At 38.3% G+C, this 72,089-nt stretch overlaps 1 protein-coding gene across 1 annotated transcript; it reads right to left on the bottom strand.

Annotated features, from left to right (window-relative positions):
- Nucleotides 1-20,032: 20,032 nt before the first annotated feature.
- LOC311286223 (protocadherin beta-8-like) lies at nt 20,033-26,317 on the bottom strand. The gene is made up of 3 exons (XM_084402336.1): nt 26,155-26,317; nt 20,947-21,057; nt 20,033-20,342 (listed from the first exon to the last, which is right to left on the bottom strand). The coding sequence occupies exons 1-3, from the start codon at nt 26,299-26,301 to the stop codon at nt 20,109-20,111; spliced, it is 492 nt and encodes a 163-aa protein (XP_084258462.1). The 5' UTR covers nt 26,302-26,317; the 3' UTR covers nt 20,033-20,108.
- Nucleotides 26,318-72,089: the final 45,772 nt, after the last annotated feature.

Genomic DNA, 72,089 nt, shown 5'->3' with positions numbered 1-72,089 from the left:
GGTGAAGAAGGTGGTGAATGTGACATTACTCCCCCCTCCCGCTAGGCGCGAACCGCGCCGTAGAAGGCAGAACACGGGAGGGGGGGTGGGCATCCTGGAGTCTGTGACCGGAGGGTGGACAGGGAGACGACAGACAGGAGACTCCAGGATGGTATCGCCGACCACGGCGGATCAGGACAAGGAGGAGACCATGGCGGTGCAGGCTGAGGAGGTGGCCATGGCGAAGCAGGCTGGTCAGGGGGCCATGGCGGAGCAGGAGACCATCCCTCGGGCGGTCCAGGCGGAGCAGGAGACCATCCCTCGGGTGGTCCAGGCGGAGAAGGCTGGTCAGGGGGCCATGGCGGAGAAGACCCTTCTGGTGGCCATGGCAGAGACGACCCTTCGGGTGGCCATGGCAGAGATAACCTTTCAGGTGGCCATGGCGGAGACGACCCTTCGGGTGGCCATGGCGGAGATAACCCTTCAGGTGGCCATGGCGGAGATGACCCTTCGGGTGGCCATGGCGGAGATAACCCTTCAGGCGGCCATGGCGGAGACGGCTGTTCAGACGTCCCAGATGGACCAGGTGGTACAGGGGACCCTGTCGGCATGACCTCCATGGTCCCCTTAGAGGACGTACTGCCCCCCCCCCCCAAATTTTCTTGGGATAGTTAAGGGGTTTTGGCTCGGGGTTGGAGGAGGTCAGCGGCAAAGGCGATTCAGGGCTGAATGAAACCAGCGGCGAAGGTAATCAAATCAAATCAAAGTTTATTTATAAAGCACAGTAAAAACAACAATAGTTGACCACTGTGCTGTACAATGTCATACTAAAAAAAGGTATAAAATAAGTGATATACACATATGCATATACACATACACATGTACACATGCACAAATATACATACATGCGCATATACACACAGTACACACCTATACACAAAAACATGCGTAACACATACATACATACATACATACACACATACTGTAAATATAATAAAGACCGCAATGCAAAAAAGAGAAGAAAAGAGAGAATGAGTAAATCAGAACACTGATAAATGGTCTAAAAAGTCTAGGAACAGTTATATGCCTGAGAAAAAAGGTATGTTTTTAGCTTAGATTTAAATTCAGCTTCTGATGAAACTGATCTAAGAGAGACCGGGAGACTGTTCCACAACTTTGGCCCAACAACAGAAAAAGCCTGGTCACCTCGCAGCTTTAATCTAGATCTAGGGACCATCAGTAATTTTTGTTCAGAGGATCTCAGAGATCTAACAGAGGTTTTTGGGTTCACAAGGTCGCAAAGATAAGTAGGGGCTGAACCATTCAAAGCTTTAAAAACAAAAAGTAAAATTTTAAAATCAATTCTGTAGTGGACCGGCAACCAGTGCAAGGAGCGCAGTACAGGGGTAATATGTTCGAACTTGCGAGTACCAGTCAAAAGTCTGGCAGCTGCGTTCTGAACCATCTGAAGTCGATTTATATTAGATTGACTAATTCCAACATAGAGAGAATTACAATAATCCAGCCGAGATGACACAAATGCATGGATCACTCTCTCAAACTCAGAAAAGGTTAAAAAACTCTTGGTTTTAGATAACAATCGTAGTTGGAAAAAACAAGATCTAACTACAGAGTTTATCTGTTTGTCAAATTTGAGTGAAGATTCAAAAATGACACCCACATTTTTTGTAGAGGGTCTTTCATAGCAAACTAAGTCTCCCAAATCATTTTAAAAGTGCAGACTCCGTACTATGATGCTTCCTGAAACCAGATTGAAATTTTTCAAATATATTGTTTGATTCTAAGAAGCTCTGTAATTGTACTAAAACAACCTTTTCTAAGGCTTTAGAAATGAAAGCCAAATTTGAGATCGGTCTATAACTTGATAAGACGGCCGGGTCGAGATTAGGTTTTTTTTAAGCAGTGGTTTAACAATTGCATGTTTAAAATATTTTGGAACGGTTGCTGTAAGAAGTGACTTATTTATTATAGCTAAAATACTTGGTCCGACAACATCAAAGACCTCAAGAAAAAACCGAGTGGGAACAATATCAAGTGGGCATGTAGTGGGTTTCAAATGCTTAATTATGTCTTGAAAGGAGCTTAAAGAGATTGTCTGGAATTCATTGCAAATTGGAGTGCAGAAATGTGGGACAGATAGGTCATAATTTGAAGATACTATACGCTGTCTTATGTCAACTATTTTATCTCTGAAAAACCTGAGAAAATCTTCACATACTGCAGCTGAGGCATTCAAAGAAACAGCACTATTTGGATTTAAAACAGAGTTTAAAATGGTAAAGAGAGTTTTAGGTTTATGACAATTTTTTGCAATGATATCTGAAAAATACTGAGATTTTGCCAGTTTAACTGATTTTTGATACCCAATTAATGATTCACGTAGAATTTCAAAAGATACTTGTAGTTTATCTTTTTTCCACTTCCGTTCGGCTCTACTCAGGTAATTCAGGACTGGACGAGACCAGCGGCGAAGGAAGCTCTGAGCTGGACGGAACCAGCGGCGAAGGAATCTCTGGGCTGGACGGGACCAGCGGCGAAGGAAGCTCTGGGCTGGATGGGACTTGAAAATTACATGGCAATGAAATGATATCACATATTTTGGCATTAAAAATTTAGGCAGGTTTTTCTTGAAGTGGGCGGGTTTTGGTGAGATTTTGGGCTGGAAATCACAGTCCCAATCTGGCAATACTGCATACTCCACATGTTGTTGTTACTATCACGTGACCTACCAGCGTCAGTTGCTCACTTCACTGCCATTCACAAATCCTCTCCCGTGTCCTCATGGGATAGAAAAGTGTCCATAAAGTCCCTTTCAAGTCCCCTGCCATATTTGCAACGCCTCTGGGCAGCTATTTCGGGCATCCAAAGTCCTATCTGTTTGAATGTGGAAATCCTGATATCTGCTTGCCGAATTCACAATTAAATAATATATTTCAAATCAGCAAGAAAATCTGACATTAACTGTCCCATAAATGTTATTTCGTATGCGGAAATAACATTGAAAAGGCTTATTTTTCAGGCTAGACCAGTCAATGTCAGGTTTCTATGGGAACCGGAGTTTTAAACGGCAGCTGCAGTGATGCAATGACTTTACCAATCAGCGATTGGCTCTTTTACTTAGTAGGCGGGACGTATTCCGCGCCAGTTTAGCAACAGTTTCTCCCATCAGTGTTGCCAGATTGGGCGGTTTTGAATTTGATTGTGCGGGAAAAAAGGGTTTGGGTGGGTGGAAAAAATTTGGGCTGGTTTGGGGTCAGTTTGGCGGTTTTCAAACATCTACATTTTAAAGTCTAATTGGTTAAAAAACTAAACTAAAGTGTGCATGTAGTCCATAAAATCAGTCATCATGACATTACTGTACACACACGCCCATGCAGAGTCAGCTGGCGTTGGTGTTGACATCACCGACGAGCACGCACTTTTAGCCAATCAGCAATCCACAGATAGATGCGATTGAGCGTGATAAGTTGCTGTATATTCAAAGTGATCGCTATTGCCAAAGTGATATAACCTATACATACAGTAAGTTGTATCTACAGTAAAGAGTGAGATAGTGAGCAACTCTAAAAACATACACGTGGTGGGAGATATCGATGGTGACTATAACTCTGAGAGTAGAGCACAGTTGAATGACTTGAATTGAAATCAAATATGGGACGACTCCTGTCCATGGTCATGTGCACACTAGCCTAACCAGACATCTGCAACTTTTACACCATCCAGCACTTGTCACGATACCACACACGGGAAACAGGGAGATCCAATAGCAGTAAGTATTTATTAAAGGGAAATCCAAAATCAGTAGTCAAATCCAGGCATGGGTCAAATTCCAATATAGCAATCCAAAAACAAAAGACAAGAGCAGACTAGAAACAGACACTGAAGTGGCGTGATAAATACAAGGACTCCGTGACACATACTAAAACAGACAGGGTTATATACACAGGGAAATGACAATGCTAATGGGGAACAGGCTGAGTGCAATGATTAGTGACAAGGGACAGCTGAGTGCAATGAAGAAACAAGGATCGTGGGGAATGTAGTTCAGAATGTGACAGACACCGTGGGGAAGGAGGACATCTAGTGGTGACCCAGGGAACACAATCCAGACACTGTGACAGCACCAACAAAGGTTTGAATCAACGTTGAATCCGTTTTGACTGCTAAATTCTGCGTTATGTTCTGCAATGTGTACTTCCGAGGGTTAAAGTCATCGGTTCATTTCTTGATTGCCGTTTTGACAGTGTCCACCTGGACATTTTAGTCATATTGGCTAATTCTCCTTAATTATTGCCGTCGTTTTCCTGGAATTTTTTTTTTTTTAATCTTGTTTTAAGGAGATACAAATTGTGCTTATCAACCTTGAATGACATGGTAATGAAATTATATCACTTTATTTTGGCAGTAAAATTTTGGGCTTTTTTTTCTTGTAGTGGGCGGGTTTTGGTGAGCTTTTGGGCTGGAAATCACCGTCCCAATCTGGCAACAGTGTCTCCCAGTGTGTGAGTACCGTGCGTCCCAATTCGCATATTGTCCGTCCATTTCGCTACATTTCTCCCCGAAACGGTAGGAAATTAAATGAAATGGAATGCCGAGCATTTTAACTATGACAATAGCCGCTTTCCGACCAAGTAGTTACAGGAACTTAGTTCTAGGAACTGTCCACTTCTAAACAGTTCTAAGAACTACTCTCCCCCAAACTCAGTTTTGCTGTTTGCGTTCGCACTGGCCAAGCGGCCATAGGAACTGGTAGGAGGGGTAAGGGAGTGACGCAAGCACGGTGACTTTTATTTTGACGGCACGACGGACCTTTATTTTGGCGGCGCTGAGAACGCCAGAGCAAACAATGCTCGCATTCTCTGTGTTTATTAGTTAGCGATCTGTCTAACAGTACTGTTTAATATGTTATTAGATAGAACTGTAATAGAAAGTAGACAGTATATTAAAAAAAGGTTATTAGCCTATGCCGTGTGGTTGATGTCCAGTGTTGCTAGCTGGGCAGATAAACATAATCATGTTTGGCTTGGTCCCCGCAAAGTTGCGTTGGATTTTCTCTTTAGCATAAAGGTTTAGAGGCCCATCTATCACTGTTTCCCATGTTTGTATAGTTAGTTTCTGGAGTAAATATATAGGCTATAATCTGTGTGTTTACATTCGAGCTGTTTTAAAAATGGCGGGTGCTGGTGCTCCGCGTGCGTTCGGTCAATCAGCGTACACTAACGTCATGGGTAGTTCCTATAGTGCTGGTTTAGACCCTACTCTGAAGTAGGACCTAAATTAGTTCCTCCAAATGGAGTTCCTAGAACTAAAATCGTTCCTAGTTCCTGCGGTGCGAACACGCCGACATCCGGGTACTTTAGCCAATAGTTCTAGGAACTGTGAAAAGGTTCCTCCGGTCGGAAAGCGGCTAATGATTGACAGGGCAGTTTAAACTGTGACAGGATGCACGTATAAGGTGTTACCTTTACAGCTTCCACGCTCCGAACCGTAGTTGGGAGCGAGCTGGTCTCAACATAATAACTTGGCTCGTGGCAGGTAACTTGCGTATAGTGGTCCGGGCTAACAGAGCCGAAGCACAAAACAGTGAAGCGTCGGTTGGTTGCAGCAATGAACTCGGGCTTTTATTGCTCACAGTGTTACACATTGACGGGCATAAAAGGCACTTTGCTTGCTAGCATTCAACTGAAAAATAAACTGCGTCACTACTACATTCGCACTGAAAACTCAGACTGATTCACCCGCTATGCTTTTGTTTACACTACGGAAACCCACATGGCCCACTACGGCACACATTCGCGTTTTCTTTCAACAAGACGCCAGAGAGAGAGGCAGAGATTGCAACACTACCCCCACTCTGGAGGATGATTAAACCTTTAACATATCTCCAGCATCATTACAATGTACACAGGGGAATATTAATTAGACAGCCATTATACAAACATCCCCAACCATAACCCGTGTTTCCCACAGTCCTTGAAGGAGCCTCCTCCAGTGGAAAGTTAAGGTGAAAGGGCAATGTCCATAAAACGTCAATTAAAGCATTGAGCAGTGGCTGACAATCTCCTGCTCCCATAGGCGAGTACTCTCTCCTCACCTTCTTGCACTTGGGAGAGGACTGCTCCAATTCCCCAGTCACTGGCGTCCGTGTCGAGGAGCAACTGGCCACTGTCAAGGGGATAGCCCAGCACGGGTGCTGACATCAGCCGGCTTTTCAGCTGTTCAAACGCCTCCTGGCATTCGTCCGTCCAGTTAAAGTGTGCATACTTTTTGGTGAGTTCGTGGAGCGGCTTGGCAACGGAGACGAAATCTTTGATGAAGCGTCGGTAATACAAAGCCAGGCTGACAAACTGACGCACTTCAGATATGTTTTGGGGTGCGGGCCACTCAGCCACCTTTTGGATCTTTTGGGGGTCGGTGGCGACACCTTTGGCGGAGACGATGTGCCCCAAGTAAGCCACTTGCTCTCGGAACAGGACACACTTTGAAGGTTTAAGTTTCAGGTTGGCTGCGCGTAGTCTGTCGAACACTTGACTGAGCCGCTCCAACATTTCATTGCCGTCCCGCCCCAGGACAATGATGTCATCGAGGTAGACCAAACAGGTCTCCCACTGCAGCCCGGCCAGGACACAGTCCATGAGCCTCTGGAATGTGGCCGGTGCATTGCACAGTCCGAAAGGCATCACGTTCCATTCGAACAGGCCCTTACGGGTGCAGAAAGCAGCGGCTTTTCGGGCTCTCTGCGTCATATCCACCTGCCAGTACCCTGATGTTAAATCCAGCGTGCTGAAGTACCTGGCAGTGGACAGTGTGTCTAAGGTGTCCTGGATACGGGGCAGTGGATAAGCATCCTTTATGGTTCTCTCATTTAGGGGCCTGTAGTCGACACATAACCACAACGTCTGGTCCTTCTTTCTCACCATAATGATTGGTGCAGCCCAGCTGCTGTTGCTGGGTTGGGCCACACCAGTGTGCAGGCTCTGCTGCACCTGCTGGTCTGCTGCAGTTTGTTTGTCTCTAGCCATCCTGCGCGGTTGCTGTTTCACAGGTGGACCAAGAGTGATGAGGATATCATGCTGCACGAGGCCAGTACGGCCAAGGTCAGTGGGCCCTGTGGAGAAGACGTCACTGTAAGACCGTAGCAGGTGTGCCAACCTCTCCTGGTCACCCTTGGGCAGACTAGCACAGCTCTCGGTATACAGGACCTGCAGGTGGCTGGGTAAAGAAGCACAGACAGAGTTAATAGGTTCAGGGGCCCGTGGGGCCAGGGGTGGCTGGGGCTCCACCTTCCCCAACACCGTGGCTGGCTGCAGAATCCCTGCCATGGCGCCTCTCTTCAAAGTGACAGATCAGGCACCAGGGTTGAAGACTCTGATGGGAACGTTGGTGGACCGCTGCGCCTGTACGATGATGTGAGCCACTAGAACGTGGTGCTTTTCTATGAAACCCTTGGTTGGGCTCAGCATCAGGTCTCCCTCAGTAGCATGGCGCAGGTGGGCAGTTCCAGGCACAACATACTCGCACCTCGACTCCAACACTGTTGTGCGGGCCACTCTGACAATGTGCACCCGGGGCTGATGGCTTGGGTTAAAATGAGGTACCTTTTCTCTGAAGAGGGTTATCTCACGGCGACCATAGTCCAGCTGAGCACTTGTCTGATGTAGGAAGGGGTGCCCCAGGATAACCTCTGTGTTCTCTGCTACGTCGGCCATTATAAAGTTCACACTGGTAGCTCTGCTCCCAACTTGTACTGGTAGGTTGACCTCCCCCAGCACTGCCAAACCACTGGGACCAATGCCCTGCAGGACCTGTGCGACCGATGGCTCTATTGGGGTTCAGGACTCTGCGGGAATGGAGTTAAAGAGATGGAGGGGTAACACATTCCTCCGAGCACCAGAGTCAAGTCAATTTCCAGTCCATATATCAATATTTTAATACACATGTCGTCTTCCTGACTCGCAGTACAGGTGACCACTATACCTGTGTCGGGTGCTGTGTTCTTATTGACTGTCCGGCCTTGCTGTCTGGGTCGACGGGGGGAAGGGCAGTTTCTCTGGATATACCCTAGACCAGAGCAGTTGGGGCATTGAACATCCCCCATAGGCATTTTGACATTGGTGTCTCTCTTCTGGCGCCACTGCTAATTAAATCTTGGAGCCCTCTCTGGCGAGTCGATGGACCAAACAGCTACCCCCACTGGCTCCACACAAGCTGGCCTGCTGTTATTTTCACGTACTGTGGCGGCCCTGGCTCTCTGATTTACAAGCCCACGTTGGCCAGGCTGCATGAACTGTGTGACTGTTCTGGCGGCCCTCTTGGTGGTTTCGTAGCAGTGTGCGATGTCATATGCTCTGGATAGGGTGCGCGTCTGCTTCTCCAGTAGTTTTTGCACCACCTCGGCGTCGGCCAGGGCGTTGGTGAAGACCTCCACACTAATGGCGTCCTGCTCCAGCTCTGTACGGTCAGCATACACAATGGATATTTTCTCGTAGATGTCATCCCTTAATAGGTGCAGGGCTTCGTTCTGCCCCCTAACCCTCTGTCTCAGTTCAATGCCGATGGCTGCCGCATGGTCGGAGCGCGGCCCGTAGGCGGTCTCTATTTCAGCCACAATCCGCCGGTAGCTCCAGCTGTCAGATCTGGGTTTTTTATGGACGATAGCTCCAGCCGCACCAGTCAGGCTGAATCTCAGTTGAACTGCCATTGTCATTTCTGACCAATGGTTTGCCCTTGCACAGCTTTCAAACCGGTGAATAAAGTCTTTCCAGGAGCCCGTTCCATCGAAATGGCCTGGCTTTAATATTGGAATTCTCTCTTTATGTCCATAATGTTCGTCATCACTGACATCCATTATTTCAACATCTGGCGCTGTGTGTGATAACCGTGGGGCTGACTTGGCCCTTTCCACAGCTGACTGACCGTTCTGGTATCGATCACGGTGTGGGGCATAGTCATCATCATAGCTTGTTACTCCACAACGTTCCACTGGCCGGGGCATGCAGGGTGGAAAAGGTGTCGAAGTGAACTGGGAGAGCAATGCGTGGGCCGGGGAAAAAGGGTTTTGTGCCGTACAGTTCACAGAAGTGAACGGGTTAGCTAGCTGGTTAGCGGCACGTCGGGCAAACGTTTGAGCGGGGCTATTTTCTAAACCGTAAGGTAAAACTGCAACTGGGCTGGCTGCCATATGTTTTGAACAGTCACAAGTTTGCTGATAAAAGTATGTGGACTCACCGTCTGCTTTGTTCTGTGGTTCCACGGGCATTAGGAACGGGTTAGTCAACCGTGATGACGGTGGTGTGGGGGGTAAAGCTAGGTTGAACGACGGCAACCGGCCGTGAACAGTCGCTCCGTCCGCGGCAAACGTTCGCTCCATGCCAGCCGCGAAGGGGTTAGTGCTGTCGGCGTATCGGCCGTCCCCATGGTTAACTGGGTTCATATTAGTGTCTCTTATATCCATTAAAAATGGGTTGGTGCTTACGTTTGGGGTTTCCATCTCGACATGTCTTTTCGTCCAAGCGCTAGCATTAGCTCTTGCTCCGAGCGCCGTCATTCCGTGTCCGACGAAACTTTTTTTTTCTTGCTTGTTAGATCCCGGACGAGCCCCCAGTGTTACCTTTACAGCTTCCACGCTCCGAACCGTAGTTGGGAGCGAGCTGGTCTCAACATAATAACTTGGCTCGTGGCAGGTAACTTGCGTATAGCGATCCGGGCTAACAGAGCCGAAGCACAAAACAGTGAAACGTCGGTTGGTTGCAGCAATGAACTCTGGCTTTATTGCTCACAGTGTTACACATTGACGGGCATAAAAGGCACTTTGCTTGCTAGCATTTAACTGGAAAATACGCGCTCAGAAAAAGTGCATCATGTCAGAACAGAACGCCAATGAAATGTTTACCCGGCAATTCTTTAAAGCACGAATAAATAATGAACTTTTGTGATTGCGAATAAGTGCAGTGTCCTGTGAGTGTAACTCTACCGCTGCATTAACATGTGATGTGTATGTACGTCGAGTTTTATAGTATTGGGACTGAGGCGCCAGAACTGCAGCTGATAGAATGTGCGCTGTAGTACGATACTACCATATTTTAGTTTCCATTCTTATTGTTTCCACAACAGTGTTAGTGAGTAAATCTACTTAAATTGCCAGCATAACAGTGGAGTGTGATGTGTAAGATGTAGGGCTACCACATCTTTAAATTACTATTAGTATTATTTGAAGTTAAAATAATAAAATACGTAGACCTACACCAAAAAACTAGTTGAGGATAAATTCTTTAAAATTGGGCAATTGCAGCGTTATGGACGTGACATTTGCAGTCAAAACTTGAAATATAAATTCTCAGAAAATGCATTTAATACCAATATATTGAAAAGTCTGTTTATATATCCATACTAGCTTAATAAAGGAGTCCAAACATTAAAAAAATATCAGTCTACACATGCGTTTTATATTTAAAATGAGGGAAATACACGCGACGTGACACAAAAAATCTTTAACTTTTAGGTGGCAAAATATTTTTTAGTAATTCTATGTTTTACACTGCGCAAAACAAAAGTAGGCTAATACCCACCGGATGAAGAAGGGTCGGCCTCCACAGAACATAAAATATTATTTTAATTTTATTTTTTGTGTTCGCATTTATGAGGAAAAAAACAATGTTACGGACGTGACAGCTCTCCGTTACGGACATGACCGCTCTAAAAGCGACTTTAAAACTTTCACAGAGACTTCAAACAGAAAGCAAAAAGCCTTTCACTAAGGTGAATTTAGTTTTTTATTAATTGTATCTTAATTTTAGGGATGTCCCGATCCGATCACGTGATCGGAAATCGGGCCCGATCACGTGGTTTCAGACTCGATCGGAATCGGACGTTACCTCCCGATCAGGACTCGGATATATATGTATATATATTCTCATTATTTTTTAACACATCTATAGTTATGCGTTGGGACAGAGTAACGCCGGTTTCACACTGCACGCGTTAGCAGAGCGTAAGCAGCGCAGGAGCAGTGTGTATGGTGAGCAGGAGCAGGACACGCGCGTTTTGCTTTCACACTAGCAGCGTTTGTCACGCGCGGCTGAACCGCGGGTTGTGTACAGACAGAGTACTCTATAATGGATAAGTTGGCATTGCTTTATTTCGTTTTCAAATACATTTAAGAGAAAAGACTTGTCAATAAGCTTATTTTATTAATAATTTAATTTATATAACTTTTGGTTCATCTTTGTTTTTATTGTTCTGGCAACAAGTTTGTTTTTGGACAGTTGTTTTCTTTTTAAATTGCTGTTGGTCATTTGATCGACTGTTTAAAACACAATAGATATCATCAATGCACTTTTTGGATAAAACTGCGGTGTATTTTGGCCATGATCAATGCATTGTCACTTTAATTCAGCGTAATTCGGCGCAGCAAAAATAGACTCTGCGCCGATCGCGGCACTGCTGCTTCTGCTCTGCTCCTGCTACGCGCTGCCGCGCCGCCTCTGCGTGCGGTGTGAATGCTCTAATCTGTTAACATGGGCGCCGAAAAAAATACGCACTGCACGCTCTGCTAACGCGTGCAGTGTGAAACCGGCGAGTGCAGTTCCTAAAAGCACATTACTGGCTTTGCAAACACTGTGGCACTTTTATTTTTTTATTTGTTTACATGCCTGCTGTGCTGGGTAGTTGAGGTGCTATTTGTTTATATATTCGACTTTTGTTATATTTACTGTTGCACTAAGTCCAAAAGTGAAGAATTTATGTTATTTATTACTTGATTGTTCAAGCTACCTCACAGAAGTGCTCTGTTTGTTAACAGAGTTGTTGAATGTTAAAATAAGGTGAATTAAATAAAAAATAAGGAACATCCTGGATCTGTTTTTCGCTCTTCTTTATTCTTTTTTTTATGTATTATAGAAGTATCGGATCGGGACTCGGTATCGGTAGATACTCAAAATCAAATGACTCGGACTCGGACTCGAGGGCAAAAAAACCTGATCGGGACATCCCTACTTAATTTTAATCAATGTTTCATCTACCAATTGCCTGGATTTAATAAATAAGAAGTAAATATAGTAGAAAATATAAAATCATGACACGGAGGCGCCGGCGTGTGAACTGGACTCTCGTCTCATAAATGAACCGAAACTCAGCATATAAGGTACTTGCCTCACAGACCTGAGAAATATATAGAAAGCTTGAAATGTCTACTTTTAAACAGAACAATTCAAAACTAAATAAAACAGACTGCTCTGCTCTCTGCTTATGTAATCCATATGAAATGTGCATTTATTTTTTGTGTTCGCATTTATGAGGAAAAAAACAATGTTACGGACGTGACAGCTCTCCGTTACGGACATGACCGCTCTAAAAGCGACTTTAAAACTTTCACAGAGACTTCAAACAGAAAGCAAAAAGCCTTTCACTAAAGTGAATTTCGTTTTTTATTAATTGTATCTTAATTTTAATCAATGTTTCATCTACCACTTGCCTGTATTTAATAAATAAGAAGTAAATATAGTAGAAAATATAAAATCATGACACGGAGGCGCCGGCGTGTGAACTGGACTCTCGTCTCATAAATGAACCGAAACTCAGCATATAAGGTACTTGCCTCACAGACCTGAGAAATATATAGAAAGCTTGAAATGTCTACTTTTAAACAGAACAATTCAAAACTAAAGAAAACAGACTGCTCTGCTCTCTGCTTATGTAATCCATATGAAATGTGCATTTATTTTTTGTGTTCGCATTTATGAGGAAAAAAACAATGTTACGGACGTGACAGCTCTCCGTTACGGACATGACCGCTCTAAAAGCGACTTTAAAACTTTCACAGAGACTTCAAACAGAAAGCAAAAAGCCTTTCACTAAAGTGAATTTCGTTTTTTATTAATTGTATCTTAATTGTAATCAATGTTTCATCTACCAATTGCCTGTATTTAATAAATAAGAAGTAAATATAGTAGAAAATATAAAATCATGACACGGAGGCGCCGGTGTGTGAACTGGACTCTCGTCTCATAAATGAACCGAAACTCAGCATATAAGGTACTTGCCTCACAGACCTGAGAAATATATAGAAAGCTTGAAATGTCTACTTTTAAACAGAACAATTCAAAACTAAAGAAAACAGACTCTTCTGCTCTCTGCTTATGTAATCCGTATGAAATGTGCATTTCTCTCTGGCGCGTTCACTACTGTGAAGATCGCGAGTCAGCATCGTCAACTTCATCTTTGCAGCCGACACTGACACAGAAAACACTTGTTTATTAATAAACAATTAAAATGTCTTCTTGCTATATTTGACATATTCATAATCATTACTTTTGTCGGTTCTTTGTGGCAGCTTTTTATGGGGCGCCATTTGTTAAGCGGCTCACGCTGAAAATAACAGCAACATTTTGTCACATTTAGCTTCAAACAATGTTTAAAAAACTGGTATGAATTTTTGACAGTCACTTTTTAGCACATTTACAACAATATTTGTCAACTTAGAGATATTTTAAATAATCAAATCTAAATATTAAATGTTTCACCTAAATGTTAAATGTTAAATCTAAATGCTAAACCTAAATCTAAATGTTAAATCTAAATCTAAATGTTAAATCTAAATATTAAATCTAAATATTAAATCTAAATCTAAATGTTAAATCTAAATCTAAATGTTAAATCTAAATATTAAATCTAAATATTAAATCTAAATCTAAATCTAAATGTTAAATCTAAATGTTAAATCTAAATCTAAATGTTAAATCTAAATGTTGAATCTAAATATTAAATCTAAATCTAAATCTAAATCTAAATGTTGAATCTAAATGAGGAGGCCAGTGTGTGTTTATAGCATGGTTTATAGTGTCAAATAACGAATAAAAACCATCTCATCCGAGGAAATGGACTCTTGGACATGGATTATTGTTTTGTTTTTTATATAGGCCTATATATATATATATATATATATATATATATATATATATATATATATATGATATATTTAAAAACACACATACACACACACATATATTTATTTAATACTTAAAGTCTGTATTTTCATAGTGATCTTGTATAATGAATGAACGTCTCGTTTAAAAATCTTCCTGGTCTACTGACATTTGTTAAGACATCTGCTTTAAACATTACTATCCTCATGATAACTTTCGTTAACTTTACCTTAAGTTAATCCACTTCAAAAGCTAATTACTCCTGGACAGCAATGCCATAGAAATATACAGAGCGACCGCAAAAACAGAAGTTAAAAGACAATATTCTAAAGATGGCTGTGCCCTTTTTTTCTCTGGCGCATAAGGTCTGTAGGGAACTGCCTTCTTAGGGCCGGTTTACACTAATCATTTTTTGCATTTTCTTGCATTGCTTTTTATTTGTCTTTCTATGTACAGATGCTCTAGTCAAGATAAATGTCTTTGAATTTTGACGCACACTGCTCCGCCTGACCTGCAGATGTTCCTATTGCATGTGCTGTTTCCCTCCAGACTTATGCTCTGTAAAAATTTCTTAGTTTGTACTATGTAACCGACTTAAAAAACCAACAACCTTTAGTTAGACAATTTGTTGAATATATGTTATGTGACGTAAAATGACAAACCAAATGTGGGTCATTCCAAACCAGAGTAAGTGATTGGTCCTTCATTAAGGGCATTTTTATGAGACCGTTATTGAAAGGTAAATGTGATGGTCACTTCAAGGAAGTCATTTTAGAATTTATTTGATAAGTTACCTAAAAATTTTACTAATTTAAATATCCCTAACATAATAATGTTTGTTAGCTTTTACCAAATGTAAAATGTGAATTAAAGACACAGAGGCTATATTTAAAAATCTACATTTATTTACATTTACACATTTGGCAATTCTTGTATTCCTTGGGAATCAATCGAAGTGACTGTGGCGTATCCAGCACCACCTCTCCTGTTTTCTCTACAGGACCGCTACATCTGTCTTAACAGCTGTATTTTTCAGTATGAATTCTGTTTTAAATAACATTTCAATTCATAATAAAGTGTCAGTGATGTCTGGCTTCATGTCGGGTAATCCAGACAGCCATTATGAGACAGTAATATATAATGAGTGGAGCAGAGTGATGCTTGCCTCTTTGAAGGGAATTCGCCCTGTGTTGTGTCTGGTGTGTCCTGAGTTTGTCATTGTGAGAGTCACATGACAGCTGATCCTGGAACTGAGGACACATGATTAAAGATGTTAACCCTGTAACGCTGAAGCCCAGAGCCTGATTTCTGTCTAAAGAAGACCTGATACTCGTGTTGTTTCCTCCATGTTGGGAACTAAACCTTTAAAATGCTGCTTACAAAGGCATCTCACTAAGTCTTGTACACCACTGAGAAGAAGTGAGATCCATCAGGGTGTTTTCAGAGGGCAGAGATGCTGTTTCCACTGATATCACTTCCATTCTCAGATTCTCTGTCAAAATGTCTCTCTAACTTCTTCCTGGGAAACACACAAAACACATGGGACAAAATTACAAATAAGAATTTAGATTTCATGTCTAATGACAAAATGATACTCTATGAGTTTGTTGTTACAGTAAGGGGCTTTACCTCTCTGGGTTCTGGGTTACTGTTAACAAAAGAAGAAACATGTTTACTCAAACATCTCAGAACAAATCAATGCAGATAAAAACATGGTAACTGATGCATATTTTGTATTTGAGAACAATCTTTTCAAACTATTTGTATCAGATCTTTAACATTATTATTACACTTACTTTAAGTCGGCAAGGATTTCAATACTCCTTCTCCTTTCATGTAAATCAATGGCAGTATTTAAACTCCTTCTGTCAGAATCGGTGCCCTTTTTCCTGAAGCAGCAAAAATATGTATTATAACTAATTGACCAAACATATGAATTTTCTTCACTGTATAAAAAATTACCCCTAAAACATGAGCAATGTTCAACATGAAACATCATTTTATCACTATAAAGACAACTGGCATCACATTATGGCATTATAGGAAAGCTGTAGTACTAATTACTGGCAGTCCAAGTGAAACAGTTTGAAACAGACCATTTAAATCAATCAAATTAAAAAATAAATTCTGATTTCATGATGCCTTTAAGTTTATTTTTCAATTAGGATTAGTAGACAGGTTAGTTGACCATAACTAAGTTTATTCTGTGTCACACACACACACACACACACACACACACACGCACGCACGCACGCACGCACGCACGCACACACACACACACACACACACACACACTGCAATTACATGGAAGTAATAACTTACTTGACAAGATAGATAATTGTCGACACTAAAATCACACTGATTACAGGCAGCAGAACACCTAGAGCGATTGTGACGGCTTGACTGGATTCTCCAGAGTCTCCTGAACTGTCCTCCACTTTGATTTCCAAACCAGGACCAAAAACCTTCTCCAGCTCAGATGTTAAAACTTTGTTCTCACTGTTCAGTTTCCTGTGGGAGTGAAGATATTATTTCAGATGCTGCCCATTACACTCTCATCCTAATTATACAGAATAGATGTAATTCAGGCAAGCAGGCCAGAGGGAATTGTGAAGAGAATATATGTTTGTTAATGCTCATACATACATTTTTTCATATAAATAGCTTATATTTTTGTTAGCACTTACATAAAGTATTCATAAATATGTATATTTATGATTTGTAAACCTTTATAAATCATAATTCTGAGGAGGAACACTTTTCAAGGTGGATACATATCTGCATATTGTGATGTTAAAGGGCCCCTATTATGGATTTTTGAAAATGACCTTTCATGTAGTGTGTAACATAGCTCTAAGTGAAAGAAAACATCCTGCAAAGTTTTAAATCTGAAAGTGCACCGTATATAAAGTTATTGTCTTTCAAAATTCTGACTCAGTCAATTCTGAGTCAATGAAATTAATTGTTTTTTCAAACGAGTCATAAGCCGTTTCGGTGTGACGTCAAGACGAAACATTAGCATATTGCCCGCCCACTAACCTGCAGCTGATTCCTGTGGATACTGGATAGCATCATGTCGAGAAGACGCTGTGCTCTACAATGTGAAGGTAAAGCCAGTTTTTTCCACTGCCCAAGGACGAGCATGTGAAGAATCAGTGGTTAAAGTTCATCTTTACCACGATATCACAGCAATATAATCCTAAACTTTTGCTGTGTTCCCTTTATTTTACTGACGACTCCTTTTCAAATCTCTGAGTTCAATGCAGGATTCGCAAACCACTTGCTCTTGAAAGATGGTGTTCAAAATACTTAGTTTTCAGTTTTATATTGTGTAGGTCTCGTACTAACTGGCTAACTCACGCTATCACTGTCTTACTGAAACACTTCTGCTAATCAGCTGTGGGCCACTATTACCTATAACTGTATCTATTAATGCAGATTGTCTATCATTCTCACTACTTTGAGGAAAGATTAAGCATGGAGAAAGATTTGTTTTACCAACGTTTATGTTACACCAGTCATTCACATCAGTCATTCATGCAGAGTTATTGATACAGTTTCCACGTGTTCACCGCAATATATTACAAAAATACTCTGTAAATAAATGAGTACAAGTAAAATAATCGGTTTGTTGATGGACATGCACTTGTTAATGCTGATGGTGAGGAATTAGTTGCAACATCTCAATGTGCCTCAAACTGAGTAGTGTATCACTGAGAAACGTCCTGCTTGAGTCGTCCTTGCGATGGAGATTCGGGTTGAATAACTAGTTCTTCCAGTGTTTCATCATCGGATTTGCGCTCGCATTGATATGGTAAAATCGACGTCATTGTTCATTACTGTCTTTAGTTTACGGGACAGCTGACGTTGTTATGGCAATGGGCGTTTTTGTTTTCGATGCGCGTTGTACACGGTAAACCAATCACAACAGACTGAGCTGTCTGGCCAATCAGAGCAGATTTAGGGAGATTGATTCATTTGACCAGACGTTTGAGAATCATTGAAAATGTGGTGATGTGCAAATGTATATTATGAGGAAATTAAACAGTTTTTTGACCTTTGATGCATGTAAACCTCCAAGACTCCAAAACAACATTAGGAAACTTTAAAATAGCATATAGGGGCACTTGTTGCAGTTTGTGCAATCATGCAATTGTAGCACTCGCACTTGTCACATAATTCATTGAGGGAATGGCAGAGGCAGGCAGGCTAAATACACATTAATTGCGCAGATATTAACATAAATAAATAGCCTACATAATATTCCATTAAAATAAACATAAATAAGACTTATTCATGTTTCTTTATTTATTTTTATCGATTGCAATGTATTAACTACATTAATTAATCACGATTAATCGCCGTAATTTTTTTTTTTTACTTTTTAACATATTATAATGTAATAATTTCACAATTAATCTCCAAATTAATGTAGAAAAACATAAAGACAGTAGGCTATATTTTAAATATTTGTCTAACAGGTAGGAAAAATATACAGAAATTGAAGTTATCAAACAGTTTGTACTGCATACAATTTTTGTACTGCATCAAAATTGTACATAGATTAATCCTTATTAAAGTAAAAAAAAAATCTATAGTCAAGAGCAGTGAGTGTTTTTCTGTTACCTTTGTTCTTTGATTAACTTTACTGACAGAAAGCTTTGGCTACTGTCTCTTTAAAACCAGCCGCTGACAGAGACACGGATTTCACACTCGTCTCATTCTCTCACAACTCTTTGCTTTCATTTACGACTTTTTTAAATTAATTTAAGACTGCTCAGACTGCTCTTATGAGGATACTCAACAAAACGGACATTTTGACATAATTGCGTGTGTTAATGCCATCTCTCTCATGTTCATCCATCCTCGGATGCTGCTGTTCTTCTTCGCGCGATTTTTACCCCCAAACTACTTCAGTGGAAATCCCGCCCTGCAGCCGATTCTAAAGATTTTATTGGTCATGTGAATCACAGTACTGATCGATTGCCTACACCAAACACTGATCCCTAAACCTACCCGTCATTGTAACCTTAACCAATGAAATTAGCCGCAGGGCGGGATTTCCGCTTAACTGGTTTGCGCCCATTGGGATATATATATATATATATATTTATTTATTTTTTATAGAAAGATTAAAAATACGGGAGAAATACGGGAAAATATTTAAACGGGATGATAGCGGGATAGCAATGTAAAATACGGGAGAATCCCTGGAAAAACGGGAGGGTTGACAGGTATGAATAACTCTATTTATTATAAAACATGTTACTTCCACATTAGATTAGTCTGAATAAACTGATATTAGTCCAACTTACTCTTTGACCACCGTGGCTTGGATGACAGCTCCACTGGAGTCCATGGTGATGAAACTGACATAAGTCTTGTCTGTAGATTCTCTAAAAATGGTGTGCATCTCATTCCCATCCTCAGCTCTCACACTGAGGATTTTCACAGTCCAGCCTAAAACTTTCCCCATGGAACTGAGGAAAAAACACACTATCAGATGGTGTATATAACACAAAACAATAACAGGAGGTATCATGAAGCACCAATTCAGTCTAATTGTAAAACGGAAAAAGCAATTCATTGATAATAACTGGCTTAAAACAATGTTTTGCTCATGATCGATCCGTTTCTATAATTTGACACCCTGACTTAACTCACTAGAAGGGAAGCTTTTCAGTAAATAATGGTGTAAATTTCAGTCTGTTCTACAGACAAGGTGATTTAGACTTGGAAATGTCATATGGACTATTTTTTGTTATGGTTTTTTTTTTTTTTTTGTGGCAATAACTGTATGAACATTTTCTTTGAAAACATAGCAGGACACACAGGTTAGGAATCCCATGAGGGTGAGTAAAATAATTCATTTTTAAATTTAGTTTTGGGTTAATTAATCCTTAAACATGTTTCCTCTTAGCTCAAAACACATTAGCACTTCACAAATAGAAATGCTCTTATTTTGTCTCAATAACACGTTTCAATATCAAATAGAGATTACTCACTCTTCCATCTCTGGTATCATCTTCTCCACTATGTATACGGGCCGGTTTAAGGAGATTACTGAGACGCTGTCATGATGTACACTTTGTTTTACTTCGATCTGCAGGTGGCAAACACAAGAAGTCCGTCTTTGTAAAGGTGTTCTCTTCTCAGTCAAAATGTCATTGGTCATTTGAAACAGTCTTACAAAAGCGTTCTCTTTTTTCTCTCTCTGTTTCTGCTCACCTGTACTGTTGTAGGCGTGAACAGCCCATGTTTATCAGTGGCTTTAACATGAAAGGTGGACGGATTGTCTCCAAATCTGGATGCATCCAGTACGTAGACCTGACCAGTGTTTGCCTCCACATCCAGCAGAGTTGTGGACTCCTGCAGGGAATACTGCAGTTCTGAGCTCTCGCCCACATCAGGGTCCGATGCCTGAGGGACACACCATCACATTGTAACCAGTTACGTGAATAAAAATCAAGAAATCAAAATTTTTTGTTTATTGACCCTCTTCTATATTAAAAGTTTCTGTCAGGCACTTCATATATTGATTTTTTAGGGGTTCCCATCATGGGGTCATTTTATGGATTTAATTTTAATCGATTTTTAACCTTAATTAGATTTTATGAATTAAACAGCTCGTATTACCACTAGAAACATTTTGAATAATCCATTAAACATGAAAGTATTATTCAATCATTTAAGATATTTAAAATACATAAAACTTTTTTAGCATAAAGGGTTCTTTAAAATTGAGTCAAGGGTTCTGTAAAGTTTTCAGACATCAACATTTTATATGCCAGGAGAAAAAAAGTCACTTTGAAAAATACCAGCACACATATCTCCTCAGATGGCATGGGATGAGTTGCATGTCGAAATGTATTACTTGGGGTTAAGGGTTTGAACAAATCACTAGCCCTTTAGTATGAGCAATAACAACAGAAACATTGATGTTTGCCTTAGCGAACACCACTTATTACAAAATAGATCTGACTACATCCACTGCATTTATATCTGATGTCTATGCCACACTTACCTGGACCTTCACTATAGGGAATTTGTATGGAGAGATACTGGAAATCTCTGCTTTATATATTTCAGCGTCAAACACAGGAGCCTCATTCACGTTCTCAACCTGAACGTTGACCTGAAGATTGTGAGAGAAAGAAAGTCTATAAGAAATATATATTAGGATTAGAAATATAAATGAGCCCTGTGACAGACTTTGACGTGCCTGAAGAGTAAAGGCCATTGCACACTGAGTCCGAAATTTTCGTATGCGTTTTTTCGTGTTCGTCAGCAGTAAAATTCGTCACGCACAGAAACCTTGCACACTGAGTCCGATGCGTATTTATTAAACCTTTGCGGAAAAAAACGCACAAAATACTAAATGGATTCGTCAAGCAGTGAGGATGATTTTGTTGCCCTCTTTCTTCTTAAAAAGAGAAAAAGAAAGAGGAAATATTGGGTCCATCCAATCCTGAGATTGCGCCGAGAGGAAGGAGAGTTTCACCTCCTTATCAAGGAGTTGCGAAATTATCCCAAACGATTCAAAATTTACCTCAGAATGTCAGTGGAACAGTTTGATGCTTTGCTAGCGATACTGGAGCCACATATTAAAAAGAAGACCACCAATTTCTGTGAACCAGTCGATCCTGAACAGAAACTGGCAGTATGTCTATGGACGGACACACACACACGCGGCCGGCAGAAGCGCTGGGCAGACAGAACAGCTGTATACAGGTTATATTTTATTAAGTGTCTTTGTAATCCGCATTTTGTTTTTCATACAGTACTTGTGCTGCGAGACGAAGTGTATCAACTTGTCAGACGTCATTCTGGATTTTGTCGTTCGCTTGTACGGTGGCTCTGAATTTTCAAAAAACCTCACAAAACACTGGCTGTGGATGCGAAAAACGCAGAAAATCGAACCCAATCCGAATTTTTTTTTTACGGACGAAAGTTTCGTAGACAGTGTGCAAGCATGATTGACATAACGTGAGGTCGAATTTTTTTTTTAACGTGCGAAAATTTCGGATGCGAATTTCGTACTCAGTGTGCAATTTCCCTGTTTTCCAGTGGCGTGGCATGGGGAAAATTTCTGAGGAAGCCAATTAAGACACAACCTCTAAGCTGTGTGTTTTAAGGGGTGGGGGCAGAAAATCATACGTTACCATTTATATGTTGCTATTTGGACGAACTATTAGAGCGCCCAGCATCATCTTACCGGGACTTACGCTTGTTACAATCCAACACTTTGAGCACGTAACGTTAGATACCTAAAATATGTTGCGCATACAGCTCACCTAACGCGATTGTTATAAAGGTGTTTGAACAACAAAACACATCCTCTTGCACATATTTGACAATCGGAATATCAGATATATCCTGCTATAGCTAATAAATTTGTGAAATTTTGAATAAAAAAAGGAAATAAAAGCTGATCATTCAGCGCTATTGTGCCTGCGGTGTGACAAGCAATGAAAGACGCGTCTCCATGGGAACCATAAAGTCATACTACGATCAATAACGGTCGCCTTGAAAAACTTACGTGTGAAAAGGTTGTTTGTAAGGCTTACATTTAAATGTGTCTTTGTTTTGTTTTGAGTGTATGGTCAATAAATAAAGGAATTAAAAAGATGGGCACAAAACCACAAATCTTCCGCTATTTCATTCATTCATTCATTGACGATGATAACGTGATGTGATTGGCCTGATGCCAACAAGTTCATGGCTTCCCTTGACACTGTCCTGACCAATCACAGGGGAGCAGTGTCGTGACAATAGCGTCACCTGATTGGTTAATCATTCTTTTTTTTTTCTATCAAGGGATGCCAACTCAGCCTGGCCTCCTCACAGACACAGGGTGCAGTACCATGTTTTCAACGCTCATTCACCATGTCACTTTTATAGGGGCGCTGTTTTACACATCATAAAGATGACAGAAGGATTACGTAAACTGTGAAAACAAAAGTGTTTATTAAATGACGATTATATTCTGAAAAAGTGAGGAAGCCTGGCTTCCCTTGGCCTCCGCAAGAAAACGCCACTGCTGTTTTCACAGAATTGTAAATGCAACGCATATGTTAGTTCATTAAAATTTATAAATTTTTAGCATTTAGTAATTTATTTGTAATAAACACTTTAAGTGTAAGTACACTTTAAGTATAAATTGTTATATATGTTAAATTATGATTTTAAAACATAAGCGCAGAGTGTATTGTGTGTGTGTGAAAGAATTTGTCCGCAGCTGCAAAAAAAAAAACAAAGTCAAAAACCTCACTGTTAGTGTTTTGTAAGGAACAGGCAAATATGTAAAATATAGCAGGATACATTTTAATTGTTTACTATAACAGTTATTTTTTTATGTCAGTGTCGGCTATAGCCATGAAGTTGACGAATCGCGATCTTCGCAGCGCCAGAGAGAAATGCACATTTCATACGAATTACATAAGCAGCGCAGTCTGTTTTCTTTCGTTTTGAATTGTTCTGCTTAAAAGTAGACATTTCAAGCTATCTATGTCTCAGGTCTGTGAGGCAATAGGCTACCTTATAGGCCTACGCTGAGTTTCGGTTCATTATGAGACGAGCTCCAGGTTCGCCAGCGCCTCCGTGTCCTGATTATCTATTTTCTAATAGCCTATATTTTGCTACTTCTTATTAAATCCAGACAATTTGTTGATGAAACATCGATTAAAATTAAGATACAATTAATACAAAACGAAATTAAATGTAAAGACAGGCTTTGTGCTTTCAGTTTGAGGTCTCTGTGAAAGTTTTAAAACATTCGTTAAGTGCCGCTTTAGACGCGCTCTCGTCCGGAGAACTGTCTGTAAATTTTTTTTTTTTTTTTTTTGTGAAATAAATTTCTAAAAAAAATGCGACTTAGTCCAGTGCGACTTAAGCTATAGGCCTATATGTTTTTTCTTCCTCGTGACGCATTTTTTGACTGATATGCGACTCTGGAGCGACTTATAAAATAGGCTACGGTAAGTTATTTATTATTTTTGTGCAAATGTCCCATCCTTTAAGGATTAATTTATGTCCCGTTGACCGGTCCATTGCGTTACGAATAAAAGCAGAATCAATAAAGTCAAAAATGTAATGTGCAGTCAGGTTTGAGTGTGCGCTATTTGAACAAGTGTTCTCACTGATACGCTTGTTGTGATTCGCGGAGATTTGACGAGTTTTATAGTCTTGATATTGTTTCTTATTCAAAAGTGGTGACGCCGCTATAGACATACTGCCAGTTTCTGTTCAGGATCGATTGGTTCACGGAAATTGGTGGTCTTCTTTTTAATATGTGGCTCCAGTATCGCTAGCAAAGCATCAAACTGTTCCACTGACATTGAAGAAGAAAGAGGGCAACAAATTCATCTGCTTGACGAATCCATTTTGTGCATTTAGTCTAAAGGCCATTGCACACTAAGTCCGAAATTTTTGTATGCGTTTTTTCGTGTTCGTCAGCAGTAAAATTCGTCACGCACAGAAACCTTGCACACTGAGTCCGATGCGTATTTATTAAACCTTTGCGGAAAAAAACGCAAAAAATACTAAATGGATTCGTCAAGCAGTGATGATGAATTTGTTGCCCTCTTTCTTCTTAAAAAGAGAAAAAGAAAGAGGAAATATTGGGTCCATCCAATCCTGAGATTGCGCCGAGAGGAAGGAGAGTTTCACCTCCTTATCAAGGAGTTGCGAAATTATCCCAAACGATTCAAAATTTACCTCAGAATGTCAGTGGAACAGTTTGATGCTTTGCTAGCGATACTGGAGCCACATATTAAAAAGAAGACCACCAATTTCCGTGAACCAATCGATCCTGAACAGAAACTGGCAGTATGTCTATGGACGGACACACACACACACACACACACACACACGCGGCCGGCAGAAGCGCTGGGCAGACAGAACAGCTGTATACAGGTTATATTTTATTCAGTGTCTTTGTAATCTGCATTTTGTTTTTCATACAGTACTTGTGCTGCGAGACAAAGTGTATCAACTTGTCAGACGTCATTCTGGATTTTGTCGTTCGCTTGTACGGTGGCTCTGAATTTTCAAAAAACCTCACAAAACACTGGCTGTGGATGCGAAAAACGCAGAAAATCGAACCCAATCCGAATTTTTTTTTTACGGACGAAAGTTTCGTAGACAGTGTGCAAGCATGATTGACATAACGTGAGGTAGAATTTTTTTTTTAACGTGTGAAAATTTCGGATGCGAATTTCGGACTCAGTGTGCAATGGCCTTAAGACTAAGGCCATTGCACACTGAGTCCGAAATTTTCGTATGCGTTTTTTCGTGTTCGTCAGCAGTAAAATTCCTCACGCACAGAAACCTTGCACACTGAGTCCGATGCGTATTTATTAAACCTTTGCGGAAAAAAACGCAAAAAATACTAAATGGATTCGTCAAGCAGTGAGGATGATTTTGTTGCCCTCTTTCTTCTTAAAAAGAGAAAAAGAAAGAGGAAATATTGGGTCCATTATTTGCGAGTTGCGAAATTATCCCAAACGATTCAAAATTTACCTCAGAATGTCAGTGGAACAGTTTGATGCTTTGATAGCGATACTGGAGCCACATATTAAAAAGAAGACCACCTGAACAGAAACTGGCAGTATGTCTATGGACGGACACACACACACGCGGCCGGCAGAAGCGCTGGGCAGACAGAACAGCTGTATACAGGTTATATTTTATTCAGTGTCTTTGTAATCCGCATTTTGTTTTTCATACAGTACTTGTGCTGCGAGACGAAGTGTATCAACTTGTCAGACGTCATTCTGGATTTTGTCGTTCGCTTGTACGGTGGCTCTGAATTTTCAAAAAACCTCACAAAACACTGGCTGTGGATGCGAAAAACGCAGAAAATCGAACCCAATCCGATTTTTTTTTTTACGGACGAAAGTTTCGTAGACAGTGTGCAAGCATGATTGACATAACGTGAGGTCGAATTTTTTTTTTAACGTGCGAAAATTTCGGATGCGAATTTCGGACTCAGTGTGCAATGGCCTTTAAGGCCAGACACATACTCAAGGTAAGTATGAGAACTTAAACACTTATAACTGCACAACTTGTGTCATTGCATTCTGAAATGTGTCAAAATGCAAATGCAATTTTGCTTTAATGGGGGATACAGTGGGCATTAACATACATTTTAACAAAGAACACTATGCATTAACATAAATTGTGCACTTGTGTAGAGTTTGTTTCTGGCCTTAGTTTAAAGTAAGGATAGTACCGTTGTCTCTGCAGTGTTTGGAGGAGTTCTGGAGTCTATGGCTTCTACTGTGAGGATGAACCACTCCTCTTCCTCCTTGTCCAGCGGTCTGAGAGCTTTTATGGTTCCCTCACCATCCACAGAGAAGACATCCTCATGTGACTTCATGTTATAGCTGACCGTAACCACTGGACTTCCTGTTAATGCCTTGACCTTACCCACTATTGAGGCCTCAGGTTCATTCTCCTTTATTGTGAAGTTGTAGGAGGAGCTTTCAAAACTCACACTCTCAGTGAAAGGAGCAATTTGGAAGTAGATCAAGACTTCAGCTACAGAGAGAAGAAAGATGTTAGTTTTGACATGTTAGTTCTATTGAGGTCAGGTTGATTCTTACATGCACACGTGTACCATAACCCATTTGTGAAGAATACCATTATGATCTGGTACGAAGTTCATAAATTTCTCGGAGAGGCCCCATTGTTGTCTTGCTTCTCCCTGATTTGGGTGAATTAATATTTCACTCCAGCTAAAAATGATATGGGGTTTAAACTATGGTTGAATAAGGGAATAGTTAGATTGATGGACTTTAATGAAGACAATATTTTAATGTCATTTGACAATCTGGTATCAAAGTTTCATATACCCCGGAAACATTTTTTTAAATACCTGCAGCTTAGAAGTTTTATTTTTTCAAAACTAAAGAATTCTGTGCAACTCCCTTCATTATCCACACTGGAAACCTTTTCCACACAAGACTGTTTCAGTAAAGGGCGAATTACCCAATTATACAATATACTGGTACAGAATCATAAAGAACATTCTGAAAATAAAAGACGAGCATGGATGCAGGATTTAAAGAAAGACATTTCATTAGATGAGTGGGGTACAATATGTTAAAAAGCACAAACTCTACTCTATAAATAAATACTTATAAATACTCTATAAATACTTGTTTGAGACTCATACAATATAACTGGATAATTAGAATTTATATCACTCCAGTGAGATTAAATAAATTTAACCCTAGTATACCCTAGACTTATGTTTTAAATGCAATAATTTCCAAGGCACATTTTTTCATTGTGTGTGGGAATGTGGTGAGGTGCAAAAGTTTTGGAGGAAAGTGATTCAGTACGTATCTCAATTTACAGCTAATCCATATTTCTTTAAGTCCGGTAATATGTGTATTGGGTGTCTATGTGGACAATTGCTCTCTGCCCGTGAAAGAGAAAAAACTGGTGGATTTGTGCCTACTACAAGCCAGGCGTTCAATTGCCCTTTGCTGGAAGAATACAAGTTGTCCTTCCCTTGGACTTTGGCTGAAAAACTTGATATCGAGTTTGGCCCTTGAGAAGCTTACATATGTGATCAAGGGGAAGTCTTCTTTATTTTACGAAATTTGGGAGATGTTCTTGAGATTTGTTAAAGAAGGAGATATTGAAGAGGCTATAGATGTCTGAAGTTGTAGTATATGCTTAATGCTTAACAGGAGTGTGTGATATATAAAGCACTGTATATTTAAAGGGGTGGTTCAGGATTTTCAACATCGGACCTCATTTTCAAGTGAGCCTGTTTGTCATTCATCAGTGGAGACCGTTTTCAAAAAAATTCATCCAGTCCTTACTTTTGGATAGTTCGCTGGTGCTAGGCTAGCGCGAGTCAACGGTAGATGCGTTAGCCTGCCATTAAAAACAGTTTTACCCACTCCACAGTACATCAAAAGCAAATCAGTTATAACGCCAGACTACCGATATAAATGTCTGTTGAGAGAATAATGTTAGAAATCAAACTACCCTTTCATCGCATTGCAATAGTTATACTTTGTTCCCTGTGTTTATTAGCACAGTCTACAGCAGCGGCGGAGTGATATTAAGTTACCTAGGCAACCGAGACTCCTACTAGCTAGCTAGACGTCCCGACTGTAGTGCGCTTCTTTTCTGTGTTTACTTTTCGGCGCAGTACTAATGTGATGACGAGGCAGAGACGTTTGGATCCATATGCAGATACTTTATTAGAACACACAAGTAAACAGAGTAGAACAGACACGGTAATGTATAAGCACTCAGGGGAAGTCCAGAACTCGTTAGTAGATACCAGGCAAAGGTCGGGGCAGGCAGCAAACGTTCATATAAATGTCCTTGGAAACGGGCCAGGATCGAGAAACCGGGAACACTAGGAAATAGCAGTGGAACGCTCAGAGTTGTACGCCGTGGCAGAAACAAGACCTCGCAGGGAACAGAGGGAAGCGAGGTCCTGATAAAGGGAGGTTGAGTGCAAACAGGTGGCAGTGATAATGAGGATAAGACAGGGATGGAAGGTAATGAGTGTGATGAGTCCTAGAATTCAGGGGAAAGTGATCTAGCGAAACCAGAAGGAGGCGTCGTTGAGTGCACCGTGACAACTAACTGGAGCAAAGTAAAATTCCGCCACTGCTGAGAAACTAGTTCCTGTAAATGTAATGCGATCATTGAGATGCAAGTGTAGTTTGAATTCTAACATTATTCTCTCAACATACATTTACATCGATAATCTGGCGTTATATAATTTATTTGCTTTTGGTGTACTGTGGAGTGGGTAAAACTGTTTTTAATGGCAGGCTAACGCATCTACCGTTGACTCGCGCTAGCCTAGCACCAGCGAACTATCCAAAAGTAAGGACTGGATGAATTTTTTTGAAAACTGTCTCCACTGATGAATGACAAACAGGCTCACTTGAAAATGAGGTCCGATGTTGAAAATCCTGAACCATTCCTTTAAGGATTTTTTATAATCTTTTTTTTTTTTACCGACTGCCAGGGTTATTGTGGAGGGGAAGGGATTTGAGCAAGTTATGTTTGTATTTAAGAAGATTATGTTTGTTCTTTTGTTAAATGTGTTGTAAAATTCAATAAAAATATGTTCGCAAATGTACCATAACGTGCACAAGATGCAGGGCTCACTTTAGATTTGAATGACTGTGCAGGCAGTGTTTTAGCAGATTACAGAACAATTTGTGCGGAAATCTAAACAAAATAGACCAAAAATCCTAAAATGAATAAATTCAAGTGCCACAGCTGCTTGACATGGAGCTGAAATAGTCTCAAAATGTATTCATTTGTAAAATATGATGTAAAAAAGATAATTTACACGCACAAAATATAACACGTAAAAACATAAGATACTTGTATTTATGAATTGCGTTTTTCTTATTTAGTGAATGTAAATTTGGTTGTGCATTTCCAATCATGTGAAATGGCCCCGCAGTTTTAACTCTATAAATGTTTTGTGCTGGCATAAACTGCATTAACACTAGTAGTACTACATTAGAGCTAGCATTTTTCTGCCTCTTTGTGGACATATTTACAGTATTTAGGTGAGAACACAAAACACTAGAGAGATAGATAGAGCTCCTAAGGAAGAACAACAAAGTTATGAAGCCCAAACCTTCATCAGATTCTGGTGGTGTTCCTTGATCTGTCGCTATAGCAGTGAGGGTTAGCAGCGTGTCTTCTGTGACCTCGCTAAGGTCAGAGGTCAAAGTGATGACTCCTGTTTCAGCATCCAATGCGACCATTGAGGAGTCTTCAGAGAAACTACAGAAAAACAACATTCATGCATCTGTCTTAAAGGAGTGATGTAGGTAATGTGTTCATGGTTTAGCCTTCATGTTATTGATCCTAATGAGATGGAAGTTTAGTTAGCTTAAGCTTACCTGTAACTAATAACCTTGTTGCTTCCAGCATCTTTATCTGTGGCCGAGAGCGTCAGCAGCACATCTCCAACCTTGGCGTCTTTTACCAGAATGCTTTTGCTGTAGATGTCAGAGCTGAAAACTGGAGCGTTGTCATTGACATCTGTGATACTGACCCTCACTGTGGTGATGTTCTGCAGAAAATGAACCCAAGCAAACCTTTCGTATTACAGACCAAAAGTTTATATTTGCAATGTCTAATATCTAACTTAATGTCTGGAATTAACAGTAATTAACTTGTAAGGATTGAACTAGTATCAGGTAGCCAGATTTTTAAATATCTGCATAAAATCCAGAACATACTGCAGTTTCTTTTTGCATGTTTGTGTGTCATTTAGGTATAGATAAATAAAAAATTAAACTGAGATATAACCTTTAGGACAATATAAATGTGCAGGTGTGCTCAAGGTTTTAATGCTACTTAAACAACGCCTCAAACAAAATTGGGAAAATCTTTCAAAGTTTATATTCCATGAAGCTATGGCCAATAAGTCAACTAGTTCTTCCTTGGAGTCACTTTTACAAACTTTGCATGCTGGCAGACAGATAAAACCCTTTACAACCTTCCAAATGAGGAAATGCCACAAAATGTTCCAATGGCAAATTGAATTGAACTACACATATTTACATCATGCAATAATACAAATAAATAGATATTGTTACTGTACATTTCTCTGTGGGATTCCATGGTCCATTGCAACAATGATCACATCATACACATCCTGTGTCTCCCGATCCAGTTCCTCAATGGCAAGGAGAGTCCCATCCTGAAGGAATGAAATAAGCTGTTTGTTTTTTTTTTTTTTTTTTTTTTTTTTTTTTACAATTTCATATTTCTAAAGTTATGATATAATTTTCTGTAGGCACAGTGACAGCTGCCTTTCTCATAAGTCCCCTCACCTCTCTGAATCTGAATATTTCACTGTGTGAGGAAGTAGTGATGGTGACACGACCGTTGTCTCCAATGTCAGCATCTGTGGCTGAGATTTCGCACACTTCTCCAGGTGATGAGGGTGTGTACGCACCTTCCTGAATCTCAATGGGCTCTGGGAGAGGAAGGAATTGTGGGTTGTTGTCGTTGACGTCCAGAACAGTGATGATGACCTGAGCTGTGGAGCTTAAACCATTGACAGGTTGGTCTACAGCTACAACCTGAGAAAGACAATGCAAGCATCCCATTTAGAATGAATAGTCATCCTGAACATTTTGTAAATAGTTGGATTTAAGAAATGTATGTGATTGCATTGTACCTGTATGATGTAATTGTCTACAGTTTCTCTATCCAAGGTGGCATCGCTCCGGAGTGATATTACTCCTTGACTGTTGATAACGAAGGTACTGTTATCCATGATAAAGTGACCTTTAGAGAACCCACCCTGATCAGAGAGAAAACTAGATAAGGTAAGTACATCAAAACAAACTTTGTATGTTGGCTTGACACAACCTTAAATGGAAGTTTATATCAGCTATATCAGTTTAAGTTGGAAGACTTGGGTAGTTAGAAGATAGTTTTAAAGGTGCAGTATGTAGTTTTGACAGCTAGCAGTTGAAATGGGTACTGTAGTCCAAATTCAAAATATTGGCGAGGGTTGTTTCTCTCGTCCACTCCTCAGACTTGATGCTCACGGGTTGCCAGATTGAGGAGGACACGCAACAGAAATGAGCACAACTGACAATGGAAGGCGACGAGCCTTACAGTGTGAGTTGATGAGTTATCCATGTTTTAATATGCCTCTGGACATAGAGCTTCTTAGATGGATGCCGAGGCTTTTTAGGTCGGGTAAAATCTGCTATTTCTGACCTAGTTTGTTTGCTGACTTCCATGGCTGTAATACGCTGTGTTTTCTGCTAACTGATAAACCCAGAGTGTCAAAATACTATTGGGTAAATCGGCAGCGGAATCACTCTCAGACCAAAACAAAAACAGTTCTGACGTGGAACGCACATTTCAAAGTAGAATAACTGGCTGTAGCGTTGTTTTTAGGAGACACAAGTATGTGAACTTAGCATGTTTCCTAAATCTCTGCAAGCATATTATGGAATTTTCGTGCTTTTGTACAGTCAAAAAGTTACATACTAGTAACTTCTTGTGTTATGCCTTGAATACTTGCATTTCTTAACCATTTCTAAAGTGTTCTGAGCAGTTGGGGAATTACTTGTTAAGGTGTTCGAATTTATTAATGGGTGGTTGCTAGGGTTTTGCTAAAGTGTCAAACTCAGTTCCTGGAGGGCCACAGCGCTACAGAGTTTTGTTCCAACCCTGCTTCAACACAGACACACCTGCTGTTTTCAAATAATCCTGAAGGACTTGATTAGCTGATCAGGTGTGTTTAATTAGGGTGTGTTAGTTAGTTCATTAGTTTGACACCCCTGTCGGTCGCTTAGTGTTTTAAGTTGTTGGGAGCTCTGGATGATTGGATCATCATTTTTGGTGTTTAAAAATGGTTCACCATTTTAGTGTTTGCAAGTCTGTATTTTTTTATTTTTGTGTTTATTTGATCTACTTTACAAACAGACAGTGATGTTTTCAGGAACAGTACCAGGTCTGGATCAGTGACTCTAATCTGAAGCACAAACTGATCCGGTGGTGAATTTTCCAGAATAGATACGGTGTACTCATCCTGGTCAAATTTCGGAGGGTTGTTATTCCCATCCTCAATGGTGACGGACACCACAGCGTTAGCCGTCTTACTGGCATCATTCTGCTGAGCTGCCTATTTATAAGGAAATCATGAATATAAAATATAAAATATAAATAAACACAATCCTGAAACCTCTTCAGATTCATGAATGTCTTCGGAAACGTCTGATACCTGTATGTGAACAGTTATCTGGTCGACTTCCTCTTTGTCTAGTGCCGTTGTCACAGAAATGACTCCACTGTTTTGATCGATGTCAAAGTTACTTTGATACTCATTTGGAAAGGCTGGAACAGAAATGTGGATATTTGCTGTGTTATTATCAGAAACTTAATATAGAATATGACTATTGTCACAACTACCTGGCTCACAATAGCAATGACATAGGGGAGACCACACCGCTTGTTAAGTTAAATCCAAAATAATTTATTAAAACATTAAATTATACAATGAAATCATAATTTGAATCAATAAATGTATCAACTCAGTAAATGAGAAGCAAGAGAAAGTCTAAAGCTAATCAAAAGTATAGTGCAGATCAGTAAAGTGCAAACTATGTGTAATGCAAAAAAGGCAAAAAGGAGTAGGATGGTGCTGCCGCCAGCCTGGAGGCCAGGGCAAAGCAGAGACGCGCAGCCCAGAGCAGAGAGAGAACAACTGGCAGGAGATGTTTTTAAACAGTCCCGCCAATCAGCTACTGTCAGATGGACCGGAAACGAACAGCTCCCCCTTCAGATTGGGGGGAGAGAGATGGCCCAAACATATTCTGTCCATGGTGGAGTGAGCACACCCAGCACGGCAAAGCCGGGCGTGACATCACTCCCCCCACAAAACAGAGACCCATATGGGACTCTGTAAAACTACATTCTACTCATTACACCATTTCCCATAATCAATACTAAGAACAGAAACAAACCCAATAACAAACTACACCCAAAAAACAATAAATGACTAAACCCATTACCCTTTTTAACCAGTTACCCCGAAAGACTAATGTTAGACTAAACCAAACTCTCATCACCCTTCACCCACACCCTCAATACAACAGCCACCACAAGAAATGACCCAAACTCATCCCCCAGCCCACCTAATCCCCTCTCATCCTTTTGAAGGAGAACGGCACCTGGCCCTACCTGGCTGGCATCTACTTGCAGCTGGAAGGGCTCCTCCAGCCTAGGAGCAGCCAGGACAGGTGCAGAACTCAGGAGAGACTTGGCGTTTTCAAATGCGTGTTGGCAATCAGCAGTCCAATTGAATTTAACTGAACCCTTCAACAGGTTGGTTAGTGGGGCAACGACAGATGAAAAGTCACAGCAAAAGTTCCTGTAATACCCTATCATAACGAGGAAGCGCATCAATTCTTTCTTAGTGAGAGGACGTGGGAATTTGTCAATGGCCAGGACTTTCGCTCTCACTGGCCGAACGTTCCCCCGTCCGACCACCTTTCCCAGATGCACCACTGTAGCCTGAGCAAACTCACACTTTGCTAAGTTTACAGTGAGGTTTTCAGCCGCAAACCGCTCAAATAATGAACGTATGCGGGCAAGGTGGATTGTCCAAGTGTCTGAATAGCAGACCACATCATCAATATACACAGCCATTCTCGTATAAGAGTAGAGTCCCGACGGCGTAATAAAGGCAGAGATCTCTTGTGCCCTAGGAGTAAGAGGAACCTGGTAATAACCTTTTAACAAGTCAAATTTGCTCACATAACGAGCCGCACCGACTTGATCAACACAATCTTCTATCCTAGGCAGTGGATACGAGTCTGGTTTTGTTACACAATTTACTTTTCTGTAATCCGTGCAAAATCTGTACGTATGATCAGGTTTTTTGACTAACAAACAGGGCGAAGCCCAGCTAGAGTACGACTGTATGGCAAGACCATTTTCCAGAAGATATTGGACACTATCATCCAGTCTTTTACGCTTATCAGGAGCAGTGCGGAAAAACCTCTGACGGATTGGCTTTGCATCACCGACTTCTATGTCATGTTCGTTTAAAGTTGTGCAGGTCGGAGTATCTGAAAACAGACAAGGAAATTCAAAGATTAAAGCTTTCAATTCTGCTTGCTGTTGCAAATGCAAATGATCTAAAACTCCCTCTAATTTGGCCAACGTCTCTGAATTATTGAGACGAGCATGCAGCATGGAATCGTCAGGGCCCTGCACATCATCCTTTAACTCTGGAGAGGCTACAGACGTGCCTGCCACGACCAAGACAGACGATTCACCCTTACAACTAGGCGACTGTGACGATGCATAATATGGCTTAAGTAAATTGATATGACTTAACTGTGTCGCCCGCCTACGGTCAGGCGTAGCAACCACATAATTGGTCTCTGACACTTGACGAACCACACTGTAAGGCCCTGAATACTTTGCACCAAAAGGAGAACCAGGTATAGGCAACAATGCCACCACCTGATCCCCTGGGCTAAAGACACAAGCTTCTGCTTTACGGTCGTAATTTCGCTTCATTTTTCTTTGGGCATCAGTCAAATTTTCAGTTGCCATTTTACATGCTAAAAGTAACCTGCGGCGGAAACCATACACATAACTGGACAAACTCTTGGGTGGTTCAGATGAATCCAGATCACTTGACAACACAGACAATGGGGTACGAACCTTGTGACCAAATACCAAATCATTGGGACTAAAACCTGTGCTTTCTTGCACAACCGCTCTAGCCGCCAACAATAGCCATGGTAGACCATCCTCCCACTCCCGTTTCATCTCTATGCAGTATGCACGCAATAGAGACTTAAGAGTGGCGTGGAACCACTCCAAAACCCCTTGACTTTGCGCATTGTACGCGCTACTCAAGTTGTGCTGGATACGCAGCTGTTTCAAGGCTGCTGCGAATGTTTTTGATGTAAAATTTGAACCCCGATCACTTTGAATGATTCTGGGAAGACCAAATATTGAAATAAGCTGCGACAATGATTTCACCACAGACCTTGTAGTAATGGTCCTCAAAGCATACGCAGCAGGATAGCGAGTCGCCTGGCACATGATGGTAAACAAATAAACACAGCCTGATTTTGACTGGGGTAAGGGGCCCACACAATCAATGATCAAATGCTCGAAAGGCTTACCAACAGACGGAATGGGCTGTAAAGGCGCGGGCTTAACGACAGCATTTTGCTTACCTGCCACCTGACAGACATGACAAGTTTGAACAAACCGTGCAACGTCCCTCTTTATCCGTGGCCAGTAGCAATGTTTTAACAATTGACTGTATGTTTTCTTTACCCCAAAATGACTCGCTGTTTCCCCATGAGCTGTTTTAAGTGCCAGTTCATGAAACTTTTCAGGCATCACCACCTGCAAAATCTGATCTCTCACATCAGTTCCTGCAGTGGGTGACCACCTTCTTAGCAACAAGCCATCCTTCACAAAATAACAGCGATCTAAATTGTCATCTGCAGTCAAGTCAAAATATTTCTGTAAGCTCTGATCACTCTTTTGAGCCTCAGCAATGTCAGATCGAGACAAAGGTACTGGTAACCAGTGATGGGAATAACGGCATTATAAATAAACGGCGTTACTAACGGCGTTATTTTTTTCAGTAACGAGTAATCAAATTAATTACTGCTTCCTCCATTACAACGCCGTTACCGTTACTGTCAATAAAAATGCGGCGTTACTATAGTTGAGCTCACTGAAGCGGTTTTCATCCGAGTAGGCTCTCTCTCAGCCATAGGAGCTGCAAAGTTTTTTTCTCTGGTGTGTGAGTGTTTATGAGGCGCCGGACTGTACAAAAGCGAGGCGAATTCCGCGAGCGAGAACGAGTGTGTCCGAGAACGCGCTCGACAGTGCGCGAGAGAGACCGAATGTGTCCGAGCATAAATACTTTATTTATAAATAAATTACACATTTCAGCATTAGAATAATATATGTAGCATATTGGTATCATATGCAATGTTTTAATTAGTTTATATAACATAAACTCCAAAATAACCTGCAGGGAACGTTCAAACATATTTGTTTGACGGTTGTGAACACGTGCGGCAAACATGACTAGAATTTGGCTAAAATAAATAACCTCTGATGATGACGTTCTCTGTAGGTAATAAAAATAAACCCATAAAAGATTATATTGTATTATTATTATTTATGTTGATACATTGTTCAGTATTATATTGAGAGCACTTTTTGTTAAACTTACTATTGTGATGAAGAAAAAACTTCAAGTAGGCTATACAGTATGTCTACCAGTTGTAAAGGTGTGTGAGTTTTATCATTTTAATTATATGCACTAGTGTATGTGTATGAATATTTTTATAAGGCTACTATTTATTTATTTTTGGTACATTTCTTAAGAAGCATGATTTATTGACTTATGACTTATTTGTTGGCCAGTTGTGGTCTGTGCAATAAATATTAAAAGTTCTAAACCATCTATTATTTTGTTGTTCCACTATAGTAATGATAATATTTTAATATTTAAGTTAATAGGTGTCTCTCACATTGTCCCACAGCAACATTAAAATAGTGTAGATTAGTGTACAATGTTTAATAATAATAAGATGTTCTATTTAGTGTCCATTTCATTCATTTAACATTTCATATTGGGGGTATCCAAGAAATTTCTTATATTTAAACTTTTTTTTTTTTTTAAGTAACGCAATAGTTGCTTTCCCTAGTAATTAGTTACTTTTGTAATGATGTAATTCAGTTACTAACGCAGTTACTTTTTGTGAGAAGTAACTAGTAACTATAACTAATTACTTTTTTTAAGTAACTTACCCAACACTGCTGGTAACTGCGGAATAAATACCTGAGCAGACGTGTGCTTAGATACATCAGACGAGTTGGCATCCTGCTTATGCGCCATAGCACGCGTGGAAAACATCTGGAAAATCTTTTTGACACCTATCTGACTCATCCAATAAAGAAGCTCCAGTCTTAACCATGGGAGGTGGTGTCACCTGATCAGGAAAAACACGGTCATGAGCAAAGTTATTACCCACAATCAGATCAATTCCCTCTATAGGTAAAGAAGGACGCACCGCAATGGTTACTTCCCCGCTCACAAAACCAGAAAACAGCAGAATTTTGTGCAATGGCACTGGAAATGACTGGAGACTAATTCCCTGTATTAACACACACTTTCCTGTATCAGACTCAGACGAGAAAGGCAAGACAGATTGACAAATGAAACTTTCTGATGCACCCGTATCACGCAGAATTTTCACTGGAACGCGATGTGTCTCCAACCAATGCCACAAAACCCTCCGTGACAAACAGTGCATAATCTGTTATACTAGATACAGGAAATTCAAGCTCATCACATTGTACATTGCTCAAACCTTTATCAATTGACACTGTACATTGTGCACGATCCAATGTCTTTGCTGGAATTTTCTTAGCTTTACTCCCTGAGCGCACGACAGGAACAGATGAGGCGCAGAGGCCAACTTTTCCTCCATCACCCTTCCCCCATTACGCTCCAATAACACTGGGCAATTTCTTTTCCAATGATTTTTCCCAAAACAGTAATTACAGTCTGTTTTAAGATTGAAATCCGATGGTTTACCACGTGCAATTGAATTGGAAAACACAGATGAGTCCGTATTAACACGACTATCGCGACGTTCTTTGTAATTACTGTTAGAACGCGGACTAAAATCACGAGCTGGAGTCTTGTGTATGAGAGAAGAATTATCAGCAAGAACAGCGGCATCTGCTGCTGTTTTCACATAATGTTCGCTAATATACACTCACCTAAAGGATTATTAGGAACACCATACTAATACTGTGTTTGACTCCCTTTTGCCTTCAGAACTGCCTTAATTCTACGTGGCATTGATTCAACAAGGTGCTGAAAGCATTCTTTAGAAATGTTGGCCCATATTGATAGGATAGCATCTTGCAGTTGATGGAGATTTGTGGGATGCACATCCAGGGCACGAAGCTCCCGTTCCACCACATCCCAAAGATGCTCTATTGGGTTGAGATCTGGTGACTGTGGGGGACATTTTAGTACAGTGAACTCATTGTCATGTTCAAGAAACCAATTTGAAATGATTCGAGCTTTGTGACATGGTTGCATTATCCTGCTGGAAGTAGCCATCAGAGGATGGGTACATGGTGGTCATAAAGGGATGGACATGGTCAGAAACAATGCTCAGGTAGGCCGTGGCATTTAAACGATGCCCAATTGGCACTAAGGGGCCTAAAATGTGCCAAGAAAACATCCCCCACACCATTACACCACCACCACCAGCCTGCACAGTGGTAACAAGGCATGATGGATCCATGTTCTCATTCTGTTTACGCCAAATTCTGACTCTACCATCTGAATGTCTCAACAGAAATGGAGACTCATCAGACCAGGCAACATTTTTCCAGTCTTCAACTGTCCAATTTTGGTGAGCTCGTGCAAATTGTAGCCTCTTTTTCCTATTTGTAGTGGAGATGAGTGGTACCCGGTGGGGTCTTCTGCTGTTGTAGCCCATCCGCCTCAAGGTTGTGCGTGTTGTGGCTTCACAAATGCTTTGCTGCATACCTCGGTTGTAACGAGTGGTTATTTCAGTCAAAGTTGCTCTTCTATCAGCTTGAATCAGTCGGCCCATTCTCCTCTGACCTCTAGCATCAACAAGGCATTTTCGCCCACAGGACTGCCGCATACTGGATGTTTTTCCCTTTTCACACCATTCTTTGTAAACCCTAGAAATGGTTGTGAGTGAAAATCCCAGTAACTGAGCAGTTTGTGAAATACTCAGACCGGCCCGTCTGGCACCAACAATCATGCCACGCTCAAAATTGCTTAAATCACCTTTCTTTCCCATTCTGACATTCAGTTTGGAGTTCAGGAGATTGTCTTGACCAGGACCACACCCCTAAATGCATTGAAGCAACTGCCATGTGATTGGTTGATTAGATAATTGCATTAATGAGAAATTGAACAGGTGTTCCTAATAATCCTTTAGGTGAGTGTAAGTGGCTATGCGATCAGGCAAAGTGTTCTTAAGTTGTTCTAATATCATAAGATCACACAACTCATCAAAAGAATCAACCTCTTCAGCTGTAAGCCACCGATGAAATAAGCTGGTTAATTCCCTAGCCCACTCAGCGTAAGTTTGCTTGTCTGATTTTTTCCATGATCGAAAACACTGTCTATAAGCCTCGGGGGGTTTAACTCATAACACTTTAACACAGCTGCCTTGACGCATCGATAGACCTTCTTTTCAGAAGATGGTAACGCCACAAATGCCTTCTGAGCACGGCCAATTAACGTAGTTTGTAACAATACAATTTTATCCTCATCACTCCAATTTTGCTCAGTAGCAATATTCTCAAATAACGAAAAAAACACATCTGGATCATGCTCATTAAACTTAGGCAGGAACTTGATCATACCGGCCAGGCCAGACTGCTGCGATTTGCCAAGTTTGCCTTCAGCTACTAATTGCAGCCTAGTACGCTCAATCTCACGTTCCTGCTCTAAATTTTTAAGCCTTTCCCATTCCAACTCACGATCTTTGTCTTTCTGTGCAGCATCTAACCTTTTACGGTCCAATTCGTTATCAAGCCTTCTTTGAGCCAATTCGTCAGCTAATTTTTTTCTTGCTAATTCTTGTTCCAATTCCAAAGTCTTTTGTTTCACTTGCAAATCATGTTGCAGTTTTAACAATTCGACTTGCTGTTCAAATGTTAATACACTGGATTTTAGCTGTGGGCCTACAATCAAACTCGGAGTGGACTCACTATCTGAAGTGAGCTCACTATCTGAACCCGACGCTCCCTAACTACATCGCTTCGGCAATTTCTTGTCAGGTAACACGTTCTTATCAACCAAACACGCACGAATGAAGTCAAGCAGCTCATGCTTCTTAGCTCCCCTCTGCAATGTTACATCAATTTTATAGTGCTTGGCCACACTATGCGATTGTTTAATATTCAACGCCGCAAGCAAGGCCACTGAAGGAGCAGCCAAAAACACCTCAAGTGTACCCATTATTACAACTTAAATTACAAGTCACCAAACAACAATCAAACCAAGCTATGGTCTACAAATAAACACCCAATAGCAATACATCTAGCCAAATGAAAACTAGATCTATAGCTCAACGTCTTTTGGGTTATTAAACAATTCCAACCACACAAATTAAATCGGGCGAAGCGGAATGCAGCTCACGTTACAGGATAACAACGGAGTTTCCCCCTAAACATTTACCCCCCTACTATTCTGACCTATCTTCACACTAAGTCCAAGAACAAGGCTAATTTACTCACCAATACCGATGGAATCGTACTGTCCTGACAAAAGTCACTTCAGCCGGTGCTCCACGGCGGTGCCCTCGTTCGGACTTCAGTGACTAGCAGCCTAAACCCACAACGCCGAAGTGCACTAATTGGGGATAAAACAGGCTCCGTAAAATGCCATCCTGCAACATAAGTAAACCTACAAACACACTTCGCTACTCAAACTAAGCAAACAAAATATGGTTGGTCAAATTGCTCTAATCTGCGCAAATATTCCCAATTTTTGCCACAACCAAAGAACTAACTTTAGCGATCAAAGTACTAAAGTAACATTCAATTCATTAACTGAACACTCGATGCGGAACTCCCCAACAAACAAACACAACGCGTGCCAGCTGATTAGACTACTACCATCAGCTGATCACCTGTACGTTTCATTCACAAAATGTGAACCAATGACGTAGCACTACCCACGCAACTAGGCCTACACAATATTGCAAATTATAGTAGTCTACTTACAATTCGGGATCCAAATGGTCGGACGAGCCCCAGTTAAATCCAAAATAATTTATTAAAACATTAAATTATACAATGAAATCATAATTTGAATCAATAAATGTATCAAGTCAGTAAATGAGAAGCAAGAGAAAGCTAATCAAAAGTGTAGTGCAGATCAGTAAAGTGTAAACTATGTGTAATGCAAAAAAGGCAAAAAGGAGTAGGATGGTGCTCCCACCAGCCTGGAGGCCAGGGCAAAGCAGAGACGCGCAGCCCAGAGCAGAGAGAGAACAACTGGCAGGAGATGTTTTTAAACAGTCCCGCCAATCAGCTACTGTCAGATGGACCGAAAACAAACAGCTCTAAACAGTCCCGCCAATCAGCTACTGTCAGATGGACCGAAAACAAACAGCTCCCCCTTCAGATTGGGGGGAGAGAGATGGCCCAAACATATTCTGTCCATGGTGGAGTGAGCACACCCAGCACGGCAAAGCCGGGCGTGACACTATATTTCTTTATTCAAATAGAAGTGTGTTATTAGGTGTGTAAAGTGCTTGTTTTATCACAATTACTGTGCTTGACAATAGTTTGGTGGAATTTTCTATATCATCAGATTTAAAATCAGCGTTTCACCTCTAGCTCTCACACATCTACAGAGAAACTTTAATTTGAAACAGGAGGAGGTTATTTAGATTAGGACACATGTCATGAAGTGTGTTGTAAATCTTCTGTTAACAGCACCTGCTGTTATGCTGTAAAGTACAGGCTCGTTGATGCCTGTGTCGCCATCATGAGCTTTTATGGCCTCAGGAGTGATGTCTGAAAACTGTCCTACCTGTGCATGGACAGAAAAGACATGGAGGGTTTCATTTGTTTGATCAGACATTCGTTTAAATATTGATCATGATGTTATTTACCTGATTTTCCTCAATGTATGCTTTGTAGAGACTGTGATCAAAATAAGGGTTTAGATTGTCAAAATCGTCAACCGTTATTGTAACTGTTGTGGTGTCACTGAATTCTTCTTTATCCTGCAAAGAATTGTAGTGTTGTATTACTATCTACATTTAAATTATAGTTCATCCAAAAATGAAAATGTCAATGTATGGGGAAAAGCAGTTTGGACAATTCTACTAAACATCTGCTTTAGTTTTCCACAGAAGAAAGAAAGTCATGCACTCTCAAAAAAAAGGCATTGGACTGGCACCCTTTCAAAATGTATTACATATCTTTGAGGTAGTAATATGCACCCTTTAGGGGTAAAGAGGGTTCAAAGGTGTACCTTTTGAAAGGGTACTGCCACAGTGACAGCTTTTGTGGGAGAGTAAATGATGACAGAATTTTCACTCTTCCTTTAAATGTAAAGCAATGCTTAGTAAAATGGATGTGTGACTGGTAGGATGTCAGAGTTTGTCTTTACTTTGTCTTTAGCTTGTACGGTGAAGATGTACTGTTGAGCACTGTCGTAGTTCAGAGCTTGTTTCAACCTGATGTTTCCGTCATCTTTCACTTCAAATTCATCTGGTGCTGGAGGCTGTCAGGGCATGGGATTCAGATGACACAAACTGAGCTCACACATTATTACACTCAAATATTTATGTATTTTCTAAAAAAGAACTGAATGCATTACTGTGTTAGATATGATCTATATTAAATATTTCAAACCTAAATATAAATTTATTAAATTAAATTAACTTAGAAATCATAGAAAATAAAAAAATTAATCCAGAGGCTAATTGGTTTACAAGGAGTGGTAAGAAAACAATGGGATTGCAAACTTATTATCTGTAGGATACAACAAACTCAACCAGCCTTGAAAAATATTGTTCCAACTGTTGTTTCCTTCAGATTTTTAATGCCACATGAAATCAAAATGTTTTGGTTTTCATGCTACTAACTTTGAGGTTTCTATATGGTAGTCTTTTAAACAAAAGTGTTTAAGCATAAGCACTTAAAGCATATTAAATCTCTTAAATTTTGTCTTTCTCTTTTGGGAAAATGGCTAAAAAATGCATGATTATTTTTGCACTCTCTCATTTTGTCCAGCAAGTAGCAAATCATAGTCCAAGTTTTCAGAGAAATGTACACTGTTAGACCTTACCGGGTTTTTTTACAGTAAAATACTGGCAACACTGTTAATTGTACAGTTAATTACTGTAATCTAGTTTGTTTCTGTAAAAATGCACTAAATTCTAATTCAAATGAACTAATTACACTTGCAGAAACCGACTGCCTTAAATTGACCAACTGTCATTTAAATGTATTAACTAAAATTTATAATGCATAAATAATGTGAGCAAAGTATTACTGTGAACTTCTTTCATTTGAGACCACTAAAAAACTATTGAACATAAAAAGATTTCCACTGGACCAGCAACTACACAGTCACCGCCTGTTAAATAAAGCAACATGCAGCATATCATCAATGTTTGTAGATCTTCTCCTGGACTGAAGCACAGGCTCTACTCTTCTGCACAATGGTGACCCAAAACTTAAATTTTACAGTAAACTACTGGCAACAGTGTTGCCAGTATAAACCTGTTTTATAACTTACAGTTTATTACTGTTAAAATACATTTAGTGGGTGTGTCTTTTTATCTTACACTGTTAACCCTTTCAACCCCACAGGAAAGTCCACACTACAACGAGTAAAAAGTAACATTGAGACAGTGTTGCAGTGAGATAATTAAGGGAATATGTAAGTGATTGTTGAGCATTAGTGATGAACACCTGCTGTTAGAACAGAAAATAGAGAAACACAAGAACTACAACTGACTTCCAGCCATTGCACATTATTACACTTAATATTAACCATGACTTTATTTCTGTCATACAGAAGTTGTTATTGAAAATGTTTGTTTGAAGTTACCATTATAGAGATCAGTGCTTGCTTTAGTTGGGATGCTGATGCTAAAACATTCGTTTTTCTTTTGCTGCTTGAGCTGTGTTTTTGCAAGTCACACTTGTGCGCACACAGTTTATGAATGATTGTGGTTGTAATGCTTATGATGACAAAATCACTAAGGAATTAATTCTTATTCAATCAGAGTTTTATCCTTGATCAAAAGTGTTACATTAGCACCACTGTGAAACTACAGAAATAAATTACGATGACTCATTTTTTTTAACACCTCATGCATAAACCAAAAAAAACAGTTATACTATGTTTTAGAAACACAGAGATATCACAATTTAGCACATTAATCTCAACAATGGTGGCAATATTTTTTTTATTATTATTCATGCAGCAGTGCATGCTGGGAGTTTTATATTATCCTGGAACCCAGCATGCATTGCGACATTAAACTTTTCACCATTGTTGAGATTCATACGCTGATTGTTGATGTCTGTGTGTGTCTGAGTCAAGCAGGAGTGAAATAAAATTGAATGCACTATATTATTATGATATTTTTCAGAAGACATGATGACAGAAATTTTGATTTCTTTTTGTAGATACACAGATTTATGCTAAATATGACATACCCATAATTTCAATGAATATATACAGGACAAATCTGAAAATCAGACATGTCCAGGATGATTGTGACATCATCACAAAAGAATAAAAGCACCTGATCATCTTCCTCTTGACTTTTTCTTTTATAAACTCACTGTTACAGCAGTCAGAGAGAGATGAGTGGTAAGAAGTCAAGGGACAAGAGACCAACTAAAGCAAATACTGATCTTCATCATGGTGACAAAATGTTTTATTATTAACTAAATCTCTGTTAATTCTCAACAAGAACTTTTGTACATGTATGATAGAAATAATCGTAAACTGGTTTCACACTCAGTGTTGCTGGAAGTCAGTTGTAGTTCTTGTGTTTCTCTTTTTCCTGTTCTTGTTTCTCTGTCCTTCAGTGATTCTGCTTATCAGGTGTTCATCAGTGTCTCAATTCACTCACTTCTTTTCATTCAAGTGGACTATATTAGTGAACTAATGTAGGGAATAGTGAATGAGGGTATAGGGTATGATTGGGAAAACAGCCTCTTATTGTCGACTTTGAGCACTGTTAATTCACAGTATATTCCTGTAGGCTAGTTTTGTTTTCTACAGTATATTACTGTTTTAATGGAATATGGTATTATATTGTCAGAATTTGGCCTTTTTTTACAGCAAGGGCTAACAGTGTAGTTCCAGGAACATGTCTACTATCACGGTCATCTATAAGTTGACTTTTGTAGAAGCCTATTATGTTATTAATATATCAAATATATGAGACTCAGTTGAGACTCACCAGTATAGAATATATAATATTGCTGTTTTCTGGAGAAACATCTGCATCTTCAGCTATAACCCTGAGCACATCTGAACCCACAGCTGTCGCCTGGAGCAAAAGACACAGTTTACAAAGAGATGTGAGTCTCTGAGTGACCAAACACACTTCTGCTGTATAAAGATGTGACATTACACACACCTCTGACACTGTGGCGCTGTATGTTTTACTCTGGAAGATCGGAGGATTGTCATTGACATCCCGGATATTTACCGCCCGTGTATTTTTCAGCTGAAATGCACAATGAAATATTTGTAATGAAGATTTATGTGATGATACCTATTTCCATAATTCTTATTGAATGATTGGATTATGCTATTGTGTAAATAAACATACCCCTGTGTTTGAGCAGGTCACTGAATAATACAAACTCCCTCCTGACTGGAAGAAATAAAACACACAAAGAGACATACAGTATGTGGCACTTTCTTCCATTATTAAAGTAATATATATGTATGAATATGTAAGTATGGTTATGTTATTTTTATTTTTATATACTTTATCTAACAAATATAATAGTGAAACAAACCTCCTTAAGTTGATCTGCATCCAGTGGTTTGACGGTTCGTACAGTAGCGGTTGAGGCTCCATCAAAGTAAACCAGCTCCAGAAATGTTACAACAATAGGATCGACATATCCCTCCAGCACCAGACGATCATCAGGTCTGATATTAGTGATAATCTCTACATCTCCTGAAGGCCAGATCAAATACATATTTAAATATTTACATATACACTGATTAAATTATATACAGAAAACAAATAAAGAACACTCCCTTTTTAATGGCTGGAGCAGTGACGGGCAGTGACCTCACAGATGACTCAATTTATCTAAAAACTCGAAATTGCGACTTTATATCACTCAATTCTGACTTTATATCACGCAATTCTGACTTTATAACTCGCAACTGCGACTTTATATCACGCAATTCTGACTTTATATCACGCAATTCTGACTTTATAACACGCAATTCTGACTTTATAATTTGCAATTGCGACTTTATATCACGCAATTCTGACTTTATATCACGCAATTCTGACTTTATAACTCGCAACTGCGACTTTATATCACGCAATTCTGACTTTATATCACGCAATTCTGACTTTATAACACGCAATTCTGACTTTATAATTTGCAATTGCGACTTTATATCACGCAATTCTGACTTTATATCACGCAATTCTGACTTTATAACTCGCAACTGCGACTTTATATCACGCAATTCTGACTTTATATCACGCAATTCTGACTTTATAACACGCAATTCTGACTTTATAATTTGCAATTGCGACTTTATAACACGCAATTCTGACTTTATAACTCGCAACTGCAACTTTATATCACGCAATTCTGACTTTATAACTTGCAATTACGACTTTATAACACGCAATTCTGACTTTATAACTCGCAATTGCGACTTTATATCACACAATTCTGACTTTATAACTCGAAATTGCGACTTTATATCACGCAATTCTGACTTTATATCACGCAGTTCTGACTTTATAACACGCAATTCTGACTTTATATCACAGAATTCTGACTTTATATCACGCAATTCTGACTTTATATGACGCAGTTCTGACTTTATATCACGCAATTCTGACTTTATATCACAGAATTCTGACTTTATATCACGCAATTCTGACTTTATAACTTGCAATTACGACTTTATAACACGCAATTCTGACTTTATAACTCGAAATTGCGACTTTATATCACGCAATTCTGACTTTATATCACGCAGTTCTGACTTTATATCACTCAATTCTGACTTTATATCACGCAGTTCTGACTTTATATCACGCAATTCTGACTTTATATCACAGAATTCTGACTTTATATCACGCAATTCTGACTTTATAACTTGCAATTACGACTTTATAACACGCAATTCTGACTTTATAACCCGCAATGGCGACTTTATATCACACAATTCTGACTTTATAACTCGAAATTGCGACTTTATATCACGCAATTCTGACTTTATATCACGCAGTTCTGACTTTATATCACTCAATTCTGACTTTATATCACGCAATTCTGACTTTATATCACGCAGTTCTGACTTTATATCACGCAATTCTGACTTTATATCACGCAATTCTGACTTTATAACTTGCAATTACGACTTTATAACACGCAATTCTGACTTTATAACTCGCAATTGCGACTTTATATCACACAATTCTGACTTTATAACTCGAAATTGCGACTTTATATCACGCAATTCTGACTTTATATCACGCAGTTCTGACTTTATATCACGCAATTGCGACTTTATATCACGCAATTCTGACTTTATATCACGCAGTTCTGACTTTATATCACTCAATTGCGACTTTATATCACGCAATTCTGACTTTATATCACGCAATTCTGACTTTATATCACAGAATTCTGACTTTATATCACGCAATTCTGACTTTATAACTTGCAATTACGACTTTATAACACGCAATTCTGACTTTATAACCCGCAATGGCGACTTTATATCACACAATTCTGACTTTATAACTCGAAATTGCGACTTTATATCACGCAATTCTGACTTTATATCACGCAGTTCTGACTTTATATCACTCAATTCTGACTTTATATCACGCAATTCTGACTTTATATCACGCAGTTCTGACTTTATATCACGCAATTCTGACTTTATATCACGCAATTCTGACTTTATAACTTGCAATTACGACTTTATAACACGCAATTCTGACTTTATAACTCGCAATTGCGACTTTATATCACACAATTCTGACTTTATAACTCGAAATTGCGACTTTATATCACGCAATTCTGACTTTATATCACGCAGTTCTGACTTTATATCACGCAATTCTGACTTTATATCACAGAATTCTGACTTCATAACATGCAATTCTGACTTTATAATTCGCAATTCTGACTTTATATCACGCAATTGCGACTTTATATCACGCAATTGCGACTTTATATCACGCAATTCTGACTTTATATCACGCAGTTCTGACTTTATAACTCGCAATTGCGACTTTATATCACGCAATTCTGACTTTATAACTCGCAATTCTGACTTTATAACTCGCAATTGCGACTTTATATCACACAATTCTGACTTTATAACTCGCAATTGCAACTTTATATCACACAATTCTGACTTTATAACTCGAAATTGCGACTTTATATCACGCAATTCTGACTTTATATCACACAGCTCTGACTTTATATCACTCAATTCTGACTTTATAACACGCAATTCTGACTTTATATCATAGAATTCTGACTTCATAACACGCAATTCTGACTTTATAATTCGCAATTCTGACTTTATATCATGCAATTCTGACGGTATAACACGCAATTCTGATTTTATAACACGCAATTCTGACTTTATAACTCGCAATTGTGACTTTATATCACACAAGCTTCCATGCAAATCAGATGGCTAAAATCAGGGTAGGAAAATTTTTGTTTATTTCTAAATTATGAACATTTTTTAATGTAAAAATCTGATTAACATAATATGTGCACCCCAGGAAACATTATAAAATAATAAATGCAGTTCATGACCCTTTTAATATTACATTAATCCAACAAAAAACTGTTTTTTTTACTTAAAATTGGGGACTAGTTATACTTAGTTTGTTTAAGTCTTGTGGACATTTCTCACCTTCATAATCCTCCAGGACACTCCCTACATAGTTATCAGTTCCAGTCTCACAGTTTATCTCTGAGGTACCTTAAACAACAAGTAATTGGTTTCAGGACTTTACAAACAGAAAAAAGGATAAATTTAGTAGTACACACTATACATTAAACCACACAATAAAAAACAAGACAAATAAAGCATTCAGTTTAAAAAAAATTCTGAAATACTGAAATTTAGCTCAAATGCTACACTGTAAAACCCAACAAGTTAAGGTAACTCATTTCATTTGAGGCAACCGATTGCCTCAATTCAATTAAGTTTATAAAAACAATAGTTATGAGTACTCTGAACTTATTTTAATCGAGTTCACTAAAACAATCATATTTCTTAATACACAATTAAACTTTAGATTAGATTAGATTAGATTCAACTTTATTGTCATTACACAAGTACAGGTACAAGGCAACGAAATGCAGTTTAGGTCTAACCAGAAGTGCAATAGCAGCAAGTGCAGGATATACAGTGGTTCCATAAGTGCAGAACATGGATATGTACTGAATAAATATAGAGTTGAATACTATTATAAACAAAAGTTTACAGATAGATTGTCCTATGAATATATATACAGATAACTATTACTGTGAACAGAATTTACAGCTAGATATGTACTGAATATAATATACAGATGGCTATTACTATAAACAGAATGTTTACAGATAGATATGTACTGAATATAATATACAGATGGCTGTTACTACACTGAAAAAAATGATACTTTGGATTAACTTAAAAAAATTGATGTAATTTGTTACAGCTAATTTTTTTAGATTTTCTCAAATTGTATTTATGATTTAGTTAAAACCATAAATTTTGATTAATGTCAAACCAAAATTTTAAGTTTTACCTTTACCCAAAGTACACAGCAAAAACTCCAGTGTTAAATTAACACTCAAGAGTGTTAAAGTTAATGAGATAATTAAGTGATTAATTTAGTGATGATTGAGCATTATTGAAGACACCTGATGTTAACAAGCAGAATCACTGAAGGAGAAAATCACTAATTGTAAGTTACCATTAGGGAGAATAGTGTTTGCTTTAGTTGGGCTCTTCACCCTTATATGTTTACTTTAAATTTTGTTTGTCTGCTGTTATTGATTTATAACAGTCAGATGAACAAAGAAAAGTGTGGTGTTGGTTATGTTTTGACATAATCATGCTGTGATCTGAAGAATGAAACTTATTGAGATAGTTTGGTTTAACTTGTCAATTATATCAGCTCTGTAATTCTACAGCATATGATTTTCAGAATTTTTCATATAACCCATAATATTTAATAAACATTTTTCTAATCAAAAGACTTTCGAATTAATTTACTTAAAAACACAGACATCAATAATCAGCCTGTGAATCTCAACAATGGTGACAATAATAAAGCATGTTGCAGCGGCTGCCACCAATCACAACTCATTAATGGCTCCCATCATGCATTGCGGTATGAATAAATTATGATCTGAATTGTCTATGTAATTTCCTTTTCCTAATTGAATATTTTGCTTGTCACCATTGTTGAGATGCATAGACTGAAACTTGACGTCTGCGTGTGCCTAAAAGAAAGATTTTTTTTTTTCCCAAAACAACTTTTAAGAAATCCTTTATATTATATCAACAATTCTGGGTATTTATGCAGAATCACAGTTATTCTGTAATAAACAACATAAACCTATGTCAGAAATAAGGATCTTAATGAGTTCAGTGATCAAGTTCAAATGATGATTGTCATAATATAACCAACACCATCAGATCACTTTTTTTTTTCTTTGTTCATCTGGCAGTTTTAATTCAGATATAACAGCCAAACAAATATTAAAGTAAACATATAATGGTCTAGAGCCCAACTAAAGCAAACACACATCACCATAATGGTAACTTACAATTTGTGATTTTCTCCTTCAGTGATTCTGCTTGTTAACATCAGGTGTCTTCAATAATAGTCAATCATCACTCAATTAATCACTTAATTATCTCATTAACTTTAACACTCTTGAGTGTTAATTTAACACTGGAGTTTTTGCTGTGTACTTTGGGTAAAGGTAAAACGTTGAGTTGGAAAAAATTAAAATTTAGGTTTGACATTAATCAAAATTTATGGTTTTAACTAAATCATAAATACAATTTGAGAAAAACTAAAAAAATTAGCTGTAACAAATTACATCAATTTTTTTAAGTTAATCCAAAGTATCATTTTAGAGGGTGTAACACTTACTTTGAGGCAAAGTGAAAACAGAAGGTATAAACTGAAAATCACAATTTTCCATTGGACCAATGCAAATATATACTTTGAATGAATTGCACTGATGTTTCACTTTTTTCAGTGTATAAACAGAATTTTACAGATAGATATGTACTGAATATAATATACAGATGGCTATTACTATAAACAGAATGTTTACAGATAGATATGTACTGAATATAATATACAGATGGCTATTACTATAAACAGAATGTTTACAGATAGATATGTACTGAATATAATATACAGATGGCTGTTACTATAAACAGAATTTTACAGATAGATATGTACTATGAATATATATACAGATGGCTGTTACTATAAACAGAATGTGAGCATAATATACAGATGGCTATTACTATAAACAGAATTTTACAAATAGATATATGTATAAGTTAGGCTAATGAGCAGTATAACAATGGATTTAAAGTAGTGCAAATAAAGTTTGGACAGAAGCTATCCGAGTGAAAGTGCAGTGGAAAGTAATTGCATATTACAGTTAAGGTACGATATTGCAATGTATATATAACAGTCGGTACTGTAAATAAACAGTCGGCAGTGCAAATTGAGCATATTCCAGTCAATTTACACTGCATTTGAATACTTTATATAGCTGAAACTTCACTTTATTGAGTAAAAACAGTGACATGACAAACTTTAAATGAACTCAGAGCACTTGCAGTTACTGTTAGCTCACAATGTCACACACAAAGTCAAATTCAACAAGTTAAGCTAACTTATTACATTTGAGGAAACCGATTGCCTTAATTCAATTAAGTTTATAAAAACAATAGTTATGAGTACTCTGCAATTATTTCAGTTGAGTTTACTAAAAGTAGATATACATTGCAGTCAATAAATTAAGTGATTAATTAAGTGATTATTGAGCATAAGTGATTAACACCTGCTGTTAACGAGCAGAATCAATGAAGGAAAGAGAAACAAAAGAACTACAACTGACTTCAGACACAGCCTTAGATGAAATCAACTCAAGATAAAAGACGTTTAAATCTCTAAAGATCTCAGCAGAGGAGGATTAAACCACTACACAAACAGCATTACCAGCTTCACTTATTACTAAACAGTTTGACTTTTGTCATGCGTCTACAGAAGTTGTTATTGAGAATGAACAGAGGGTTAGATGCTAATGATTTATTGAGTTTCATTTAAAGACACCATGATAGTGATCCGTGTTTGCTTTAGTTGGGCTCTTGACCCTTGACTTTATAACACCAGTTTTTCCTCTGGCTGCTGTAACTGAGTGTTTATAAAACACATTTGTTATGACACATACGCCAAAAGAAAATATGAGCATGTGGTTGTGTTTAGATGATACAAATCATGATTTAGTGACTTGATTCTCTGATCTTTTCCAGAGCCTAATCTCTGATTAGACAGGTGATGTATTACTTGTATTATTCATTATAATAGAACTGATTCTGCTGTAAGGCCCATTGTTGTGACAATCAGATTTTAAAAACCTCTATGGTATCATGCTGACTTACACTGTAATCAAGAATCAGCATATGAAACTCAACAATGGTGACCATTAAAAAATGATTTATGCTGCAATGCATGCTGGGAGCCATGGATAAGTTTTGTATTATGCTAGTACCCAGCATGCATTGCAGAATGAATCATTTTTTAATGGTCACCATTGCTGAGATTCATATGCTGATTCTTGAAGTCTGTGTGAGTCTTAGTAATGCAATACCTTTTCTGTGAAACTTTTTGTGCACAACTCTTTGTAAAATCCTTCATATTATCTGATGGTCACAACATGGCTAGCTCTTATGCTGTAGAATCACAGTTTTGAGTAAAACTAATATGTTGCCCTTTTAATCAGAGATCAGACTCTGAATGAAATCAGTGAATCAAGTCACTAAATGATGATTGTCATCATCAGTCCTTCACCATCAACACCCGATCAGACTTTTCCTTGCCTTTTGTGCCATAACAAATATGTTTTATAAACACTCAATTATAGCAGCCATAGAAAATCTTAAGTGCAAAAGTCAAGGGTCAAGAGCCCAACTAAAGAAACGCTGATCTCCATCATGGTGACTTAAATTAACCTCAAATCATCAACTTCTAAACCTTTGTTAATTCTAATAATAACTTCTGTAGACGAATGGCAGTAATAAAGTCAAACTGGTTAATAATAAGTGAAGCTTGTAATGCTGTTCATGGAGTTGTTTAATCCTCCTCTGCTGAGATCTTGAGATATTTAATGTCTTCTTTTATCTCCAGTTGATTTTGCTGTGTCTGAAGTCAGTTGTAGTTCTTGTGTTTCTCTTTCCTTCAGTGATTCTGCTTGTTAACAGCAGGTGCTCATCACTAATGCTCAATCATCACTTAATCACTTAATTATACAATTATCATTCTGGGATCTAGAAATGTTCTATAATTCATTCAGTTTGAGTTCTGTTTCAGTCATTCAAGTTTTGGTAATATTTGAGTGCTGTGAACTCAATTGTATTTAGTACATATTACTGTTAGGTTTTACAGTGTATGGGGATAGAATTGTTGCTTTATTCCAAATTATTATGAACCAGAAATAAATGTAAAGGGATTCACAAACATTCACAAATAAATAGAATGAGATCCACAAATGTATGTGAGGAGTTTCACAAAAAAATTTAAATTAAAAAATAAATAAAATGAGATTTGCCACAAATATGTCTCAAACACAACTCAGCCACCTCCGCATTTGTGGATTCTGAAACGTGTCAAGATCATAGACAGTAAATGAAATGGACACAGCGACCCCATTAGATTCAACGGAGAAAAGTGAAGTCAATTAGAAGCTCTCACTTCCTGATGGCTGAGCGTACTGCGCAGACTCAAACTGAGCTTGACGACGTAGATGTGACGTGAGCAACCCGTCTGTCTTCTAGTAGCTGTGCCAAGAGAAATCTGAATCATTCCCTTTCGAAACTTGCAGAGACGGAGAGCGTGAGTAGGAGGTGTCCATGAGCTAGGAGCAGGAGAACCTTTTGCTAAGTATTCTGATTAATTATTTTGTCATTTTGCCTCCATGTCCCCGATTGCCTGCGAGCTGCTCCTCCTGTCCATACGGTAATCTCTCTACTGTGCGACAGAGAGTCACGTGGTTATGATGCAATCGTTAGCCTATTTTTACAAAAACTGCATCTACGGGGCCATAACGTAAGATACAAGGTAATGGAGCCTTTTATACATTTTCGTGTTTCTTTAGAAATAAATAATGGACAAATGGAGTCTTTAAACGCCTCAGATGTAAAGTTATTCGCTGCCAAAATGAATGGGAGTCAATGGGATGCTAACAGCAGGTGGGGGTCCGGGGAAGCTTCAATATTTTACGAAACATTGGCCCCCAGGTCAAGATGTGCAGACAAATTCACAAATAAGTGGACTCCACCCACCTTCTACTCAAGCCAATCAGATAACAGCCACTTTGCGCTGACCAATCATAACATTCTCTTGCTCCAACAAATCACGATTTGCTTTACACTCAGGACTGTCAACTCACCCTAAAATAACTTGCTCATTCTCCATTGGCTCAGATAGGAAGTATAAGGTGTCCAAACAAATTGGTACTGTAAAATTTAGTTAGACCATTATGTATCAAGGCAAGGCATAGTATTATAATTTATGCACCTTTGAAAATGCCAGAGAAACAACACATTAAATCTCTATTATGGTAATAACGCTTTATTGGATTCAGAGGCATTATGGAAGCATCACGTTATTCAAAATAGAACAGAAAGCGTCATTAAGTAGCTGACTTATAACTACCTGGATTCAACCTTGTGAAAAAAATGCAAGTTAGCGTAATAGATGAAACTAGACATGTACGTTTTATGAGTGGTCGCACCGTGATGCAAGTGACTGCAAGAGTCTATATAATGTTCTGGCGCTGAAATATAAATATGGCTTATTCATGATGTTATATGGTTGCTAAGGTGCTCTAAATGGTTGCTAGGGTGTGGTTCGCTGTGTGGACAGTGGACCAGTACAGTGGCAAAACTCTGCTCAATGCCGCTGGCAACAACGCCTCCGCTTTGGTTTGTGTCTGTAGTGAGTGTGTGTAATGTATGTTTATTTAATCACATGTGCAATATAATCATCACAGATGCATGCGATTACATTTGGAAATAGGCAAGCTTTGTTTCCAAATGCCCCAAAGATATCCTGTCAATTTGATAAACTTTTGTAAACCCAGCCAGTATAATCACAATGAACACATCCAAACTGCAATTTTTTACATAAATATAAGTCACCTTTAGTCAAGTCACCTTTATTTATTTAGCGCTTTTTACAATACAGATTTTTTCAAAGCAGCTTTATAGTGATGACAGGAAAATAATGCAACATATATATATATATATATATATATATATATATATATATATATCGACTGCAAAGCGTCCAATTTGTAAACAAAAGGATCTACTAAATCCATCTTAAATTCCATGCACAACCTGTATATTTCCAAATACTCGAGACAAACCGCCTGAACAGGCGCCCGCGTTATTCGCTTGATATTTGCTGCCAAAACTTTTGACGCTCTCAACGCTTTCTCTGGTCCACTGTCAATCCCACTGTCAATCCCACAATGCACTGCGCGAGAGTGAAGCTCAACTTCCATAGGAATGAATTGAAAACGCCCGCTCCGCGCCAGTGGACATGCACCATTAATCAGCCGCGCTGTGCAACTTATAGCTCGGCATCTGTGATGTCAATGATCATAATTTTCAGTAACATTTATGTTTATGCTTATTCACTGATCCTGATGGAAATATAAAGAAGCATTCAACTTCATCAATTTTGGAAACAGAGTGTTCTAATCACGCAAACAGCACTTCAGCTTAATACGAACAAAGCACCCATAATAGTAGAGTAGCCTACCCTACAGAGTTCATTTCAGGGGTTCAAATGAATCTGTTCCCACCCTGAGCAAATCGTGATTGGTTGGAGCAAGAGAATGCTATGATTGGTCAGCGCAAGGTAGCTGTTATCTGATTGGCTTGAGTAGATGGTGGGTGGAGTCCACACTGTAAAAAAAAAATACATCCCCAAGTCAAAATTTTCTAGTGACTGGTCACATCAAAATTTTTCAATTAGTCTGACATATTATTTCTCATTGAGCCAATGTTAACAGACTATTGCAACAAGAATTGCACTTGGGCCAATTAAAAAATTTAGATGTGACCAGTCACTAGAAATTTTTGACTTGGAGAGGTTAGAATTTTTTTACAGTCCACTTATTTGTGGATTTGTCTGCATGTCTTGACCACAGTCTTGACAATAGAAATATTTCAAAATACTCAAATGCACGGAAAGGGATTCACAAATGAATGTCAGAAAGAGTTGTGTTTGTGAAATAAAAACATATTTGTTAATTTGTTTGTTTTTTTATATATATACAGTATATATTTTTTTTTATTGGCATATATAATTTTATTTATTTGTGAATTTAGTTATTTTTGTGAAACTCCTAACGTTTATTTGTGGATATCATTCTATTTACTTGTGAATATGATTATTGTTTGTGGATCTCTATACATTTATTTGTGGATCATAATCTATTTATGTGTAATAAAGCAACAATTCTATCTCAGTACTCAACTGATATTCTCAAATCTTCTCCTTACATCAATTTTTTTGCCAACATGGCAGCAGTTCAGATAATGCAAGTTGTTCAGAGAGTAAGCTAAGTTAATGAACAGTGTATACACTTAATAGAAAACATAAATGATGTAAACAAATCAACATTATCCATTATAAATATGAAAATTTTCTTTGCTTCATTAGAAAACCTTTGTCCTGTAAAACATGTTTCAACAGGTAGGTATGTACGATAGATAGATAGATAGATAGATAGATAGATAGATAGATAGATAGATAGATAGATAGATAGATAGATAGATAGATAGATAGATAGATAGATAGATAGATAGATAGATAGATAGATAGATAGATAGATAGATATTCAGAATCTGGATGTTCATTGTCACATTTCTTTTTCTCATTGTCACAACAGAGTCATGTAAACAAAGTTCCAGTTCTGCCTACCATCTAAACATTTCAACTTCAGCTGGTTACGAATAAATTTGACTTACCAATAGCACTCCTAGCACTGTGGACATGAAAACAAGCTAAAATAAATAGAAGAGAGAGTAAATCCATCTTTTCCATAATTCATTGTCGACAATTGCGGCCTGTATTGAAGCCTTTGAGGAAAGAGAATGAATATTCCTTTGTATAATTTCTCTCTCTGAGCTGTTCTTTATTGTATACCATAAACAGTTATTCTCTGGTGTAAGCAAGTATCAAAGGTGCTTCATAAAGGCCAATAATAAGGAGTGATGTGGGAGGGATTTTCTGGAAAGAAGTTGATGTTACAAGTTTATTCAGAGATATTTGAGATGTCTTGAACTCAGATTTTGTTACTGATCTTGTTTTGAGTTTGTACTCCACACCTTCTCATGCAATAGTTTATATAGACCAATACAACAGTGAAAGCTAACATCCAAAATCAGAGTGTAACCAACGATTACTGTATTTCAAAACAATTAACTACAGTTTTAAATATATATTTCTTTTTTCTTAGTTTATACCTTACTAATATCAGGAGTCTTCACCCTTTTTCAGGCCATGGACCCTTTGGTAGAAAGATTGAGCAAGGAATCCTATATTGTATAGCTAACATGGAGTGTTGCATTTTAGACTTGTATTTTTAATGCATATTTAAAAAAAAAAAATTATCTCAAACACTAGCCTTAAACTCAAATATGGCTTCTGTAAAGATACATGACAACAATTAATATTTCCCACTCTGCATTGCTGGATAACTGGTAAAGTTTTTATTTATTTTCGCATGTTCCTATTGCCAACACAATCAAAATGTCAAATATTAACTTATCACTGCTTGAAAATGATCAGAACCAACTATAAATTTATAACACCAACATCATCGAACAAATCAAAGGTTACACTGGATGATAAACAGGGATTATATCTTATCTTGATGGTTTTATATAACAAACTATTTGTGAAAGTGACACATTAATGTTACACCAATACGGTTTACTTTAGCAATCCACACAAATAGACTTGTGCTGGTGTTGGTTTCTTATGATTTACCACACGACTGTGGAGGCACATGACATGCAGCTTGTTGAGAAGTGTGCTATTATTTTTCTTTTATTGCATGTATAGCATGTTCAACTGGCAGAAAATAAAATATTCCTTAGCATTTTTTCATTTAATAATTTGGCAGATGAATCTGCTTTTTGGTTTGTGTTCACATTGATTGTGCTATGTAAATTTAAAAATGTGCTGTTTAACAAATGCATTAGCTCCATTCTTTTGCTTTAGACAGGCTACAGTCTGATTCAGCTAGTTATTTTGGGCTTTACGTGAATGTGTAATAAATAAGCTCTGTTCAGATTAAAATACTCTTTTCGCTTCATTCCCTTGTTCTGTTTCCAGTCTCATTCACTTTTACTTTTCCATTCCCCATGTATGCATGATTTGTGTTTGTTTACATTAGTTATGTGTTTGTGATTTAGTTTAAACGTTTGTGCACATTTCACATGCATATTGATTCTGTTGATTCACTGATTGTAAATTAATAGTGCGATGCAGCTATATGCTAAGAAAGAGTTATTTTTCTGTGGGCAGGAAAAAATTCCTTTTGACAGGATATTTGACAGATGATCAATACTGAGGGTTTGCTGGACAAACAGATTAATTGATTGTAATATCAATGCAACTGAGCCAAGTTGATTCTATTAACTGCACTGTTAACCCTTGCTGTAAAAAAAGGCCAAATTCTGACAATATCATACCATTTTCCATTAAAACAGTAATATACCGTAGAAAACAAAAGTAGTCTACAGGAATATACTGTAAATTAACTATCCTCAAAATCAACACTTAGAGGCTGTTTTCCCAATCACACCCTATACCCTCATTCACTATTCCCTACATTGGTTCACTAATATAGTCCACTTGACAGAGAGAATGAAAAGAAGAGAGTGAATTGAGACACTGATGAACACCTGATAAGCAGAATCACTGAAGGACAGAGAAACAAGAACAGAAAAAAGAGAAACACAAAAACTACAACTGACTTCCAGCCACCGAGTGTGAAACCAGTTTACAAACCAGTTTAACATTATTTCTTCCATACATGTACAAAAGTTCTTGTTGAGAATTAACAGAGATTTAGTTAATAATAAAGTTTGTTGTCACCATAATTGAGATCAGTATTTGCTTTAGTTGGTCTCTTGTCCCTTGACTTCTTACTATTTATCTCTCTCTGACTGCTGTAACAGAGAGTTTATAAAACACATCTGTTATGACAAGAAAGAGCCAAGAAGAAGATGATCAGGTGTTTTTGGATTTTATGATGATGTCACAATCATCCTGGACATGTCTGATTCTCTGATCTTTCTTGTATATTCTTTGAATTTATGGGTATTTCATATTTAGCATGTATCTGTGAATCTACAACATGAAATCAATATTTCTGTAATCAAGTCTTCTGAAGACTATCATAATCATATGGTGCATTAAAACATTTAGAACTCCTCCTTATCCTGTGGACACACACAGACATCAACAATCAGCACATGAATCTCAACAATGGTGACAATCAAAAGTTTCATGTCACAATGCATGTTGGGTTCCAGGATAATATAAAACTCCCAGCATGCACTGCTGCATGAATAAATAAAAAAATGCCACCATTGTTGAGATTAACGTGCTAAATTGTGATATCTCTGTGTTTCTATTAAACAGTGTAGCTCTGTTTTTTTGGTATATGCATGATGTGTTAAAAAAAATAGTCATTGTAATTTATTGCTGTGGTTTCACAGTGGTGGGGATGTAACACTTTTGATTGAGGATTAAACTCTGAATGAGTGAGAATTAATTCCTTAGTGAATGAATGAATAGGCAATATGACGATTTTGTCATCATAATCATTATAACCGCCAAACCAAACATTTTCAATTAAACATCTTAATAACAACTTCTGTAGATGTATGACAGAAATAAAGTCATCCTGGTTAATAATAAGTATAATAATGTGTAATGGCTGGAAGTCAGTTGTATTTCTTGTGTTTCTCTATTTTCTGTTCTTATTTCTCTTTCCTTCAGTGATTCTGCTTGTTAACAGCAGGTGTTCCTCACTAATGCTCAACAATCACTTACATATTCACTTAATTATCTCACTGCAACACTGTGTCAATGCTACTTTTTACTCTTTGTAGTGTGGATTTTCCTGTGGGGTTGAAAGGGTTAACAGTGCAAAATAAAAAGACACACCCACAAAATGTATTTTAACAGTAATAAACTGTAAGTTATAAAACAGGTATATACTGGCAACACCATTGCCAGTAGTTTGCTGTAAAATTTAGTTTTTTTGGGTCACCATTGTGCTGAAGAGTAGAGCCTGTGCTTCAGTCCAGGAGAAGATCTACAGACAATGATGATATGCTGCATGTTGCTTTATTTAACAGGCGGTGACTGTGTAGTTGCTGGTCCAGTGGAAATCTCTTTATTTACAATATTTTTTTAGTGGTCTTAAATGAAAGTTCACGGTTATACTTTGCTCACATTATTAGTGCATTATAACAGTTGGTCAATTTAAAGACATTCGGTTTCTGCAAGTGGAATTAGTTAACTCGAGTTTTAATTTAGTGCATTTTTACAATAACATACTGTAGATTACAGTAAAGAACTGTACAATGTTCTATGTTCTAATAATTTGATTGTTTCAGGTTGTTTTATTACAATTCATTTAAAGGAAAAGCAGTCAAAGACATTTAGGGCCCTATTTTAACGATCTGAAACGCAAGTATCAAGCGCAAAACGCAAGTAACTTTGTGGGCGGGTCTTGGGTGCTGTTGCTATTATACCGGCGGGATAGATGACTCTCGCGCTCGAAGCAAATCTAAAATGGGTTGGTCTGAAGTAGCTTCATTATTCATAGGTGTGGTTTGGGCGTAACGTGAAATAAACCAATCAGAGCGACATCTCGCATTCCCTTTAAGAGCAGGCGCGCTTGTTCTATAGCGGATTCCTATTATAACGGCGGATTTGCCAGGCGCGCGCGAGGAGCGGTTCACAGCCGAGGAGACCGACGTTCTCGTCAGGGACGTTGGGGATATAGAAACACACCCAAATTAACATTGGTTAAACAGTCGTATGACAATTTGGGTAAATGTGTAAGCTAGATGTATGCTTTTATAATAAACTGTCTCTCTATCTATCTATCTATCTATCTATCTATCTATCTATCTATCTATCTATCTATTAGGGCTGGGCGATTTAAATCGCGATATTGTTATGCGCATCTCGTCAGTAAAGCCGGTTCCTTGATTAGTAGTAAATCGCCTTCACCTGCTTTCAGATGGAGCGGCCTTTACTACAAAGAACCGTAGTTAACTGACAAGCTGAGCCATATCGCATTAATATCGCGGACGTATCGCCAGCGATAATTAATGCGATATGGCTCAGCTTGTCAGTTAACTACGGCTCTTTGTACACAGCAAAAACTCCAGTGTTAAATTAACACTCCTGGGAGTGTATGAGTCCACGCTCAAGAGTGTTGAAGTGAATGAGATAATTAAGTGATTAGTTTAGTGATGATTGAACATTATTGAAGACACCTGATGTTAACAAGCAGAATCACTGAAGGAGAAAATCACAAATTGTAAGTTACCGTTATGACGATCAATGGTTGCTTTAGTTGGACTCTTGACCCTTATATTATTAACTTAAGATTTTGTTTGTCTGTTGTTTCTGAATTATAATTACCAGATGAACAAAGAAAAAAGTGATCTGATGGTGTTGGTTATGTTATGACAATCATCATTTGAACTTGATCACTGAACTCATTAAAATCCTTCTTTCTGACTTTGATTTATGTTGTTGGTTAGTGAATCTGCATAAATGCCCAGAATTTTTCATATAATATAAAGGATTTCTTAAAAGTTGTTTAAAAAAAAGAAAAATCACTCTTTTAGGCACACACAGATGTCAATATTCAGTCTATGCATCTCAACAATGGTGATGAGCAGAATATTCAATTAGGAAAAGTAAATTACATAGACAATTCAGATCATAATTTATTCATACCGCAATGCATGATGGGAGCCATTAATGAGTTGTGATTGGTGGCAGCCACTGCAACATGCTTTATTATTGTCACCATTGTTGAGATTCACAGGCTGATTATTGATGTCTGTGTTTTAAATGAATTTATTTAAATGTCTTTTGATCAGAACAATGTTTATTAAAATTTTTGAATTATAAGTAAAGTACTGATAAACATAGGCTGAAGAATCACCAAACTATCTCAATTAATTTCCTTTTTTCAGATCACAGCATGATTATGTCAAAACATAACCAACACTATAAGATAACATTTTACTTTGTTCATTTAACTGTTATAAATCATTAACAGCAGACAAACAACAGTAAATGTTAAAGTAAATGTTAAAGTAAACATATAATGGTCTAGAGCCCAACTAAAGCAAACACCCATCACCTTAATGGTAACTTACAATTTGTGATTTTCTTCTTCAGTGATTCTGCTTGTTAACATCAGGTGTCTTCAATAATGCTCAATCATCACTAAATTAATCACTTAATTATCTCCTCAGCCCTAAATGCCGCTTCATCTGAAAGCAGGTGATGGAGATTTACTACTAATCAAGGAACCGGCTTTACTGACGAGATGCGCATAACAATATCGCGATTTAAATCGCCCAGCCCTACTATCTATCTATCTATCTATCTATCTATCTATCTATCTATCTATCTATCTATCTATCTATCTATCTATCTATCTATCTATCTATCGTAATAATGTAGGCTATGATTTGCAAAAATGAAAACTGCTGCGTCTGTGTGTAGATGAGAGAATCAAAGTGTATGCGCGTTGTGCACACGCTACATTGATTATGGCCAATCATGCGCCCTTAAAATAGCATATGAATAACATGCGCAATGCGCCACTGACTTTAAACTAGTTTTTTTCGGTCAGTGGCGGAATTGTTTTCTAAACCTGCAAAATAGCATGAGGCGTGTTTGCGGCGGAACACGCCTCCTCTTTGCGCTGAACCGCCCCCGGGAGCGCAAGTGTATTTCTTAGTTAACTGACGTGCGTCTGTGGAGGGAAAAGTCCGCTGTGCGCGGGTGCAAAATAGGAATGATACATGCGTCGGTGTACAAAGTCAATTGCGCTGGTGCAAGATAGGGCCCATAGTCTCCGTGCTTCAGTAAAGAAATGCGGCCGACTTTATTACTAAAGAAGTAATTGAAGGCCTCGGTGCTTTTGTAATTGCGCATCTCCTCACGATCTACACCCTCCAAAAAGATAAAATAATTAAAGGGGGGGTGAAACACTCATTTTCAGTCAATCTCATGTTAATCTTGAGTACCTATAGAGTAGTACTGCATCCTTCATATCTCCAAAAAGTCTTTAGTTTTATTATATTTATAAAAGAAAGATTGGCAGTTCCGAGTCTTTCCGGAAAAAAACGAGCGGCTGGAGGCGTGCCGTGTGTGGGCTGTGCTTACGCACCGATAGCTAATAAAACACAGACATTTGAAGCAGACAAGCAGTTTACTCACCGCCTGCGGTTCCAACGCACGCCCGTGAACCTTTATCATTGGGACTGCTCCATCCTTAAGTATTAGACGATCTGCAAATCCGGCGTCGAACTGGGCTTTGTTTATAAAACAATCATCGTCGAAATGCAGGGAACAAACAGTCTTGCACAACTCCGTTGATGCTCTGGAAAAACAACTCCATCCACTGGTCCCTTAACGCCGGGTTCTTTGGGAATCTGTGCAGGGATGTCTTGCCCTGGCAACTAAAAACCCACTTCTTTGGTGACACTGACTTCCCTAAAGCCGAGCACAGCGCTGTGATGATAGGCGAACTGCTTTCCGCTCTCTTGCTCTGGTCTACGGTTGCGCGCACGCCCGCGCTCTTCCGATAGAAGTGCCCTTAGGACCCATATAAGGAAATTCCGCCCCATCTGACGTCACACATGCCCATACTCGAAAAAAAACGTTCCGAAACTCTCGACAAACCGGAAGGAGCATTTTTGGCACAGAAATACTCCTTCAAACTTTTTTTAAATTTTTTAAACTTTGTCCATGTTTAGCATGGGAATCCAACTCTTTAACAGTGTAAAAACTCAGTATGCATGAAATAGCATTTCACCCCCCTTTAATGATGTCAATATGGCTAACTCCTGGCCATAGCTTCATGTCATCCACCCAACCTGTCAATTTTGAGGGATGTGGCACTCTGACACGATCTTTTGAGATTTCATCGGCGGTCTGCAGCCACCGACTACTTCCCAACTACAAACTATCACTGTAGCCTTTACGCTAGTAGCCTACTACCATTCTATGTAAACAAACATTTCAACCGGAAGTAGAAAACTGTTTACGCTACACTGTAAAAAATAATACATTGATTTTATTAATATCTAATTAATAAAAATGAGGCAACAGATTACAAGCAATATTATTAATTAAATTTAACAAATTAGAATTGAGTAATAATTAATCAAATGAATTCCTTAAAAGTTAACCATTTAAAATGAGTAAAATGTACAAAATATCTTTTATTGCCAACATTGAAGACACCTGGTGTTAACAAGCAGAATCACTGAAGGAGAAAACCATAATTAAAGTCACCATTGTGGAGATCAGTGTGTGTTATAGTTGGGCTCTTGACCCTTAAATTATTAACTTTAAGTTTTGTTCGGCTGCTGTACATGAGTTATAACAGCCAGATGAACAAAGAGAAAAGATGATCTGATGGTGTTGGTTGTGATTTAACATAATCAGTCTTTCACAATCATTAGACCTGAATCACTGAACCTCATATAGAGTCCAATTTAGGAGTTAAGGTAACTTTATTAATTACAGCAGTATAATATTGTTAGCCTTTTCAATGAAATCCAAATAATTAAATCAATAATAAAAAATAAATAAATATGTTTTTTTTTTTTTTTTTTTAGGCACAAACACACATCAAGATTTTGCGTATGAATCTCAGCAATGGTGACGAACAGATCACCTCTGAACATAAGCTCATTATTTATTCATGCAGCAATGCATGATGGGAGCCATGAATGAGTTTTGATTGGTGGAACCCAGAATGCACTGCAACATGCTTTATAAATGTCACCATTGTTGAGATTCACAGGCTGATTATTGATGTCTGTGTGTCTCCTTTATATGTAAGAGAAACTTTTTAGAAATTATTTGCCTTACATTGTAAAAGTTAAAAATATTATGCCGTACAAGGCTAGTGCTGCTATAATTAATATAGTTCACCTAACTCATAAATTGGACTCTATGAGTTCAGTGATTCAGGTCAAATGATTGTGAAATAATGATTATGTTAAAACACAACCAACGCCATTACATCACCTTTTCTATTTGTTCATCTGGCTGTTATAACTCATGTACAGTAGCCAAACAAAACTTAAAGTTAATATTTTAAGGTCAAGAGCCCAACTAAAACACACACTGATCACCACAATGGTGACTTTAATTATGGTTTTCTCCTTCAGTGATTCTGCTTGTTAACACCAGGTGTCTTCAATGTTGGCAATAAAATATATTTTGTAAATTTTACTCATTTTAAATGGTTACCTTTAAAGGAATTCATTTGATTAATTATTACTCAATTCTAATTTGTTAAATTTAATTAATAATATTGCTTGTAATCTGTTGCCTCATTTTTATTAATTAGATATCAATAAAATCAATGTATTCTTTTTTACAGTGTAGGTTCACACCGGACGCCGAAGCGGCGCGGAACGGAGGCCGCTTCCTTTCTGCGCCCATGTTAACCTATGGTGTCGTTCACACCTGACGCGGATTGCGCACCGTGAAGCGCCAGTTTCGGCGTCTGGTCTATTTTTTGCACGAGCCGCGAGTGATCCGCGTCCATTCCGGCAGGAAGTCACAACAAGAAACAGGAGACAATCCGGTCAATTGTATACAGCGAGTGACAAATGCGATCATATCTAAACAGACTAGAAAGATGAAAACAAATTAATCAATTTGAAGAGAGGATGTATATTTCAACGGTATATCTACACTACTACCCAGTGGGCATTTGATGTCAATTTAACATCAATATGACATCAAATTAATGTCAAAATTAGGTCACGAAATAGGTCAAAAATGAAAGTCATATTGACGTCAAAGTGTTGATGTCAATTTGACGTCAAGAGTTTGACCTCTATCAAGAGTTTGATAATAAGTAATTTTGCCAAACAAAAAGGTGAAACGCATGGCCGTACACTTATTACCAGCTTCACTTACACTAACCAGATTTACTTTATTTAATTTCCGGTTTAATGAAATCATATTTTGCATTTTAAAGTCACCATGATGGTGGTTACCGTTTGCTTTAGTTGTGCTCTTGACCCTTCACTCTTTAATATAAAAGTTCTTTGGCTGCTATACTTGTTATAGGTAAAATAGTTATGAGAAGATAAGGTCAGGGGATGTTGGCTGAAGTACCCAATTTAATTTTAAAATAGACACTTGAATGATAAAGAAATAACAGTTTGTGAAAAAGAAATCACCCTATGCACTTCAGAAAAGGAAAATATAGTTGATCCTCTACACATTTTTGGACATTTTTTGCTATTTTTGTCCAGAAATAGGGTCAATGTGTTTTCAAATGTCAAAAATGACCATTCCATTCAATTCCTGGGGTCAGAATTGTATGGGAAAATATGTTCATTTGTGTCTGTATGTTGTTTACTTCAAATGTTATGCCACTTTCTATATAATTTTTTGATTTTTCGGGTTCCGGTGTTGTACCGAAATCCGACTCCCCGGACAAATCGCACTCCCCTTCGCGTGCACGCGCAAGCGAGTTTAAATCAGTCTATGGTTTAAATGCACTTCCTTTGCCATATATCCGTCTATCGATCGATTTTTCACACAGCAAGCACCTAGATCATGCATGGAAGCTTTGTATACACTTAAATAAATTAACAGAAAGTGAACTAGTGTGGATAAAAGATGCAAAAAAAAAAAAAAAAAACCATGGCAGATCGATTCAAACTATATAAACTTCGACGAAGGAATAACGCTGCAGCTATCAAAACAAAACTGTTAATTTCACTTAATTTAACCGAACTTATCGTTTGTGTTAAACACGCTGTGGTTCATAGGAAAATATTCTCCCCATTGCACATGAATGTCATTAAAAATAATAATATTTAACCTTTTTTTTCCACGAAGATAGGCTTTAAGAGTTCATCAGATACATACTGAATATATATGATCTTTTTGTTTGTTTGTTTTTTGCTTAACTGCGTCTTAAAAATAGAAATAAAACAAATTATTAGTGATAATCGACACTTAAAGCTAAGAATGTAAAAAAAAAAAACTTAGGCATTTTTTAAAATAAATTAATAGTTATTTTCCAGCACATTAGGGCCCCAAAAAGCATTATTTATTTCATTCATTCTTTCACTTTTACATCTTATGGATATAGCCTACAATTAAAATAGCTGGAGTAGCACACTACTGCCCCTGTCACATCTTGGTTTACTGATTGTGTGGTGACAAAAGCATTTGATTATAACTTCATTAAGATGGGTTTTCCAGGGGGAGTCGGATTTTCACAGCATTAAAATACGGACTGGAGAAATCACACTCCCCTCTCCAGCACAGGTGTATAAGGTCATTTACTCACCACACTACTGCCCCTGTCACATCTTAGTTTACTGATTGTGTGGTGACAAAAGCAGTTAATTGTAACTTCATTAAGATGGGTTTTCCAGGGGGAGTCGGATTTTCACAGCATTAAAATACGGACTGGTGAAATCACACTCCCCTCTCCAGCACAGGTGTATAAGGTCATTTACCCACCACACTACTGCCCCTGTCACATCTTGGTTTACTGATTGTGTGGTGACAAAAGCAGTTAATTGTAACTTCATTAAGATGGGTTTTCCAGGGGGAGTCGGATTTTCACAGCATTAAAATACGGACTGGTGAAATCACACTCCCCTCTCCAGCACAGGTGTATAAGGTCATTTACTCACCACACTACTGCCCCTGTCACATCTTAGTTTACTGATTGTGTGGTGACAAAAGCATTTGATTATAACTTCATTAAGATGGGTTTTCCAGGGGGAGTCGGATTTTCACAGCATTAAAATACGGACTGGTGAAATCACACTCCCCTCTCCAGCACAGGTGTATAAGGTCATTTACCCACCACACTACTGCCCCTGTCACATCTTAGTTTACTGATTGTGTGGTGACAAAAGCAGTTAATTGTAACTTCATTAAGATGGGTTTTCCAGGGGGAGTCGGATTTTCACAGCATTAAAATACGGACTGGTGAAATCACACTCCCCTCTCCAGCACAGGTGTATAAGGTCATTTACTCACCACACTACTGCCCCTGTCACATCTTAGTTTACTGATTGTGTGGTGACAAAAGCATTTGATTATAACTTCATTAAGATGGGTTTTCCAGGGGGAGTCGGATTTTCACAGCATTAAAATACGGACTGGTGAAATCACACTCCCCCCTCCAGCACAGGTGTATAAGGTCATTTACTCACCACACTACTGCCCCTGTCACATCTTATTTTACTGATTGTGTGGTGACAAAAGCAGTTAATTGTAACTTCATTAAGATGGGTTTTCCAGGGGGAGTCGGATTTTCACAGCATTAAAATACGGACTGGTGAAATCACACTCCCCCCTCCAGCACAGGTGTATAAGGTCATTTACTCACCACACTACTGCCCCTGTCACATCTTGGTTAACTGATTGTGTGGTGTCAAAAGCAGTTAATTGTAACCTGCATTAAGATGGGTTTTCCCCTCAAAACTTCATTAAATTATGACAATTTTCATTTTTGGGTTACCTATTTAAGAATTTGAACAAAAACAAATTACAGTTGAACAAAAACAAATTACAGTTGAACAAAAACAAATTACAGTTGAACAAAAACAAATTAATCTCTATTTACATTCTATGCACTGAATAACAATAACAAAATTACACTAAACACTTAACTAAAATGAAGTATTTACAGTCTGTTTACAGTTGTCATTTCTATGTGCAGGCCCGGCAGATGAAGCTCTTCACTTTCACTGTTGTGTTTGCACAGTTGCAGTGAAACCACCTTGCGCAGACATCACAGCGTATCTAAACATATTAATATACATATTTAGTAAATACTCTTACAGTAAAACTATAACTGCAATGCAAATATCTTAAAAATCAATTATGTTTTATACACACAAAAAATGTGGTAAACTTACCCAGTAAGTTCCATTGTCCCTCTCCCCACAGATGAAACACAGATCCATCAGGTTTTCTAACAATGATTCCAGAATAGAAAATAAGGTTGAGTGTCTATATTAAACACCACATTTAATTTGAAAACATGCTTACAGTTAATATAGACTCATTGCAAATCCAAAATTCTTACCCGTGTTTTTTAGCAGACAAGTGGCAATTTCCCACCTGATCAATTTAATGGCTTCTGCAGAGGAGGAAAAGTCTACAGTCTCCTCCTTCAAGATGCATTCTGCAAACTAAAAATAACAGACAAGTTCTGAGACAAATAGTTATACAGTGTTACGTTTTATAATCACTATATTAATCACTATATTATTTTTTTTTTTAATTAAAGCTGGAGATAGGTGTGTGAGAGAGAGATATTAGAGAGAGAGAGAGCGAGTGTGTGTGTGTGTGTGTGTGTGTGTGTGTGTGTGTGTGTGTGTGTGTGTGTGTGTGTGTGTGTCTATTTCTGCTTTTTCAACATTATATAAACACTGATCCTGTATTAAATGCACTTTGATCGTTTAGTTACTTTTAAGACAAAGGCCCCACAGGAACTGCTGTCTTTTTGCAGTGGGTGTGGTAGTGTGTCACACATCCACCTTGATCTGTGATGCAGACCCCTTTGTCTCATGAATGATCTGTATGAAATGGAAAAGAAAACTGTAAAAGTGGAACAGTGCTCTGCAAGTTTTTACGCTTTCAAGTTTCATGTAAGTTGCTATGAAGGCTGGATTACCTTGTCACATCCCGACATCTGTTTATATTGGTTTTGCTCTCCCCCAAGGGATTCAGGTATAAAGCCCTCCTCTCTTGGGGGATCATGACCTTAATGTGAAATTTTTAGGATATTAAATCTCACAAAAACAAAGACATGGAACAGCTTGACCACAACACAGACAGTATATAAACATAAACAATGTGTAAACAACATGTTTTTTTTTATTGCAAAACAACATAAATGTTTTAGGAACATAACTGCATAAAAAGACAAATGAGGTAATGAGAAAATTATAGTACCGTCAGAGTCCAATGGTTGCAATCATTAATGATCCCAAGGATGTATTTATAGTCCTGGGGATCCAGCTGGAATAATTTAATGTAACATCACATTAATCAAAGGTATTTCTATTTTGGAGAGTTGCCAACAGTTTTTACATTAAGCTTCAAGTGAATCAGACTGGCAAAAATTATTATAATACACCTTAGATGAAGTATATGTATCACATCATTTTTTGTCATAATGGGCAGTTGGACTCATTTAGGCGTAGCCTACCATGTCAAATTATAGTGCTGGTCTCTTTACCTAAGTGTACAAAACATGCCGTTTCTGGTTCAATAACAAAATGTCACACGACAACAAAATCAGCCTAAAGTATTTATTAAGCATCTTACATTTATTTACATAATAAGCATATCAGAACACAAACATCATAACAACATACTACCGTTTTGCTTTGTGGTCATTTAATTTGCATTTTTTCCCAGTTCAGTTCATGTTTACTGCTATTGAGTCCTAATAAATGCAATTTCAACTATTTCTGAAGTGCTTCTTTCATAAAGAACACTGCTTTCTCACATAATGCAGAGAAACAGCCCCTGCACGAGAGAATAATTGATTCTCGAGTCATCGATATCAACCAATTCAGCACCATCGCCACGGACATGGTAACGTTGTACGTAAGAAGGTATAATAGTTGTATTGTATTGTATCTTCTGTTATAAAGGTGAAGATTGACCTTTCGTTGATTAAAGAAATAAACACATAATGTTGTAAATAAGCACATAATTAGCACATAATGTTAGGTGTTATGTGTTTTGACTAGCCTACTTTTTGCATTTTGTATAATAATATCTCTAGGTAATGAATATATATTAACAAAATTGTTTTATATATTATATATTAAATATAAAATACATATATATAAAAAGGGTCTAGTTGATTAATTTTGCCTGGGGCCCTCATTCAACAACGATGTCATTTTTGCCGCGCGCACCTATGGGCTCATGCGGACGCGGCGAGTAGGCAGATAAACCTAGCTTTAAGCAGCTTCCTAAGGTAATTTATGGTTTGGAGAACACACCTAAAAATTATAAACCTTTAGTTAAGTTATTCCCTTAAGTTAAGAGTCTTCGTAGTGCGCTAAGTGACGACGTTATCGGGAAATGCAGCCTTGGTCTTTCTTGAGGGTGCTGAAGCACCTGCTAACGTCGCCACCCATGCTCAAACATATTGTGTGGCATTATGTTTTTTTTTTTTAGTGTGGCCATACCATTATCATTTTATTGTTTTGTGATTTATATGTATTAGGTATTTGAG

Source organism: Rutilus rutilus (assembly GCF_951802725.1).
Source record: "Rutilus rutilus genome assembly, chromosome: 2".
NCBI lineage: Eukaryota > Metazoa > Chordata > Actinopteri > Cypriniformes > Leuciscidae > Rutilus > Rutilus rutilus.
This window is presented reverse-complemented; position numbering and strand designations above follow the sequence as displayed.

What these genes read in the sequence shown, in the direction of transcription:
- LOC311286223 (XM_084402336.1), bottom strand. Translation starts at nt 26,301, where the DNA reads ATGAAGTCACATGAGGATGTCTTCTCTGTGGATGGTGAGGGAACCATA. An exon ending in CAAACACTGCAGAGACAACG is followed by an intron (nt 21,058 to 26,154) that starts GTACTATCCTTA and finishes CACAATCTTCAG; the next exon opens with GTCAACGTTCAGGTTGAGAA. An exon ending in TCCCTATAGTGAAGGTCCAG is followed by an intron (nt 20,343 to 20,946) that starts GTAAGTGTGGCA and finishes TGTGTCCCTCAG; the next exon opens with GCATCGGACCCTGATGTGGG.